The sequence below is a fragment of the Oryctolagus cuniculus genome, chromosome 15, assembly GCF_964237555.1.
Source record: "Oryctolagus cuniculus chromosome 15, mOryCun1.1, whole genome shotgun sequence".
Classification (NCBI taxonomy): Eukaryota; Metazoa; Chordata; class Mammalia; order Lagomorpha; family Leporidae; genus Oryctolagus; species Oryctolagus cuniculus.
Window position 1 is genome coordinate 125,735 of NC_091446.1, and position 64,810 is coordinate 190,544.

At 61.4% G+C, this 64,810-nt stretch overlaps 7 protein-coding genes across 14 annotated transcripts in view; 5 read left to right on the plus strand and 2 right to left on the minus strand.

Annotated features, from left to right (window-relative positions):
• Positions 1-1,666: 1,666 nt before the first annotated feature.
• Positions 1,667-2,637, plus strand: LOC100340271 (olfactory receptor 226-like). Its single transcript, XM_008270654.3, has one exon. The coding sequence runs from the start codon at positions 1,667-1,669 to the stop codon at positions 2,621-2,623; it is 957 nt and encodes a 318-aa protein (XP_008268876.1). The 3' UTR covers positions 2,624-2,637.
• Positions 2,638-20,659: 18,022 nt separating this feature from the next.
• On the plus strand, positions 20,660-21,792 carry LOC138845271 (olfactory receptor 6Z7-like). Its single transcript, XM_070057041.1, has one exon. It carries the CDS (start codon positions 20,728-20,730, stop codon positions 21,655-21,657), a length of 930 nt encoding a protein of 309 aa, XP_069913142.1. The 5' UTR covers positions 20,660-20,727; the 3' UTR covers positions 21,658-21,792.
• Positions 21,793-27,252: 5,460 nt separating this feature from the next.
• On the plus strand, positions 27,253-28,688 carry SPRN (shadow of prion protein). Of its 2 annotated transcripts, none has more exons than XM_051824363.2 (2): positions 27,253-27,510; positions 28,103-28,688. In XM_051824363.2, exons 1-2 carry the CDS (start codon positions 27,368-27,370, stop codon positions 28,551-28,553), a joined length of 594 nt encoding a protein of 197 aa, XP_051680323.1. In that variant the 5' UTR covers positions 27,253-27,367; the 3' UTR covers positions 28,554-28,688. The 2 variants fall into 2 exon arrangements, with proteins under 2 accessions (XP_051680323.1, XP_008268877.2); XM_008270655.4 differs by having other exon boundaries at positions 27,374-27,514.
• Positions 28,689-32,093: 3,405 nt separating this feature from the next.
• Positions 32,094-42,544, minus strand: MTG1 (mitochondrial ribosome associated GTPase 1). Of its 6 annotated transcripts, none has more exons than XM_008270642.4 (11): positions 42,354-42,544; positions 42,111-42,160; positions 40,602-40,673; positions 37,215-37,298; positions 36,617-36,673; positions 36,305-36,395; positions 35,945-36,027; positions 35,746-35,842; positions 35,366-35,447; positions 32,523-32,635; positions 32,094-32,326 (listed from the first exon to the last, which is right to left on the minus strand). In XM_008270642.4, exons 1-11 carry the CDS (start codon positions 42,463-42,465, stop codon positions 32,187-32,189), a joined length of 981 nt encoding a protein of 326 aa, XP_008268864.2. In that variant the 5' UTR covers positions 42,466-42,544; the 3' UTR covers positions 32,094-32,186. The 6 variants fall into 6 exon arrangements, with proteins under 6 accessions (XP_008268864.2, XP_051680318.2, XP_069913139.1 ...); XM_051824358.2 differs by having other exon boundaries at positions 40,602-40,704; positions 42,094-42,160; XM_070057038.1 differs by having other exon boundaries at positions 35,945-36,006; positions 42,354-42,540.
• A 164-nt stretch (positions 42,545-42,708) lies between these two features.
• Positions 42,709-49,631, minus strand: PAOX (polyamine oxidase). Of its 2 annotated transcripts, XM_002718768.5 has the most exons (7): positions 49,294-49,631; positions 48,483-48,969; positions 47,981-48,180; positions 44,971-45,223; positions 43,691-43,803; positions 43,309-43,466; positions 42,891-43,175 (listed from the first exon to the last, which is right to left on the minus strand). In XM_002718768.5, exons 1-7 carry the CDS (start codon positions 49,472-49,474, stop codon positions 43,032-43,034), a joined length of 1,536 nt encoding a protein of 511 aa, XP_002718814.3. In that variant the 5' UTR covers positions 49,475-49,631; the 3' UTR covers positions 42,891-43,031. The 2 variants fall into 2 exon arrangements, with proteins under 2 accessions (XP_017204119.2, XP_002718814.3); XM_017348630.3 differs by lacking the exon at positions 43,309-43,466 and having other exon boundaries at positions 42,709-43,175.
• A 424-nt stretch (positions 49,632-50,055) lies between these two features.
• Positions 50,056-58,868, plus strand: ECHS1 (enoyl-CoA hydratase, short chain 1). The gene is made up of 8 exons (XM_008270644.4): positions 50,056-50,186; positions 51,542-51,739; positions 52,058-52,185; positions 52,465-52,564; positions 53,172-53,276; positions 53,551-53,670; positions 54,408-54,475; positions 58,572-58,868. Exons 1-8 carry the CDS (start codon positions 50,099-50,101, stop codon positions 58,635-58,637), a joined length of 873 nt encoding a protein of 290 aa, XP_008268866.2. The 5' UTR covers positions 50,056-50,098; the 3' UTR covers positions 58,638-58,868.
• Positions 58,869-64,162: 5,294 nt separating this feature from the next.
• The window catches only part of FUOM (fucose mutarotase), a 2,553-nt gene continuing 1,905 nt past the window's right edge, over positions 64,163-64,810 (plus strand). Inside the window, exons 1-2 of the mRNA XM_008270645.4 lie at positions 64,163-64,320; positions 64,663-64,731. Coding sequence (XP_008268867.3) covers positions 64,236-64,320; positions 64,663-64,731 — 154 coding nt within the window. The 5' untranslated portion in view covers positions 64,163-64,235. The remainder of the gene's footprint in view (positions 64,321-64,662; positions 64,732-64,810) is intronic.

The following is a 64,810-nucleotide window of genomic DNA, read 5'->3' on the forward strand; positions in this document are numbered from 1 at the left end:
GGCCAGCCGCCACCTCCGTTGAGAACCTACTGGAGGCAGGAGGGAGGGTACTCTGGAGACTTCCACCTGGCCACACCACCCAACAGTGTCCCCCAGACTCAGCCCTCCCAGCAGTGTCCCCCAGACTCAGCCCCACCCAGCAGTGTCCCCCAGACTCAGCCCTCCCAGCAGTGTCCCCCAGACTCAGCCCTCCCAGCAGTATCTCCCAGACTCAGCCCTCCCAGCAGTGTCCCCCAGACTCAGCCCTCCCAGCAGTGTCCCCCAGACTCAGCCCTCCCAGCAGTGTCCCCCAGACTCAGCCCTCCCAGCAGTGTCCCCCATGCTCAGCCCTCCCAGCAGTGTCCCCCATGCTCAGCCCTCCCAGCAGTGTCCCCCAGACTCAGCCCCACCCAGCAGTGTCCCCCAGACTCAGCCCCGCCCAGCAGTGTCCCCCAGACTCAGCCCTCCCAGCAGTGTCCCCCAGACTCAGCCCCACCCAGCAGTGTCCCCCAGACTCAGCCCTCCCAGCAGTGTCCCCCAGACTCAGCCCCACCCAGCATTGTCCCCCAGACTCAGCCCTCCCAGCAGTGTCCCCCAGACTCAGCCCTCCCAGCAGTGTCCCCCAGACTCAGCCCCACCCAGCAGTGTCCCCCAGACTCAGCCCTCCCAGCAGTGTCCCCCAGGCTGAGCCCTCCCAGCAGTGTCCCCCAGACAGCCCCACCCAGCAGTGTCCCCCAGACTCAGCCCTCCCAGCAGTGTCCCCCAGACTCAGCCCCACCCAGCAGTGTCCCCCAGACTCAGCCCTCCCAGCAGTGTCCCCCAGGCTGAGCCCTCCCAGCAGTGTCCCCCAGACTCAGCCCCGCCCAGCAGTGTCCCCCAGACTCAGCCCTCCCAGCAGTGTCCCCCAGGCTGAGCCCTCCCAGCAGTGTCCCCCAGACTCAGCCCCACCCAGCAGTGTCCCCCAGACTCAGCCCTCCCAGCAGTGTCCCCCAGGCTGAGCCCCACTTTGAAGGTCAGTGTAGGATATCGAGGGCTGTGTTTGAAGCTTGTGGGTGCAGGGAAGCAGGCAGAGCCTCAGCCACATTCCAAATTCCTGAGTTTATTTTAAAGCGAGTACAAGGCCAGGCTCAGCCTCAGAAGCGCCTGAGTAACAAAGCCGCAGCCGCAGGAGAGAGGAGCCCCAGGCTGCTGCAGCCAGGCCCAGGATGAAGCCACTCACTGCCCACTCAGCTGTATTTAAGGCAACTCCACCCTCTGAGACTACAGCCCGGTGCAGAACAGGAACCCGAGGCACATTGCTCGGGGAAAAGGCACCAGCGACAGCCGTCCCTGACACTGAGGTCACTCTCTCGTCCTCTGACCCCAGCACTGCTCCGCTGGCCCAGCTGCCCCTCCTGACCTCCCCGCCTGAGCCTGGCCAGCAAGCACTCCCAGGGCCCTGACCCAATCTCTGATGCCCTGAGGTGACCTCAGCTGTGGCCTCCCCCTGACCCAGACAGGTCAGACTGTGGCTGGGCCCCTGCACCCTCACCCTTATCACTGTTTGCAAGCCCCCAAGGCCTCTGAGATGGGACCCCTGGGCAGAGCCCTTGTCTCCCACCCCTCTCAGGGAGCAGTGTGGAGATGAGGGTAAGACCTGGCCCCCACCCCTGACCTGACCCCCTGCTCCCTCAGGCGTGTGGGGGCCATGTCCCCACGGGGCAACCGCTCAGAGGTGGTCGAGTTCATCCTGGTCGGCTTCCCGGGCTCCCTGGGGCTCCACGCGTGCCTGCTGGTGCTGTTCCTGCTGGCCTACACGCTGACCGTCATGGAGAACCTGGCCATTGTCGTGGTGGTGCGTGCCAGCCCGGCACTGCACAAGCCCATGTACCTCTTCCTCAGCAACCTGTCCTTCCTGGAGGTGTGGTACGTCTCTGTCACCGTGCCCAAGATGCTGCTCAGCCTGGCAGCGCCCCAGTTCCGGCGCATCTCCTTCGCCGGCTGCATGGCACAGCTGTACTTCTTCCTGGCGCTGGCCTGCACCGAGTGCACGCTGCTGGGTGTCATGGCCTATGACCGCTACGTGGCCATCTGCCACCCCCTGCGCTACGCCAGCATCATGAGCCCCGGGCTCTGCAGCCTCCTGGCCGCTGGTTCCTGGCTCTCCGGCTTCACCATCTCCCTGGGGAAGGTGTTCTTCATCGCCCGCCTGGGCTACTGCGGCCCCAATGTCATGAACCACTTCTTCTGCGACGTGTCCCCGCTGCTGAACCTCGCCTGCTCCGACATGTCCGTGGCGGAGCTCATGGACTTCCTCCTGGCGCTGCTCATCCTGCTGGGGCCGCTGCTGCTGACCGTGGCCTCCTACGCGGCCATCCTCAGCGCAGTGCTGCGCATCCCATCCACCGCCGGCCGGCACAAGGCCTTCTCCACCTGTGCCTCGCACCTGGCAGTGGCCGTCATCTTCTACTCGGCCTCCCTCTTCATCTACGCGCGGCCGCGAGCCATCTACTCCTTCGACTGCAACAAATTGGTGTCCGTGGTGTACACAGTGCTCACGCCCCTGCTCAACCCCATCATCTACTGCCTGCGGAACCAGGAGGTGAAGCAGGCACTACGCAAGGTGATGCAGAGGGCGGTCCAGGCCCTGGGTGTCCCTTCCTAGACTCTCGGGCCCCCTCCTCGGCCCCTGCACGTTCCCACCAGCTCCAGTAGGACAGGGCCAAGTCTGAAGGGAGCCAGCAGTCAGCACGGCCTCCTGCTCTGGCCGCTGTACCCCCGTGCCATCCCCTGAGCCCAGCAGGTGCCTCGCCTGGGGACTCTTCCCCACTGACCCCGTGTGGTCTCCCCCATGCTGGCCGGCTGTTCCCACCCAAGGGGTCTGAAGGGGCACTCTGGCCCCACACGGTGGTGCTTACAGAGCCCGGTGGGCCTGCTGGGAGTCTTCCTCTGGCCTGGCCCTCGGGGACCTGGTCGTGGTTTGATTCCAGGCGTGATTCTCAGGCAGGGAAGGGAGGCAAACCACCACTCAGGAGCAGAGGGAGGACAGGGGACAGAGGACTCCAGGGTGGCTGCGAATGTCCCTAAGCGAAACCTCCACCTGGCTGCCTGCTGCTCACCTGCGACATCTCCACAACCAGCGTCCAGCCCGTAAGGAGCCAGTGGTGTGAACAAGGCCAGGGCAACCAGGAGCATCTCAGGCCACGATCACAGCCCTCAGAACACTGACCCCACTGCCAGGGAGTGGATGTCCATCCACGCAGGCAACCCTCTGGATGGCCCACCAGGCTGTGGCCTTGCCCCACTCTTGTGGGTGTGGCCTGAGGAGCCCCTGCAGAACAGGCCCTCTCCCCAGAGCAGTGCCCTGACACAGGCCCCGCCCACCCTCACCTCCAGCCAGAGCTGTGGACGCAGCATGGAGGCCAGAGACCACATCACAACCATGACAGCACTGTCAAGTTACCACTGGCCACTTCACAGAAGTCTGGAATGGCCAATCCGTGGGCTGGATGCTTGGAAGTCCTGAGCTGCACCCTCGGGACCATGACCTAGGCCTCCTGGACACACGTGGATGGGCTCAGGGTGTGGAGCTGGCCCTGCACAGGCCAACAGCCAACCCAAGGCATGGATGCCACAGCCCCCACCCCCGAACAGGGACTCAGAAAGGCACAGCCACCAGGTACACAAAGGACTGGACCAGTCCAGCCCAGGGGGCACAGTCCTGATTGCTCTGGGTCCCCGTGTGACCTGAGGGTCTCTCTGTCCATGGGAGATGTGAGCAGGAGCAGAGAGGGAGAGCCAAACCCTCACTTCGTCCCCAGTCAGTGGTCTCAACTGGAACTGTGGGCAGGACTGAGGGGCTTCCCAGTGGACACAACTCAGCCACCAAGGGACCCACACACATCCAACCACAGGCGACCTCACCGTGCAGCCAAGGGTCCCTGAGAAGTGCCTATAAATCCGAAATGACAACACATCCCCGACACTTCCAAGTCAAACTTCCAAAAACTCATATTTTAAAATGCAGTGAAGGGCCGGCGCCACGGCTCAATAGGCTAATCCTCCACCTGCAGTGCCAGCACACCAGGTTCTAGTCCCAGTCAGGGTGCCAGATTCTGTCCCGGTTGCTCCTCTTCCAGTCCAGCTCTCTGCTGTGGCCCGGAAAGGCAGTGGAGGATGGCCCAAGTCTTTGGGCCCTGCACCCGCATGGGAGACCAGGGGAAGCACCTGGCCCTGGCTTCGGATCAGTGAGGTGTGCCAGCTGCAGTGGCCTTTGGGGGGTGAACCAACGGAAGGAAGACCTTTGTCTCTGTCTCTCTCACTGTCCACTCTGCCTGTCAAAAAAAATGCAGTGAAGGGGCTGGCACTGTGGCGTAGCAGGTAAAGCTGCTATCTGCAGCATTGGCATCCCTTATGGGTGCCAGTTTGAGTCCCGGCTGCTCTGCTTCTGATCCAGCTCTCTGCTACGGCCTGAGAAAGCAGTGGAAGATGGCCCAAATGCTTGGGCCCCTGCACCCACTTGGGAGACCTGGAAGAAACTCCTGGCTCCTGGCTTCAGATCAGCCCAGCTCTGGCCATTGCTGCCATTAGGGGAGTGAACCAGTGGATGGAAGACCCCTCCCCCCATTTCTACCTCTCTCTAACTCCACCTCTCAAAAAAAATGAAAAATAAATCTTTTTTAAAAATGGCAGTGAAAATACTAGCTGGATTATTTTCATTAGCTAAGTGTATGCTGTGGGGCCAGTGCTGTGGCATAGCTGGTAAAGTTGCTACCTGCGTCATAGGCATCCTGCGTGGGTGCCAGTTTGAGTCCCGGCTACTCCACTTCCAAACCAGATCCCTGCTAATGGCTTGGGAAAGCAGTAGAGGATGGCGAAAGTGCTTGGGCCCTGCACCCACATGGGAGACCAGGAAGAAGCTCCTGGCTTAGGATCAGTCCAGCTCTGGCCATTTTGGCCATTTGGGGAAAGAACCAACATAAAGAAAATCTCTCTTTTTCTCTCTCTGCCTCTCTCTCTCTCTCTCTCTCTCACCCTCAGACCTCCTGGGGCTGTGGACACCACCACAAGGCTCTGAGAAAGAGAAATTATAAAACTTGTTTCTGCTCTGAGATTGCTCTATGGGCAGTGCCCTGGTGCAGTGGGGTTAGCTCCACCCAGGACACCTGGGATGGTGTCAGCTACCTGCTTCTCCTCCAGCTCCCTGCTAATGCAAGAATGGCAGGAGCAGGTCACAGCTCAAGTACTTGGGTCTCAGTCATCTACGTGGGAGAGCTGAATGGAGTTCCTAGCTCCTGGTTCCTGGCTTCTGCCTGGTCCAGCCCTGGACATTGTGGGCATTTGTAGAATGAACCAGTAGGTGGAAATATCCCCCCCTTTCTACTGTAAGTAGATGAAAAAAAGTAGATGAAGATAAACACTGAAAAGACTATTTTAGCTTCAGCTCGGACACAGGAGCAGGCGCACCAGCTTTCCCAGTGCCTGGCCTGGCTTTGTGGGTGCAGGTGGGGTGCATCGGGAGCCCTCCAACCAGAAGAGCCAATGGGAGGCAGAGGAGGGAGATGCCCAATTGCTAGAGCTCCAAAGAGGAAACGACCAGGGATAAAAGTTCAAATCCCCAGCACAGAGAGGGCATCAAAGCCGGGAACAGAATCACACAGCCAGAGGGCAGAGGAGGGGCCCCATGCAGCAGGGAGCACCGGGACCCCCAGCCCTGCCTTGCTTCCCAGCTAGCTCCCTGCTAATGCCCCCGACCACCTGCCCGAGCACCCACCACACAAGCAGGAGGTGGCGGCACAGCTCCTGGCTCCTGTTACTCTGCCTCTCAAGTCAATGAAAATAAACAACATAAAAGTAAAAAAAGCAGAGGACATGAGCAGACAAAATGAGACCTTGGTGAGCTGAGGGGATAGGCGGGGAGGCCTGGGACACTGAGCCCTGGCAGGAAGGCCCGGGATGAAGGGCCAGGGGTCAGCACAGACCCTGCGAGATCGCCTCGTCACACCCCCACCCCCCGACCAGGCCTGCAGGTCCCCAACTTAGTCCAGGGCGCATCCGCCCACCCAGGCCTGCTGTTCCCACTGGCTATGTGGGTGTCCTGGTGGAAGGCGCACAGCTGTGGGTAACCAGCCCGGTCCACCCAACACAGCCGGGCCCTGTCCCACCATGGAGCCCAAACCCATCCCCTGCCCACCCCAGGTACTGACTAGGCCACTCCCTGCCCAGCCACAGGGGACAGGACCCCACCCCCCAAGAAGGGGAGGGGCGGGGCTTGAAAGTCGCGATGGCAATGGTGCCCCCTGGCTCTGAGTCTTGTGGCTGCGACCTAGAGGGCAGAGGGCAGAGGGCAGGGAACGGGGTGGCCCAGGGGGTGCTGTGGGCTAGGAGATGGGGTGGGGAGGGCCATGGCTGAGGGGAGGGGTCTTTAGGGACTAGAAGATGAGCTGAAGAAATCAAGCCAGGAAGTGGCCCAGGAAATGCAGGCTGAACATGTTTGCAGTCAGAGGCTGTGCCCAGAAGACCACCATCCCGCCACAAGAGAGTTCCAGAATGTTCCAAGGAGGCAGGAGGGCAGAGAACTGAGAGTGAGCCTTGGTCTCTCCCCCAGTCGCCAGGGAGGAGCTGCCAGCCGCGACCCTGGAAGTTCCCGGGGCAGGCGGGACCCGCAATGCTGAGCTGGGACCTGTACACGGGTCTGGAAGAAGGGCAAGCAAGCGGGAGCTTCCCTGCTGCAGGAAGATGACGTCAGAGAAGGCCCCCCAGCCCGGGGCTCCCCCCACCCCGGGGCTCCCCCCACCCGGCGCAGTCGTGGTGCCGAGAAGAGGAGCCGGTGTCACGCTTACCGGAAACGCCCGAGACCCGCGGACGCGGAACGAGCGCCGTGAGACATCCACGCGAAGCCGTCCACGCGAAGCCGTCCAAGTAAAGGAGATGACAGCGATCAGTGCGGAAGGCGGTGACGCGGACACCCGAGAGGCAGTGAAGTCGGTAAAACCCGAAGCTTGTCCTTGGAGACTGTCGGTGGGGGATCAACTGCTAATCAGTCTGATCAGGAGAAAATGAACGGAAACAAGTTGCTGGTCCCCGGAGCGGGCCTGGCCACACAGCACTGAGTCTGCGGATCTCGAAATACTGTGTCAGCTTCGTGCCGATGCGTCGACAGACTGCTTGAAAGACAAACCTCAGAAACGCAAGAAGTAGCCTAAAAGCCCTGTATCTGTGGAAATCTTATATTACATTCATAAATAAAGGTTTCCCGCAAAAGAGTACTTCAAAAGGAATGGCTTTTCTGGTAAATTATGCAAAAGAAATTAAGAGAAAAATAATCCATACTCTCCAGAAAAGTGAAGGCTGTTCCATGAAGTCAGCATTATCTTGACTCAGACAGAAAAAGGAAAACAAATTTCAAGAACAACTGCAGGTAATATTTCTCTTGAATATGCAAATTTTCTAAAGTTTTAAGCCTGCAGAATGCAATGATTCACACATGACCTATACCAGGGATGTACGACTGGCTTACCATTCCATCTAGGCATTCTAACTTACCCAGTTAGTTCACCCAGGAACAGGTTTAAAGAGACTGACCAGCCGGCACCGCGGCTCACTAGGCTAACTTCCGCCTGTGGCACTGGCACACCGGGTTCTAGTCCCAGTCGGGGTACCGGTTCTGTCCCGGTTGCTCCTCTTCCAGTCCAGCTCTCTGCTGTGGCCCGGAAAGGCAGTGGAGGATGGCCCAGGTGCTTGGGCCCTGCACCCGCATGGGAAATCAGGAGAAGCACCTGGCTCCTGGCTTCGGATTGTCGTAGCGCTCCGGCCATAACAGCCATTTGGGGGCTGAACCAACAGAAGGAAGACCTTTCTCTCTGTCTCTTTCCCACTGTCTAACTCTGCCTGTTGAGAGAGAGAGAGAGAGAGAGAGAGAGAGAGAGAGAGAGAGAGAGAGACCAATAGCAGCAGAAGCATAGACCAGGACCGGAGTTCTCCTGGTTAAGAACACAACCTGCTGCAGCGCCCCTACAGGAAGCCTGGCTGACATCACGTTTGACAGCAGCGTCTCAGTGCCTCCAGCCAAACACCGTGCTTCCTGGGTGGGCTGTGTGACCTCTGTGACCTGTAGACGCCACAAGGTGACAGCGGGTGACTTGGTGGAAGTCGCCACTCCCCAGAGAGCCCTGAGACCATTGCTGGGGTGAAAGATGTGCAAAGAGAGGCCAGCTGCTGGCCCCCTGGCCTTCCCCACAGCAAGGCCATCTGACTGCAAGTGTCCAGCTGGGCACCTACTGATGGCAGCCGCGTGAGTGAGCCATGCCAGAGAACCTGCAGAACCATTGGAAATGTTACATCGCCATCACCTTCAGTCTCTAACCTCGGGAGCTGTTCATCAAGCAGCCCTCAGGAACACAGGTGGGAGCCGCGGGCAGCGCTCACCACCCACGTGGGGGCAGCACTTGCTCCATGGAGGCAGAATTGCCTCTGGGGGCAGTGCTGGGGTCCACAGGGACACCCACAGTGTTCTCTCCAGCTAAGGTGTGGTTTCTGGGGTGTTCCCTTTATAACAGTCTTACATGGCGTGCATTCCAACATGCATATTACAATTTGTTTTAAGTTTGAAAGGAGTGTTGAAATAATCGCCTTTCAAAATAATAAATCTTTTAGCTGGCGCTGCGGCTCACTAGGCTAATCCTCTGCCTTGCAGCACCAGCACCCCGGGTTCTAGTCCCGGTCGGGGCGCCGGATTCTGTCCCGGTTGCCCCTCTTCCAGGCCAGCTCTCTGCTGTGGCCAGGGAGTGCAGTGGAGGATGGCCCAAGTGCTTGGGCCCTGCACCCCATGGGAGACCAGGAGAAGCACCTGGCTCCTGCCATCGGATCAGCATGGTGCGCCGGCCGCAGCGTGCCAGCGGTGGCTGCCATTGGAGGGTGAACCAACGGCAAAGGAAGACCTTTCTCTCTGTCTCTCTCTCTCACTGTCCACTCTGCTTGTCAAAAAAATAAAAAATAAAAAAATAAAAATAAAAAGGGCCTGCGCCGTGGCTCACTTGGTTAATCCAAAATAATAAATCTTTTTAAAAAAGAAAAGAAAGCAATGGGAAAGAAGGTGAAAGCAGTGGAGAGTATGTGAAGTGTGGCAGGCACACACGGAAGTACAGAGGATGAGGACACACGCTTATAGTTACAGAACTACTGGCCTTACAGCCCATGAGTTAGCACAGAATGAAGTGGCCACATAACAGCCATTGAGTTAAGAAACAGAAATGCTGGGGCCAGCACTGTGGTGTAGTGGGTAGGGCTGCCTCCTGAGGTGCCTGCATCCTGTGTGGGTGCCGGTTTGAGTCCAGCTGCTCCACTTCCAATCCAGCTCTCTACTGTGGCCTGGGAAAGCAGTAGGAGATGGCCCAAGTGCTTGGTCCCCTGCACCCACATGGGAGACCCAGAGGAAGCTCCTGGCTCCTGGCTTTGGATCGATTCAGCTCTGGCCATTGCGGATGCTTGGAGAGTGAACCGGCGGATGAAGGACCCCTCTCTCTCTCTCTCTTTCTCCCTCTCCCTCTACCTCTCCTTCTCCCTCTCCCTCCCTGTAACTCTGCCTTTCAAATAAATAAATAAATATTTAAAAAGCCACGGTTCAATAGGCTAATCCTCCACCTGCGGCGCCGGCACCCCGGGTTCTAGTCCCGGTCAGGGCGCCAGATTCTGTCCCGGTTGCTCCTCTTCCAGTCCAGCTCTCTGCTGTGGCCCGGGAAGGCAGTGGAGGATGGCCCAGGTGCTTGGGCCCCTGCACCCACATGGGAGACCAGGAGAAGCACCTAGCTCCTGGCTTCAGATCAGAGCAGTGCGCCAGCCATAGTGGCCATTGCGGGATGAACCAATGGAAAAAAGGAAGACCTTTCTCTCTGTCTCCCTCTCTCACTGTCAAAAAAAAAAAAAAAAAAAGAAAGGAAGGAAGGAAGGAAGGAAGGAAGGAAGGAAGGAAGGAAGGAATAGAAATGCTGAGGCATTGTGACAACACGGGATGCCCACCATTGCTGGTTTCTGCAAAGCGGGAATTTCACTCTGTGCTGCTAAGAAGACACGACGTGGCAGTGTGATGGCCAGGCCGCTGTGCAGGTGAGGAAGCCATGTGGCTCAGAGTCTCAGAGCTGCTGGGAGCTCAGAGCTGCTTCCCCCAGCCACAGAGGCCTGCAGCACCCTGGAAAGCAGCCCTGGGTGTCAGAGGAGCTATGGGCCAAGCACATCCATTTCACGTGGAGAGCTCTCGCAGGCACGGCCGAGCCAGAGATGACAGCGTCCGCGAGGCCCGTGCCATCCTGGGCACCATTGCAGGGTGGAGCACCGGCCTCTCAGCTTCCCCTGAAGCTCTGCTCTGTTCCTGAGACCACGATCAGGGAGACTGACCCACAGCCCAGAGGCAAAGAAGCCGAGAAGTGCTCAGCACACTTGCCATGGAGAAAGCCCAAACCCAGACCACGGTGTGGGGCCTGGGCTGGGCAGCGCGGTGTGGGCTGGCAAGGTGCGGGCAATGCCACACTCCTCGAGGCCCCAGGAGACCCTCTCCTGGATCGACTGTGCTGTCTCTGAAAGCCGAGCACGTGCACACCATGGCCCAGGAATTCCATCCTTGGGTGTGCAGGGGGCATTCAGAAAGCTCTGGGAAGTTGTGCATTATGAAAAAATTATGCTTGAATTTAAAAAAATTTGCACCAAAATAAGGTTACCCTTTAATTTCATTCCCCATGAACCCTCTGAAGAACCTCACGTACCCCAAATGCAAGCACATTTTCCCCAAAGATGCATCTGAGGGCACTTCAGACACCCGAGGGAAACAGTCAAAAGGCTTCACTGTGTCGCCGAGAAGCTGGGCTCTGGCGTGCTCCTCAGTCGACATTGCCATGAGCTTTCGGAGCACTGCTTGTATATACGGATTCAAGAATCTGCACCAGACACAGCGTTGCACACGAATGACTGGAAAGTGTTATTTGTAATAACTGGGAATGGAAGCAGCACAGACACCCACCACAGCAGCGCGGGGACACCCGGGTCGGAACACAACACCAGCAGAGGACGAGAGAGCTCTGTGTGGCGCCCCAGTAGGCCCCACAGAGAGTGGCTGGCAAGGAGCCTCCTGGGTGTGTCGGGTTTAGGAAAACACCAAAGCACATGCTTATGACTTGGGCACCTCGATATGTGGGTGTTGCACGCCAGTGAAAAGTGTACACACCAAATGGGCACACAGCCCCTTTACGGCAGACTGTGGAGCGCAGAGCAGCTGAGCACAACCCCTCCGCACGGCGGGAAACTGTGCGCTCACAGGTACAGGAGGGGCCGCGGGGCTGGGATCTTGGTTCCGGGACACACAGGGTGAGCTCACAGCTGATTTTCAGGAAAAATCCCACAAGAGCAGGGGATGAGGAGGTCACCGAGTGGAGCCTCCTCCCCACAGCCTCCCCCAGAATCTGGAAGGAGGAGCCCTGTCCAGGGTGCTGGAGCTCGCCTCTCTCCTCACCTGTCTCTGCTGTCAACACCTGTCCCCTGGGAGGGCAGACTCTTCTGTGCCTGATGGCTTCTCTGAAATTAATGGACTCCTCCGAGCTGAACTCCGTGGGGAATTTGAAGTCACCGTTAATTGGGACCAACTTCTCATCCATGTTGACGCCTGCCCCAGTGGCTGCCTAACGAACTTGCTAACAGATCCCAGCCAAGCGAGGCCCCCACAGGCCTCCTGCCTTCTTGTTAGCCGCGCCCCGGGGGAAGCAAGCACTGGTCTCCTGGCTCCCCAGACTTCCCCAGCCAAGTTGGCTGGGATCCTAATTAACAGTCAATGTGATTGGGCACCAGGAGGTTTGGGCACTCTCTCCCAATGCCCCGGAGAGCACAGAGTTTCTCTCAGAAACCGGAAGCATTCCTCCCTTATGCAGCGCTGGGTCCCTGGGGTGCAGCAGCTCAAGAGAGCCAAGGGGGTGCCTGGGGCCAAGGTTGCTGTACCAGCAGAGGCCCAGAAACAGGCCCGGAAGGACAAGAGGCCTGTGATGTAGCCCCTCGCAGGGCAAGCCCAGCCGCTGCGCCCCAGAGGCCTGCAGGACAAGACAGCAGGGAGGCAGGGGTTCCACGGCATGAGAAGGGGTCCTGGGTCATGAAGACATGACAGGACCTGGCTGCCATCAAAGAGCAGGTGCCCCTCAGCCGGTGTCACCTCAGCACCTGTGCCCTGATATGGGCAATGAGTGTGCTCAAGATGAGAAAGCTCGGAGACAGCCGGCATCAGAATGTGTCAACAGCGCGAGAATAAACACTCGTTCACGCACGCGTGTGGCCATCCCTGCCCCAGGTGGGAGTGCGAGGCAGGTCAGAGGGGACAGGAGGACAGCGCCTCCAAGGTGGCCTGCAGTGGGAACAGATCTCCAGTCGGATGTGACAGGTGCACCCTGGGGAGCTGGGCCACAGAGCCAACAGAGTCAAGCGTTACTGGAAACCATTTTCCACAGAAACCGAGCGCATGGGGCCGATGGAACCGCGGCCGCCACTCAGGAAGGACCCTGGGCATCCCAGATTCCAGCATTGGGCTCTACCCTGTGAAGATCCCAGAATCGGCAAATCCGCAGGGACGGCGCTCACTGCGGGGAGTGGGGAGGTGGGCATGCGTGGGCGGGTGGAGGCGTTGCGGTGGTGAACATGAGCAGCAACAAGACAGAGATGGGGCTGCGCTTCGCAGGTTCCCCACGCACCTCTGAGCCGCGCTCTTGGAATCGCCGATTTAACGCGATGTGCATTTCACCACAAGCAAAGAAAACCAGGAAGCAAACCGCGCAGCGTTCCCATGAACACGCGGTTGAGTGTCACTGACTCCAGAGCAGCCAGGAGTGCGGGTGCCCAGCAAGAAGGCAGGAAAGCCCAGTGGTCAGTGAAGAGCCGCCAGGGACGCGCCCAGCACGTGGTGCCTGGCAGTTCACACGCACTCAAGGTGGCCTGGGGTCCAGCCCTGCTTGGACTGCGTCAGCCTTGGCCCCAGGAGATGCTTCCTCACTGGGAATGCTTGTCCACCGTCACCACATGCCCAGGCTCACCTGTGTGTCTCCTGCCCCGGGCTCAGCCATTTCTCAGGAAATGAAATGTGTCTTCTTTCAGACAGTGATGCTGGAAGCCAAGATCTGGGCACCAGGAGGGCCCCGGACCTGGGCAGGGCTGCTGCTTCCAGGCCAGCTGAGGGCCCGGCGGTGCAGGGGGCGGGGAAGGTCGCCAGACCTGAGGGACTGTGCGGGGTGCCATCACGCCTGCAAGGCAATCTCTCTGTGCGTGCTGCCCGATTCTTCCCCTCACTGCCTTGGGGCCCCCCAGTCCCCAGGTGAAAAGCCTAGCTCCCAATGTCTGCCCTGAGTTTCTTTAATTGTCCAATTCCAGGACACATGCAGGACAGTATCAGAATTGCTAAGATTGACTCTATTAGGAATGTTCCAGAAAGCTCTGCAAAGCTGCCATTTCCAAAGCCTGCTCAACCCTGCACTGTAAGCACAGGGGGTGAGACTTCCCAAGACAGGCAGGAGACGATGCTCACAGAGTGCACGCCAGGCAGAGCCCGGGAGAGCTGGGATTCCCTGGGCCTGCAGGGCTGGGAGGGCTCCCTCTCGCATCCACAGTGGACAGACACCGCTGAGAACCTTGAGCCCTCGGGTGGAGGGGGCACTTGGCTCAGAGCAGCCAGGGATGGAAGCTGCCCTCCAGGAGGAGCCTTTAAAGAGCTGGGTGAGAAGCAAGCGTGTGGCCTGGGGCCTGCAGGCGGCACAGTGGGTTCAGCACCAGCCCACAGCACCAGCGACCAGCGTCCATATTGAGATCCGGTTCTCTGTGGTTCTCAGCCCATCCCTTCAACTTAGGGGTTCCCCTCCACACAGAGGGCAGGCACAGTGCCTGTCACCAGCAGCCAGCGAGGAGACATTCCTGATTCTCCAGGCTTTGAGTAGAGAGAGTCGTGCCCCAGGCAGGAGGTAACTGGGCCCTGGTGAGCACCTCAGGATGTGCCTGAAATCCCTGAAGGAGAATCTGAGGGCTGATTTGCCTCCCAACAACCAAGACCAAGAGTGTTTGCCGGCTCAGAAAGACACCCAGCACCCAACCCGGTAAAACGTGAGTATCCAGCCATCCTGCAAAAGGAGAGTGAGCACCCTGTCCATGCCAGCCGGGAGCCAACGAGGGCATCAGAAATCAGACCACTCGACTTGCTGTGCTCAGGAAGTTAAAAGACCTGAGTCAAACTATGTACCTGAGTCACAAATAACGACCTTTCCACGCATACAGAATCCGAAAGCTAGGGAGCAGCACCTCACAAAGAGCGAAAGGCAGGAAGGACCCTCAGGGAGACAAAGTGATGCCAGGTCTCACACAGGACAGCGCGGTGGATTCGTGGGTAAATGTGCTGCCTCCTCCCTGGTACTGAAAGACAGCTGTCAGGCTGGGTATCTGACTCTGGTCAAGATGCCCCAGTCCTACATCAGAGGGCCAGGGTCAACGCCCAGCTCAGCTCCCAGCTCCACCTTCCTGCTAATGTGCAGCTCCAGGCGATGGCCGTGGCTCAGGTGGTCACATCCCGACCACCCACGTGGGAGCTGTGCTCAGCTCCCAGCTTCAGCACCCCAGCCGTGGTGGGAAGGAACAGAGGACGAGAGCATACTCGCTCTCTTTCTCTCTCCCTCCCTCTCCCCCTCACTCTCTCTCTCTGCCCCTGTCTCTTAAATAAATTTTAAATTTTTGAAAGTGTGAACAAAAAGAACAGCACTGTATTCTGAGATTTTAGATCACGTGAATGTAAAATGCACAGCCCAGGAGGGAGAGGCTCACTGTGGGATGTTTTCATGATACATACAGAAAATTAAATATCACTCAAAATTAAACTGTGATGAGTTAAAGGTGTGTACTAACCCTAAAAAACCACTAAAGTAATGAAACAAAGTTAAAGATAATGGTCAGTCAAGGCAGGCACTGTGGTGTTGCCGGTTAAGCCACCACCTGCAGTGCCGGCATCCCATATGGGCGCTGGTTCGAGTCCTGGCTGCTCCACTTCTGATCCAGCTCTCTGCAGTGGCCTGGGAAAGCAGTAGAAGATGGCCCAAGTCCTTGGATCCCTGCACCTGCATGGGAGACCTGGAAGAAGCTCCTGGCTCCTGGCTTTGCATCGGCACAGCTCTGGCCATTACGGCCAATTGGAGAGTGAACCATCAGATAGAAGACCTCTCTCTCTCTCTCTGTGTGTGTGTGCCTCTCCTCTCTCTCTCTCTCTCTCTCTGTAACTCTGACTTTCAAATAAATAAATAAATCTTTTTAAAAAGTAATGTTTAGTAAATGAGGCAAATGTAATCATAAAAAGAGTATAAAAAGAAAACAGGGGACCGCTGCTGTGGCATAGCAGGTAAAGCCACCACCTGCAGTGCTGACATCTACTATGGATTGCCCCACTTCCGATTCAGCTCCCTGCTAATGCACCTGGGAAAGCAGTGGAGGATGATCCAAGTCTGTGGGTCCCTGCACCTACGTGGGAGACCCAGAAGAAGCTCCTGGCTCCTGGCTCCTGGTTCCTGGCTCCTGGCTTTGGATTGGCTCAGCTCTGGCAGTTTCAGCCATTTGGGGAGTGAACCAGTGGATGGAAGACCTCTCTCTCTCACTGCCTCTGCCTCTCTGCACCTCTGCCTTTCAAATAAATAAATAAATCTTGAGAGAAAGAGAGAAGGGAGAAGGGAGAAGGGAGAAGGAAGGAAGGAAGGAAGGATGGAAGGAAGGAAGGAAGGAAGGAAGGGAAGGAAGGAAACAGAGCAAAATCAGAACATGGTAATCTAAGCTTAACCATATTGATAATCACATTAAACATGAATGATTAAATACCGCAAAAAAGGCAGATTGTCAGAGTGGACTAAAAAGGGAAGACATGATACGTGCTGCCTACAAGAAACACAATTTAGGGGCTGGCCTGTGGCACAGAGGTTACACTGCTGCCTTTGATGCTAGCAGCCTATACCAGAACACAGGTTCAAGTCCCAGCTGCTCTGCTACCAACCCAGCTCCTTGCTAATGTGCCTGGGAGGGCACAGAAAATGGTCGGAGTATTTGGGCTCCTGTGTGGGAGACGCAGATGGAATTCCTGGCTCCTGGCTTCAGCCCCGCCCAGCCCCAGCCATTGTGACCATTTGGGGAGTGAACCAGAGGGGGAAGATTATTCTGTCTCTCTGCCTTTCAAATAAATAGATACATCTTTTTTTTTTCTTTTTTTTTGACAGGAAGAGTGGACAGTGAGAGAGAGAGAGAGAAAGGTCTTCCTTTTGCCGTTGGTTCACCCTCCAATGGCCGCCACGGCTGGCGCGCTGTGGCCGGCGCACTGCGCTGATCCGATGGCAGGAGCCAGGTGCTTCTTCTGGTCTCCCATGGGGTGCAGGGCCCAAGCACTTGGGCCATCCTCCACTGCACTCCCTGGCCACAGCAGAGAGCTGGCCTGGAAGAGGGGCAACCGGGACAGAATCCGGTGCCCCGACCGGGACTAGAACCCGGTGTAAGTTTACTTTTTATTTATTTGAAACAGAGAGTTACAGAGAGAGAAAGAGAGCCTGCACGCGGGAAGGGACGTACGTGCAGGATGTGAGGGGAGGGTCCCTACCATGGACGGGTCGGGGGAGGGTCTGTGCAGTGGCCACGGGCTTTGTATCCCTGTGCGGATCATGGATAAATAAGCTGGGAAATGCGCATGAGCACCATAGGTCAGCTTTTCAGGGCAAGGGCAAAGGTCAGAGACGCGTGGTGCGCTCAGAGGCCGCAACACAGGAGACGCGGGGTGCAGCGCAGCGCTCCGGGCTGTGTGTGCCATCGCGTGGCCACAGGGAAAAGGCGCTGGAATCCGCCGGCAGAGCCCACCTCCTACGGGAGCCCTGAGGACCCGGGACCCGGCCGGGGAGACTCAGACCTTCCTCCCCGAGGTGCTGTGTGTCACTGCCATCCCTGAATCAAAAGGAGTAGGGAGAAGGAATTCTGAGAGCTAGGACACTATTAGGTCAGAGTTTTCGCTTATTTAAGAGGCAGAGAGAGAACTTCCACCTGCTGGTTCAGTCCCCAGAGGCCCCAGCAGTTGGGCCTGAACCAAGGCCAAAGCCAGGAGCCAGGAACTGAGTCCAAGTCTCCCAGGGGAGCAGCAGGGTCCCTGCCTCCCAGGGTTGCTAAGAAGCTGGAGTCAGCGGCAGGGGCTGGACTGGACAAGGGCAAAGGTCAGAGACCTTTGGGCTGGGGCCCTGCTGTGGACGTAGGCATCTGAACTGGTGCCTTCGTCACTGGGCCGAACACCTGCCCCATCTCAGAATGCAAGTGTGCAACGCGGCCAGCTCTGCTTCTCAGGCTCCTAGGTAACCCCTCAAACTCTGTCAAGGACATGGACCTGCTGGCCCGGGGTTCCTCCCCTCCTTGGCAGCAGCAGGGCCAGAATCCAGGCATCACGGAGGCCACCCCCATCCGCGGGGTCAGCTCTCTGACCTCTCCGCCTGTCCCCTTCCCAGCGACATCAGCCAAGAAAGGGCTGCTCTGAGGGAGACAGCCCCTTACAACACGGCAATACCCAGAACTCCCTCAGAGGGTGAGTGGCCAGGGGCTGGAGGGCTGCCTCCCCGGAACCCCCGGCTCCCTCGGCTGGGTCAGGCTCAGAGCAGAGTCCAGGCCCCAGCGGGTAGAAGCACCTTGCCTTGGGAAGGAGGTGTCACTGTCTTGGACACAGCCGCTGCTGCCTGGGATGCTTCCACCAGGAAGTCCCCCAGGACAGTGTCCTGCAAATCCTAGCCCAGGCTCCGAGCAGCAGGCCGTGGAGGGGGCGGCAGTGTACAGGACCTCAGCAGGAAGAAATGTCCCTTTCCAGTCTGTCTCCTAACTCCATCTCCAAGGAGTTACGGATGAGGGGCCTTCCAAAAGTTCGTGGGGAAATGTATATTATGAAAAAAATTGTGCATGGTTTTAAAAAATCGCATCGAAATAAATCTTTTATTTTTTAAATTTATTTGACAGAATGAACTTGCATCTTCTGGTTCACTCCCCAAATGCCCATGAGCCAGGACTTGGCTGGGCCGTCAGCTGGGAACTCAATCCAGGAACCCAGCGGCTTTGGCCTGGCCCGGCCCGGCCCTGGATGAACCGCCATGGCCACCCCTGCCGCCTTCTAGATGAGGCCGAAGCGAGAGTGCGGCTCACTGAACAAAGGGGCATAAAACCGGCGCCGGCGTCCTCGCTCCAGGGGAGGACCCAGGAGAGAACAGCGTCGGCCGCGGGCACCCTGCAGGGGGCACAGCGCCGTGCGGCGACTTCCGGAGTCCTGGGCTCTGCCGGCCCGCGCCCAGCCGGACTTCAAGGAGCAACGAGGAGCTGACGTGGCGCGCGGGAAGCAAGTCCAGCAGCCGCTCCGCACCGCCTCGCGCCTGGCGTTTCCAGAGGGAAAGAAGGCGGCGGGGACTTGGGCCTCCCGGGAGACGGCGCAGGGGCCGCGCGTCCCCACAGCCGCCCTGAGATGGGAGCGCAGGGCCTCGGGGGTCCCACGGTTGGAGCGGGCTGGGACCGAAGCCGCAGCGCTCAGCCCCACGATGCCAGCACGCCCGGGGCCTCGGCTCACCGCCGCGGGAGGGGCTGCGGCTGGCGCGGAGAGCCCAGAAGGGACCTGGGGAGGCGGAGGCGGGTCCGCGGGGACGCTGCCCGCCCGCGGGACGGAGCCAGGGAGGAGAGGCGGGAGACGCACCTTGGCTGAGGCCGGCGCCAGAACTGCCCGGTGCAGGCGGACTGAGCGCAGAACCAGCGGCTTCCCCGGCCACTTAGAAACCGCAGAAGACCCTCAGAGGTGGGGCCTCCTCCCTTCTCCCTGCAGCCCCTCCTGAGCTGTGCTCACCCTGCATAGCGGCCTGGCATCCCTCCCTCTCCCCCCTCCCTGTCTCCCTCTCTCTCCCTCTCCCTGTCTCCCTCTCCCCCTCTCCCTGTCTCCCTCTCCCCCCTCCCTGTCTCCCTCTCTTTGCCCCCTCCCTCTCTCCCTCTCTTTGCCCCCTCCCTCTCTCCCCCTCTCCCTGCCTCTCTCTCTCGCTCGCTCGCTCTCTCCCCCCCTCCCCCCTCCCTGTCTCCCTCTCTCTCCCTGTCTCCCTCTCTCTTTCTCTCCTTCCTAAGGGCTGAGGGGGCCTCTAGACACAAAGATTCCTTTCTGTCAACACAGATGAGGTCAGGGGCTGCCCCAGGCGACAGCCCTGAGAAGGCACAGCAAGCAAACCGGGTCTTCCAGGTGCTGTGTGTGTGGGTGTGTGCCCTGCGGTCAGGGTGCACCTGGGATGTGCATGTGTGCCCTGTGGTGAGTGTGCACCTGGGGTGTGTGTGTGCCCTGTGGTGAGTGTGCATCTGGGGTGTGCGTGTGCCCTGCAATGAGTGTGCGCCTGGGGTGTGTGTGCCCTGCGGTGAGTGTGTGCCTGGGGTGTGTGTGTGCCCTGCGGTGAGTGTGCGCCTGGGGTGTGTGTGCCCTGCGGTGAGTGTGCGCCTGGGGTGTGCGTGTGCCCTGCGGTGAGTGTGCACCTGGGGTGTGTGTGCCCTGCGGTGAGTGTGCACCTGGGGTGTGTGTGTGCCCTGCAGTGAGTGTGCGCCTGGGGTGTGCGTGTGCCCTGCAATGAGTGTGCACCTGGGGTGTGTGTGCCCTGCGGTGAGTGTGCGCCTGGGGTGTGTGTGCCCTGCAGTGAGTGTGCGCCTGGGGTGTGTGTGCCCTGCAGTGAGTGTGCGCCTGGGGTGTGTGTGCCCTGCGGTGAGTGTGCGCCTGGGGTGTGTGTGCCCTGCGGTGAGTGTGCACCTGGGGTGTGTGTGCCCTGCGGTGAGTGTGCGCCTGGGGTGTGTGTGCCCTGCGGTGAGTGTGCGCCTGGGGTGTGTGTGCCCTGCGGTGAGTGTGCGCCTGGGGTGTGTGTGCCCTGCGGTGAGTGTGCGCCTGGGGTGTGTGTGCCCTGCGGTGAGTGTGCGCCTGGGGTGTGTGTGCCCTGCAGTGAGTGTGCGCCTGGGGTGTGTGTGCCCTGCAGTGAGTGTGCGCCTGGGGTGTGTGTGCCCTGCGGTGAGTGTGCGCCTGGGGTGTGTGTGCCCTGCGGTGAGTGTGCGCCTGGGGTGTGTGTGCCCTGCGGTGAGTGTGCGCCTGGGGTGTGTGTGCCCTGCAGTGAGTGTGTGCCTGGGGTGTGTGTGCCCTGCAGTGAGTGTGCGCCTGGGGTGTGTGTGCCCTGTGGTGAGTGTGTGCCTGGGGTGTGCATGAGCCCTGTGGTGATTGTGAGCCTGGAGTGTGCATGTGCCCTGCAGTGAGTGTGCACCTGGGGTGTGCGTGTGCCCTGTGGTGAGTGTGTGCCTGGAGTGTGCATGTGCCCTGTGGTGAGTGTGCATGTCTGTGTGCACCTGGACGTTGGGAACCTGGGGTGTGCATGAGCCCTGCGGTGATTGTGAGCCTGGAGTGTGCATGAGCCTGTGGTGAGTGTGCATGTCTGTGGGCACCTGGACGTTGGGCACCTGGGATATGTGTGCGTGCCTGGGTATAGGGCTGTGCCAGGGGTCTGTGTGTGCACCTGGGATGAGTGTGTGTGGCTGGGGTGTGCACCTGTTTGGCACCTGCGGTGTCTGGGTGATTGTGTGTGCCCAGGGTGTGTGAGAGTGCTTCTGGGACGTGCACCTGCAGCTCTCACCAGTGGAGCAGAAGGCCTGGCCTGCCAGGTCACATGGCTGTCTGCCATTCCAGGTGCTCAGAGGTGACTCTGCCCACCCAGGAGGGCCATGAGCAACTCCAGCAGTGCCTTGGTGACTGAGTTTGTCCTGCTGGGCTTCCCAGAGCTGTGCCACCTGCAAGGGCTGCTGCTTGGGTCATTCTTCACCATCTATCTGGTGACTGTCCTGGAGAACCTGGTCGTCGTGGGAACCATCTGTGCCAGCCGGCAACTGCACACACCCATGTATTTCTTCCTGGGCAACCTGTCAGTGCTGGAGACCCTCTACACCTCAGTCACCGTCCCCAAGCTGCTGGCCATCCTGGCCGGGGCCAGAGCCATCTCCTTCTCCAGCTGCCTCACGCAGCTGTTCCTCTTCCTCTCTCTGGGCTCCTCAGAGTGCTTCCTCCTGGCCACCATGGCCTGTGACCGCTACCTGGCCATCTGTCGCCCACTACATTACCCGGCCATCATGGACTCCCGGCTCTGCCTGTGCCTGGCCCTCAGTGCCTGGCTTGGTGGCTTCCTTGCCTCCTGTGTGTCTACAGCACTCATCGCTCACCTCAGGTTCTGTGGCTCCAACATCCTCAACCACTTCTTCTGTGACATCTCGCCCCTGCTACAGCTCTCCTGCTCTGACACCACTGCCATTGAAATGCTGGACTTCGTGGCGGCCCTGGCAGTGCTCGCAAGCTCCCTGCTGGTGACCGCCTTCTCCTACGCCCACATCCTGGCCACAGTGGTGAGGGTTCCCAGAGGCACCGGCCGCCAGAAGGCCTTCTCTACCTGTGCCTCCCACCTGGTGGTGGTGGCAATCTTCTACACCACCACCATCTTCATGTATGCCCGACCTCATGCCATCAGCTCCTTTGCCCTCAACAAGCTGGTGTCCGTGGTCTATTCGATCGTGACGCCTCTGCTCAACCCCCTCATCTACTGCCTACGAAACCACGACATCAGGGAGGCCCTGGCCAAACTTATCCGGGCCCCCAGCTCCTGAGCACAACTGTAAGAGGGATATGGCTGACCCCTCACCTGCTCTCCTCCCCACGCTGTCATCCACAAGTGCAGACAGCAAGGGCTTCTCTCGCTCAATCCACTCTGAGTCAGAGCTGCCAAGAGTACAGTGGCCATGAGCAAGCATGTGAAGGAACAAGAGTCAGAGGCCTGGAGACAGACCTGGCTTCCAGAAGCTCTCCCAGCCAGTGTCAGCACCGACCAGGGGACAGCTCCTCACCCCAGAGCCTGTCCAGCCAGCGTCAGCACCGACCAGGGGACAGCTCCTCACCCCAGAGCCTTCCCAGTCAGCGTCAGCACCGACCAGGGGACAGCTTCTCACCCCAGAGCCTTCCCAGTCAGCGTCAGCCCTGACCAGGGGACAGTTCCTCACCCCAGAGCCTGTCCAGCCAGCGTCAGCACTGACCAGGGGACAGCTCCTCACCCCAGAGCCTGTCCAGCCAGCGTCAGCACCGACCAGGGGACAGCTCCTCACCCCAGAGCCTTCCCAGTCAGCGTCAGCACCAACCAGGGGACAGTTCCTCACCCCAGAGCCTGTCCAGCCAGCGTCAGCACTGACCAGGGGACAGCTCCTCACCTGGGCAGCCAGACTTCAGCTTTGCAGAGTCCAACCAGGGGGTCAGAGGAAGGCTGCTGTCCAGAGTCACTCCCCTGACACCTGGGGTTAGGTTCTGGGACAGGGTGAAGGCCCCACAGGCCCAGGCAGCACCACCTAACATGGGGCCACCCTCCCCAGAGAGAACAGTGTCCCCTGACTTGGAACTGGAGAGGAGATGATACCACAGTGCCTCATTTTCTGCCTTTCCTTTCTGGTGCTGAGGGCAGAAATTCAAACACTTCCTGTCGTTGGTCAGGACGAGGTCAGCTCTCACTTGATTTCTGAGTTTTTCTTCACTCCAATTCCATTCACTACCTCAGAGCCCCTGGGGGACAGGTTCCACGTGTCCCCGGGATGCGTGGTGAGGCAGGTGCAGCTCCACGCAGCACGAATGCGTGCTCTCATGACTTTGAGGCTGTGCTATCAGGCACATCCAGATTTAGAATAACTACCATCTTGGTAGATTTACCCTCTTACCAGTAAAATGTGTTTTCTTTATCCAAGTAAATTTCTTCTGCCTTAACAGCGAAGGTTTTTTATTATTATTTTTGACAAGCAGAGTTAGTGAGAGAGAGACAGAGAGAAAGGTCTTCCTTCCATTGGTTCACCCCCCAAATGGCTGCTACAGCCAGCACGCTGTGCCAATCCGAAGCCAGGAGCCAGGTGCTTCCTCCTGGTCTCCCATGCAGGTGCAGGGCCCAAGCACTTGGGCCATCCTCCATTGCACTCCCAGGCCACAGCAGAGAGCTGGACTGGAAGAGGGGCAACCAAGACAGAATCCGGTGCCCCAACCGGGACTAGAACCCGGGGTGCCGGTGCCACAGGCAGAGGATTAGCCTATTGAGCGGCAGCACTGGCCATACAGCGAAGGTTTAAAGTCTCCTTTGATGTATGTGGCTGCAGCTGCTTCCCACAAGCCAGTGTGTGTAGGACCTGCTTGTTCATCCGAGCCAAACGCCGGATGCCCCGCTCGGCTTCTGGCACCCTCTGCTGACAGCTCTGCGGTGCTGGCGCAGGGACCCGGGACACTGTGTTTCTGAGTTGCCAGCTGTGCTCTCCCTGGGAAGGGGCCTCTCGGCTTCATTTTGCATCTTTTGGAAGCCACTCAGGCTCCTGAACTTCTGGAAGCATCAGGGTGCGCTTGTGTTTGGTTTCCACAGTCGTGCTTGTGAACTGTTCACTGCACTTGGTGTTCGACACACTCCTCAGATTCACTGCTGCTTCCCTCATCGGCTCCCTGGGCAGTCAGCACCCCTCAAACGTGCCCCTGCCACCCCCTCCCTCCCCTCTTCCTTTGACTCCAACATTGCACCTGCCACACCTTCCCTTGGGGTCCCCACTGCTTCAGCACCCTCTCCGCCTCTTTTTCCTTCTAATCTTCTGGTTGCTAATTCTCCCTCTAGCTGTGTCTAATCTATTTTAAACATTTGTTGTTGTCATTGTTCTAGAATTTCCATTTCATTCTTCTCCATGCTCAGTTTCTCCTGCACCTTGGGGGCTTCCTCCCCTGACCCCAGCAGGCAGTGTATGCTGTGCTGATGCCATGGGGGGTGCTCTATCCAGCATCACCACCTGAGACAGCACGGCAGCCACGGTGCCTACACAGCCCCAGATGCTTTCCTTGTGCTGTGGGTGGGGTCCCCACAGCCCCTCCTGGCAGCAGCTGGCAGCACTTGGGGAACCTGGTTTGCTGGTTTCTGGCAAGGGGTGCCGGTGCAGAAGTAGGTTGAGAAGTGGGAGCGTGGACCTCTGTGCCCCTCGGGGGTCCCCCCCCCACAGGAAGCCAGTGGTCCTTGCTCTCCTGGGTTCTGCAGAAGCTTCATCACACAGGAGTGAATGGTGACACCGCTGGCCTCTGTCCCCTCCACAGAGGTGGGAGTGGACCAGAAGTCCCTACCCTGCAGTCCTGCCTCCGTCCTTCCTGGGACCCGCCCACCATGAGGCTGGCCGCCGACTCATTAAAACAAGCCAGGAGGCAGGAGGGCACCAAATACCTGTCTCACAGGACCACAGCGCCCCCTTGTGCACCCAGAACTCGAGACCAAGGGCTCACTGGAATACAAGGTTACCGACCCAGTCCAGATGGGCCCTGAGACGCTTGACCAGCATCACGGCGAAGCAGGCGGTGCTACAGTCTGCAATGCCTGCAGGTTCGAGTCGCAGCTCCGCTCCTGATCCAGCTCCCCTAACGCACTTGGGAAGGCAGCAAAGCATGGCCCAGGTGCTTGTTCCCTGAACCCATGTGCAAGACCCACGTGGAATTCTGGGCTCCTGACTTCAACCCGGCGCAGCCCTGGCTGTTGCAGCCATTTGGGGAGTGAACCTGTGCATAGAATCTCTCTCCCTCTCTTTCTCTCTCCCTCTCTCTTTCATTCTCTTTCTGCCACTCTGCCTTTCAAATAAATAAATGGAGAGAGAGAAAGGAAAAAAAGAAAGATGTCCACAGACCTGGAGCATCCTTGAAGGGAAGCTGGGGAGGGGTCCATGGTTTGCACGGACCCCAAGCTGGCCGCAGGGCAGAGGGGCAGGGGCGTGAGCGGAGCACACTTGCAGCACAGGAGGCCTGGAGGGAGGGGCTTGCTCTGCACCAGGTGCATCGGGAGCTGGTGTGGTGGCACCTGGGGGTTGTCCACTGGGGTTTGAGTCCACGTTTTAACATAAATTCAGGAACAAGGAATGGGATTTTTGTTGGTTTGGTCCACGGCTATTAACTGAGCAACTCCCTCATGTGTGCCCCTATCCTGCAGCCCTTGGGGTACACTTGGGGCATCTTGGAATTCCGCTCCCTGTTGACTCAGCCAGGACCCCTCTTGGGCATGGACGGCCTTTATAGGGTCTCAGGTGCACCTGTACACCCACTTGCCTGCCATCACCTCTGCCACTTTTCCAAAATTATTTTAGGCCCTTATTTTCCATACAGACTTGAGAATCCCTTGGTTCTATGTTAGTTTGCTACTACCATAAACAGCATAAACAGCTAAAGCTGGGGCTGGCACTGTGGTGTAGCAGGTAAAGTCCTGGCCTGCAGTGCCAGCATCCCATATGGATGCCAGGTCAAGCCCTGGCTGCTGCACTTCTGATCCAGCTCCCTGCTGATGGCCTGAGAAAGCAGCGGAAGATGGCCCAGGTGCTTGGGCCCCTGCACCTGCATGGGAGACTTGGAAGAAGCTCCTGACTCCTGGCTTCGGATCAGCTCAGTTCCGGCCATTGCAGCCATCTGGGGAGTGAACCAGCAAGAAAATGGAAGACTGACTCTCTCTCTCTCTCTCTCTCTCTCTCTCTACCTCTCTCTCTGTAATTCTCTCAGATAAATGAAGTGAATCTTAAAAAAAAAAAAAAAAAAACTTATGTTCTCACTGTGGGGCCTCCTTCCATGGTGTCCCATCCTCACATGCTACCCCTGTGTGTCCCTGTCCTCACCCCAAGGCCCCTAGTCAGGGGGCTCAGGCCCAGCCTAGTGAGCTCATACCCCCCAGTCACACTCCGAGGCCCTGGGGTTAAGACACCAACACAGAGGCTGGCGCTGTGCTGTGATGGGCTAAGCTTCCATTGGCAACACCAGTACCCTAGGTTCCAGCCCTGGCTGCTCCACTTCTGATCCAGCTCCTTGCTAATGGCCTGGGAAAGCAGCAGAAGATGGCCCAGGCCCTTGGGCCCCTGCACCCATGTGAGAGACCCAGATGAAGCTCCTGGCTCCTGGCTCCTGGCTCCTGGCTCCTGGCTCCCAGCTTAGGGGGATGAGTGCTGAGTGGCTCAACCACGGCGGGGCCCCCAGCAGCCTCCTTGTCTCCTGGGAGTCAGCTGAGCCAGGCCACCTGCAGTGACCATCTCTCAGTGTCACCATCACAGCTGTGCCGGGTCCTTCGCTACAGCCCCTCAGCACCCGATGGGCCAACACCTCCTCCTTCAGCCCAGAAAGGAGAGGATTTACTCTCCTGTCTCCCCAGGACGCCTCCTTCTGCCTGTGGTCAGCGCCCTGCCTGGAATTCTCATCAGGTCCGAAGGTGGGGGGGACACTGAACCACCTGCTAGGCCAGCCCCCCAGAGCAGGGAGCCCTGCCACTCCCAGCACTGCCTCGCCCAGCTCTGCCGACAGGGGTTCAAAGCTCCCTGCTGTCCACACCCACCCAGGAAGAGCTTTCTCCCCAAGCCTCCGCCACCACTAATCAGAAGTTTGTTTTTTATTCCCAGAATGTTTTTGTTTGACTCATCCAGGAAGTCAGACAGAAACTCACTCGTCATTCATCAGATGTTCTGGACACTTCCATGTGGGAGAGCAGAGGTCAGCAGCAGCACCCACACACACAGACAAGGACCTCAGGCCCTGAAGGGCTGGGGCAGCGTGGCCCATGTGGGACCCAGCAGAGGGGCTGCCCGGAGGCCAGGTGGAGTCAGCTGGGGGACAGGGAGCAGAGGCGCCCAGAGCACATTCACCCCATAGCCACCTGTGTCACCTGAGCGCTGATCAACAAGTCAGGAAGCCAGAGCCCAGCTGGGCAGGAACCGGTGATCACTCAGCTTGCTAACCCCTGAGGGCCCTCGGGTCTGAGCAGTGGATATGGCAGGGAATGGCCTCACCGAGGGTCCCCGTGGGGGCACAGCAGGGCTGCAGAAGGCATCTGTAGCGCCAGGCCGAGGAGCTGCCCACGGGTCTGCCCTGAAAACGGGACCAGAGCTGGCGCCAGGGCAATGCTGGCCGCTCAGGCGCGCGGCAAGGCCCCTGCGGAAAGCCTCTGCACCACCCGGCCCCGCTCTGCTACCAGAACTGAGAATCCGCGCCCCTGGAAGATGGCCGGCTGGCGGAAAACACGCCTAAACGCCCCAACAGCAGGCCTAGGGACGACAGGGGTGCAGGGCACGGGGCGGACACCGCGAGCCCCAGCCTCAGTCCCCGGACCCAGCCACCGGCTCCCTGCGGTAGGGGCAAGGGTGTGGGAAAGTGGGGAGGGGTCGCCGGGAGCGGTGAGGGCACCTGCGTGAGGCTGACGCGCGCGGGAGCGCGCGGGCTAGCAGCGAGGGCGAGGAAGGGGCGGGCGGCGCGAGGGGCTGCGCCTCCCCCGAACCTGCCTATCTCTCCTCCCTCCTGTCTCCGGGGATGCGCCTCCGTTCTGCCCGCCCCATCCTAGGGCGGAGGCCTCGCGCAGACCCCAGGCACCCGGCTCCGTGCTCCGGAGAGGGGCTCGCCACCGCCCGCCCCTTGCCGCCGGGCCGCGGCCCCTGGAGCTACCGAGGCCCGCGGTGGGTAAGGCCCAGTGGTGGGATCCGGGCGGGCCGGGAGGCTGGGAGAGGGCGGGCGCCTGGCGCGGAGAAGCAGCAGCGGCCGCGCGGATCGCCGCGACCCGAGCCCGCTCAGCCCCGCCCGCGTCCCCGCTCCCGGCGCCAAGGGAGGCTGGAGAGCCGGGCAGGGGTGGGAAGGGACCATCTCCAGGTCCGGCCTGCGCGGTGGGTGAACGGTGTCCCCAGCCGGGTCCTCTGCGCCCCGGCGAGGCCCGAACCCAGCTCTGGCCCCGCGCCCGGCGCGCGCCACCAGGGCCTCTTCCCGCAGGCTCCGAGCCAGAGAGTCGGGCGCATGACCCCTTCCAGGGACACCCGCGCCAAGTATGACCGCCGCCTCCTGAGCACTCGCGCGCAGGCTGTGGGGCTCCTTTCCCGGCTGGAGCGCCCCAGCAGCAGGCGCCCAACACCACCATCCCAGGCACTCCCCGCACCCCTGCTCAGTAATGGACCCCCCCAACCCCAAGTGAAAGCCCCCCCATACACCCTGCCCTGCGGCTCCCTGCCCCGCCTCCACCCCGCGCGGAAGCTAAGCCCCTCCCCGCTCTGCCCGCAGGCTTCGTCGCCAAAACATGAACTGGACTGCCGCGACGTGCTGGGCCCTGCTGCTGGCCGCTGCGTTCCTCTGCGACGGCGGCGCGGCCAAGGGAGGCCGAGGCGGGGCGCGGGGCAGCGCCCGGGGCGGGATCCGCGGGGGCGCTCGCGGGACCTCGAGGGTGCGCGTGCGGCCGGCGCCCCGCTACGGCTCCTCCCCGCGCGTGGCGGCGGCGGGGGCAGCAGCCGGGGCGGCAGCGGGAGCAGCCGCGGGCTTGGCCGCGGGCCCCGGCTGGAGGCGCGCGGCGGGGCCGGGGGAGCGCGGCCCGGACGAGGAGGACTTGGCGTCCGGAGGTAACGGGACGGGCGTTTACAGCTACTGGACCTGGACTTCAGGCGCGGGATGCTCGCGGGGCCCGCGCCTCTACCTGCTGCTGGGTGGCGCCCTCGCCCTGCGGTTGCCGCGGCCCTAGGACAAGCTGACTCCGGGCCCAGCTCCAACCTGGCCCACGCAACCCGTATCCCGGTAGTCCCACCCCAGAGGCCCCCGGCGCTGAGCGTCCCTCCCCTCCACTGCCCACCCTCTTGCCCAGGCCCGTCACGAACCTCCACCAGGAGCCAAGATGTTAGGGTGCTCCCAGCCAGGAAGGCAGGTGGCCCTGGGAAGAGCAGGCACCAACCCGATACCCAGACCCCTGCTGCCCTGGGGCACCCTGAACACAGGAGGTGCGGACTGCACTGACCTCCAGGCAGAGACGACCTCCAGTAGGGCTGGCGGTGCCCCCAGGGGCTCCCGGGCATCCCTCTGGCAGACCTCAGCATGTGGGCAGGACAGGGGAGAGGCTCAGCCAGGCTGTAGTGGAAGGCTCAGGGGCCTCTGCCCTCCCAGAGCAGGTGACCAGGAGGGTCTCAAGGCAGGCTCGTCTGAAACGTGGACTGCCAGGGCCCCCGGCACACACCGTGCCCACCTACAGAGGCTGCTGTGCCAGCGACTCCCTGCCCCCAAGCACTCAGCTCTAATGTTCATTTCACTTCCCTGGAACTGCTGGCCTGTGCTTGGACCACAGCGGCCCACGAGACGTCTCCCTGAGCATAGCCCAAGAGGCTCCCACATCACCAGGAGCAGCCCCTTTCCTAAAAGCAGGACCAGCCTGTGCCAATGGGCCTGAGGCCAAGTGCGAGGTCCAGCTGAAAGCCTAAGGCCAGGCGCTCATGCCCTCCAGCAGGCTCTGGGAGGCGGCCGCAGTGGGGCCCAGGCCACAGCAGGTGCAGGGTGATGTGGGAACCAGCCTTGGCCCAGCACCACAACCACGACCATCACCACGGTGCCTGACCATTCAGGGACATGACAAGGCCAGGGCTGATGCCCCAAGTGGCCTCCCAGAGGCACAAGTACGAGGCTCCCCAGCTCCTGTCCCCCGGCCACTCTGAGGCAGGATGGGCAGCCCACGGCCCTGACCTCACCTCTGGTGCTGCAGGGAGCGCCTGCCCTCACTTGGCTCCTGGGACCCAGCCCCTCACCCCCACCCCCGGAACCACGGGGCCTGGAGTCAGCTGGTAGACACAGCCTCTCCCCAGCTGGCTGTGGCTCTGGACAGGAGGGGCTCTGAAGCTGCCAGCTGGACCCTGGGCCACTTCCTCCTCCAGGTGCCAGGACCCTGAGCTGCAGGCCAGTGCCCTGCCCTGTCCCCCTTGTGGCCAGCGCCTGGTGCCATGGCTGCAGCTTCTCCAGCCCTCCCAGACAAGCCGGATGCTACCCACAGCCAGCACCCAGGGACTTACACAGGGAGACCCCGCCCAACAACTGCACAGCACAACTGCAAGCCGTCAGTGTTCCAGACCGGTGGAAACACCACTCTCCGGTGACAGTTTTGCACAGCAGCCCGACATCAGCATCTGGCACAGTCGCGAATCTGAGCACCTCCCTCTCCCCTTGCTGGCCAGGGCAGGAGGACCAGCCAAGATGCTGGCAAACCACCAGGTGGCCAGGCCACCTACTGGGCCGATGAGGCCGAAGGAACTGGCGAGGTCCAGGCCCCAACACCACCCCACCTCCTTGCTCTTCTGCCGGAGTGCAGGCTGCTACGAAACCAGGGTCCCACTGTCTGGGGCTACAAGGTGCTCGCAGGCCTGCGGACTCTGCTGTCCGTGCTGACCCTCCCACCTGCAGGCAGCAGGGAGGCTGAGGCCCCAGGGCACCCAAGGGTCCCCATGTTCAGAGGCTCTGTCTGCTCCTGTGCACACTTCATAGTAACCTTGATCGTGAAATAAACTTGTGCTGGCGACTGGAGGACTGCTGGCCACAGGTCACAGCCGAGCCCCCACCCTGCTCCCTCCTGGCTACCACTGCTGGGTGACGTGCACAGTGACAGGGCCCACTCCTGGGTGACACGCACAGTGACAAGGCCATCACTGCTGGGTGATGCACACAGTGACAGGGCCCACTACTGGGTGATGAGTGCAATGACAGGGCCCACACTGCTGGGTGACGAGTGCAGAGACAGGCCCACACTGCTGGGTGACACGCACAGTGACAGGGCCTACTGCTGGGTGACACACACAGTGACAGGGCCCACTGCTGGGTGACGAGTGCAGAGACAGGCCCACACTGCTGGGTGACGAGTGCAGAGACAGGCCCACACTGCTGGGTGACACGCACAGTGACAGGGCCCACTGCTGGGTGACACACACAGTGACAGGGCCCACTGCTGGGTGACAAGTGCAATGACAGGGCCCACTGCTGGGTGACACACACAGTGACAGGCCCACTGCTGAGTGACGAGTACAGTGACAGGGCCCACTGCTGGGTGACACGCACAGTGACAGGGCCCCCTGCTGGGTGACGCGCACAGTGACAGGGCCGACACTGCTGGGTGACAAGTGCAGTGACAGGGCCCACTGCTGGGTGACGCGTACAGTGACAGGGCCATCACTGCTGGGTGACACGCACAGTGACAGGGCCATCACTGCTGGGTGATGCACACAGTGACAGGGCCCACTGCTGGGTGATGCGCAGTGACAGGGCCATCACTGCTGGGTGACAAGTGCAGTGACAGGGCCCACTCCTGGGTGACACGCACAGTGACAAGGCCATCACTGCTGGGTGATGCACACAGTGACAGGGCCCACTACTGGGTGATGAGTGCAATGACAGGGCCCACACTGCTGGGTGACGAGTGCAGAGACAGGCCCACACTGCTGGGTGACACGCACAGTGACAGGGCCTACTGCTGGGTGACACACACAGTGACAGGGCCCACTGCTGGGTGACGAGTGCAGAGACAGGCCCACACTGCTGGGTGACGAGTGCAGAGACAGGCCCACACTGCTGGGTGACACGCACAGTGACAGGGCCCACTGCTGGGTGACACACACAGTGACAGGGCCCACTGCTGGGTGACAAGTGCAATGACAGGGCCCACTGCTGGGTGACACACACAGTGACAGGCCCACTGCTGAGTGACGAGTACAGTGACAGGGCCCCCTGCTGGGTGACACGCACAGTGACAGGGCCGACACTGCTGGGTGACAAGTGCAGTTACAGGGCCCACTGCTGGGTGACGCGCACAGTGACAGGGCCATCACTGCTGGGTGACACGCACAGTGACAGGGCCATCACTGCTGGGTGATGCACACAGTGACAGGGCCCACTGCTGGGTGATGCGCAGTGACAGGGCCATCACTGCTGGGTGACAAGTGCAGTGACAGGGCCCACTGCTGGGTGACGAATGCAGTGACAGAGCCCACTGCTGGGTGACGAGTGCGTGACAGAGCCCACTGCTGGGTGATGAGTGCAGTGACAGGGCCCACTGCTGGGTGACAAGTGCAGTGACAGGGCCCACTGCTGGGTGACACGCACAGTGACAGGGCCCACTGCTGGGTGACAAGTGCAATGACAGGGCCCACTGCTGGGTGACGCATGCAGTGACAGGGCCCCCTGCTGGGTGACGTGTGCAGTGACAGGGCCCACTGCTGGGTGACGCGCACAGTGACAGGGCCGACAGGAGGCGGCGCTCAGTTCAAAACTTTATGCAGCACAGGTGTCCCCCTGGCTGGCGAGCAGGACCGCTCAGAGCTCATGGCTCATGGGCCAGCAGGAGCTCCAGTCAGGCCTCTGTCTCGGCCGGGGGATGGCCACGCAGGAGGTCCCGGTCCAGCATCACAGGACCCAGCTGCCCGCTGCGGAAGGCCTGGAGGAAGTCGCGGGCTGCAGCGGCATAGTTGGGCTGCACGACATTCACGTCACCTGGGGACAGGGAAGGGGGTGAGGGAGGACACCCCAGAGGGTGGGCTCAGCCCCTACCCACTGAGCCTGGGGAGGCCCACGGGCAGGGCCAGTCCCACCCTCTGAGGCTCACAGCACAACCCCTCTCTCAAGAGCCACTCGCCACTCAGCCCCCACAGCAGCCAGGGTCCCGCTGGGTGACGGGGGCCCCACTCACCTGTGCCTGTGAGCGCCTTCACCTTCCGCGTCTTCCCCAGCCTCACGGCCACGCTCTTCAGCAGGTGCCCTGTGTCCTGGCAGGTGCCGCCCAGCCCGTAGTGCTGCACGTACCTGCATGGACACGGCCCAGTCAGCTGGCCCAGCCCCTGTCGCCCACACGCAGGAGGTGCTGGCCTGAGGCTAACCACTCCCCAGACTTGGCAGCAGCCGGGTCTGCCACGAGGACCAGACTGCTTCCCAATACTCAGCTGTCCCGCTCCGGAACACTACAGGTCAGGGATACCCAGCACCTAACGAGTGCCTGGCATCCCATCAAGAATACCAGACCCGGGGCCAGCACAAGGCACAAGCTAAGCTGCGCCTGTGAAGCCCCCACCCCCAGCAGAGTGCTGCTCCACTTCCGATCCAGCTCCCTAATGGCCTGGGAAGGCAGTGGAGGACAGGGCAAGGGCTCGGGCCCCTGCACCCACGTGGGAGGCCAGAAAGAAGCTCCAGGCTCCTGGCTTCACCCTGGACCAACCCTGGCTGCTGTGGCCACGTGGGGGGTGAATCATCAGACAAAGACCCGCCCCCGCCTCCCTCCCTCCCTCTCTGCCCTCCAGATAAATCAATCAATCTTAGGAAAAATATTTCCAGGCCACAAAGCAAGAAATCAGAAGCATAACGAGGAACAGCTCAGCCACTGACGTCCAGCCAGAAGTGGCCCAGGCATCGACAGACACCCGCCTGTCGCTGCATGCGCCCCACACGATGATGCCATGCACTAAAGGCGCTGTGGAAGACAACTGGGGGGGGGGGGGGGGGGACTCAGACGTTCCAGGAGAGAACGAGCAGACTGAGGACAGTCCCAAAGGCAGGACGGGGAGAAGCTGTGGGGCAGAAATGTGGTCAGAGTTCTCTAATCCGAGGAAGCCATGAGGCCACAGACCCCAGAAGCCCGGGAAACACAGAAGAAACCGCACCCAGGCCAGGGTCCTCGAGCTGCTCACACCGGATGAAGAGAACGAAAATGAAGAGAACATCTCAGAGGGGCCAGGCTTCCCACCAGAAACAAACCAGTGAGGGGCGAGAAACCCGTCAATCTAGAATGTTCCAAGAGAGGAAAAGCAGGGGAGCAGCAGAGGCGCCAGTGGGCGGGCTCTCCCCAGGCAGCAGGGGCCCCGCGGGTGACACCAGGGCAGCTGGCATCTTCCTGGGGCCTGGAGCTCTCTGACAGACCGCGTGGGGACCCCAGCACCCACAGCAGGGGCCTGGGCTGACTCCCGGATCCTCTTCTCACCCGTTTTCGGCTAACGAGTGTTCTGGGCGGCAGCAGGTGATGGCGGCCCCAGTACTGGGTCTCCGCCACCCTTCCTGCCTTCCAGCTCTGGCCTGGCCCAGCTCTGGCTGTGGTGTGAAGTGGGGGAGGGAACCAGCGGACAGGGATCTCTCCCATCTGTCTCTGCCTCTCTGCCTTTCAAGCCAAATGAAAACCAATGAAGGAAAAGGAAGATAATTGTATCAACAAAGAAAAGTAACAAGATATCCGGGACTTAGAAACTATTACAGACAGCTGACCGCAACCCACCAGCCACACAACTGTTCTCAAACTGTTTACACACAACTGTTCTCACACTATTCTCACACACAACTGTTCACACACACACAACTGTTCACACACACACACAACTGTTCTCACACTATTCACACACACACAACTGACCTATTTCTGGTTCTCAAAAGCAGCTCCAGATATGGAGGGGCAGGTGCACAGCCTAGCAATGATGCTGGCGTCCCCATCAGGTGCCTGGGGCAGTGCCCAGCTCAGCTCCTGCCGGTCCCCTCTAACGCAGACCCTGAGGCCTGCACTGCCTTAACTCCGTCCACGTCTCCCCTGTGGGAGGCAGGGACCCAGCCCCTGAGCCATCACTGCTGCCCCCAGAGTCTGCACTGAGTCAGGAGCCAGACGGGACTCGGCTATGGGCAGTGGCGCCGTGGCCGCTGGACCCAGCCAGCTCCCTAAGTGGGCGTTGAGTGCCCTGTGTGCCTGCTTCTCCCTGTCTCTCAGTCTCTCAAATAAATTACATGTTAAAAATAAATAAATAAATAAGAGCTATTGACCCAGAGAAAATATTTACAAGTCACCCCTCTGATTAAGGACTTAAATCCAGACTGTACCCAGAACTACTACGACAATCTAACGAGAAACAAAAACTTAGTTTTAAAGGCAGGAAAAGACCGAGCACGTCCCCAGAGGGGACGTGGATGCTCTCAATGGACAGACGCTGCCCCTCCTCTGGGGTCAGGGGCCGCAGAAGCACAGGCCACACCGGTGCTGGGGGTGGGAGGAGTGTGGGGAACCCACGTCCCAGTTCCCTTCTGCTCGGCAAACAACTCGGCAGCTTTCCCCATGATGCAGACGCCCAGGGAGCAGGCTCCGGCACCCCACAGCCTGGCGCTTACCCAGAGAGAGCCCCACCTGCACACGAACGGGCTGCGCTTGACTTGCGAGGTGGGTGGGCCGCAAGACCCTGAGAGCAGCGCCAAGGACAGATGCCCGGGGACAGAGCACACCCTGCGTGCTCAGATCAAGTTCTAGAAAATGCAAATGACCCTGCAGCGACAGAAACGGAGCGAGGGCAGGCAGGAGCCAGCCCACAGCAGCACAGACCAGGGTCGGGGGCTGTTTTCCGCATCATGTGACGGTTTCATAGCCGTGACCCCTGGTGAAAAACCTCTCAGGTCACAGGTGTTAGGGTGCAGGTTACCGTATCAACGCAATGACCCAGAACGCTGTCTTAGTGAAAGTGTGTTTGTCCAGGACGCGAGAGGAGGGGCTGCCTGCCCCACACGGCAACTCACCCTAGGAGCCGGTGTTCGTTGAGGGTGTGAAGGAGGTAGTCGGCCAGGGTCTCCTCCCCGACCAGGTGATCCAGCAAGGCTCCTGGGAGCAGAGGTGAGTGTGTGAGACGGCCTGGCCAGCGACACCCATGCTCCAGAGGAGAGGCTATGCAGGGCAGGAGGTGCTGTCTTCTGGAACCTTCTCCCTGGTGCCTGCCGTGGCCTCGTGGCCTGACCCCTCTGCCCTGTGCTCTCTTGCCAGTGAGGCCACAGCTGTGAGCACTTGGGGCAGCCCAGGCCACTCAAGCTCTAAGAAGCATTCCCAGCGAGCAGGGCGGTTGGCGGGCAGAGCCCTGAGGCGGAGGGGGACCCACCCTGGCCCTACCCTGGTCCTGGCTCACCACACAGGGCCAGCTTCAAGCCCGTCTCCACACTCTCGATCCGAGGAGCCAGCACTCCAGGGGTGTCCAACAGGAACACCAGCGGCCGCTCAGACACCTGGGGGGGAGGGGTTGCTCAGTAGCAGGTGGCAGCTATGAGCAGTCGGCAGTGGTGCCTGCACAGCTCCAGGCACACCCCAAGCCTAGCCAAGGGACCCACCTGAATTCTGGAGGTCACAGCTCTGGTGATTCCAGGCTCACCGCCCACCCGCGTGGCTTTTCCTGCAGGACAGAGGGCTGTGGCTGGGATCAAACCCACACGGCAGAACCTGAGCACCTGCAGGCCAAAGCGCAAACTCCCAAAGCCCAGGGAGCTCCCAGGCTGTGGTCACTGCACACTCAGCCGCACACTCACTCACAGGGGGCAGCTGCTCAAGCCAGGCACAGTGGCTTGGGGACTCAGCACACGCACCACTCTCTCTGGTGGGCAGTGATGGCCGGCCAGGGCCACTCCTCCCCCAGCACTGCACAGAGCAGGACCCAGCTGGGCATGTCCCCGAGGACGCCACTGCCCCACTACCTTTCCTGAGGTGCTGCCTCCGCAGGGAGTTGATGAGGGAGGACTTGCCCACGTTGGGGATCCCGGCCACCATGACGCAGTAGTCCACATTCTGCAGAGCGGAGACCAAGCTGCCCCAGCCTCGCCCCGACAGGCCATGGAGCTCGGCCCCGGGACAGCAGCGGTCAAGGCAGGGTTACCCAGCAGCAAGACAGGGCCTGGCCCTTTCCACGGAAGGAAGACAAGAGGGCAGGCAGGCTCCTGGCTGCTGCAGCGCGTGCAAGGGGAGGGGGACCCCTCGCACACCGGCCCCCACCTCCCAGCCCCACCAACCTCTCCTCGGTGGTAGCGGTGGCTGCTCCCAATCAACTGCGAGACAGCTGGGATGACCTGCAGCAGAACAGACGCGCCTGGGGCCCCGAGCGAGGTCCCCGACTATGTCCCCCTTGTCACTCAGCACACAGGGGACACAGACCCCACTTCTGGGCTTCACCCTGCGCCTCCTATGGAACACAGCTTCTTCCTCGAGTCCTGCCGACCTTGTGCTCAGGTCACAGATGCCGGCCGGAGCCACGGGTGCTGGGCCTGCGTGTGCCGTCCCTGGCTGCCCACCAAGGATCAACGAGGCAGCTCCCGGGGGCTACAGCTTGACCCTGTCTTCTGACAGACACACGTCACCCTGCGAAACTCCCTGAGAAAAAACCAGCTACCAAACTACAGAAGGCGCTGTCATGGCTGGACTCGGGCTGGTGTCTCACGTCCACCCCGCCCTCAGCACAGGGGACCCCTGCACCCCCGTGGTCACTGGAGACTGTCCCTGGTGGGGCCCTGAGCAGCCCACCTGCCTCGTCCACCCCGCCCTCAGCACAGGGGACCCCTGCACCCCCATGGTCACTGGAGACTGTCCCTGGTGTGGCCCTGAGCAGCCCACCTGCCTCACGTTCTCATCCGTCATGCAGTTGGTGAAGATGACGTTTCTCAGGCCTTCTCCTTCTTCTAATTGTTGCACAATTTTCTGAAAGAAACAAGACATTCCCAGGGCCAGCGCAGTGACGTAGTGGGTAAAGCTGCCACCTGCAGTGTCAGCATCCCACATGGGTGCTGGTTCAAGTTCTAGCTGCTCCACTTCCGATCCAGCTCTGCTATGGCCTGGGAGAGCAGAAGGTGGCCCACGTCCTTGGGCCCCTGCACCTGCATGGGAGACCCCAAGGAAGCTCCTGGCTTCAGATCAGCGCAGCTCCAGCTGTTGCAGCCATTTAGGGAACGAACCAGCAGATCGAAGACCTCTCTCTCTCTCTGTCTCTCTCTCTGCCTCTCTGTAACTCTTTCAAATCAATAAATCTTTTTTTTTTTTTTGGACAGAGTGGACAGTGAGAGAGAGAGACAGAGAGAAAAGTCTTCCTTTGCCATTGGTTCACCCTCCAATGGCCGGCGCAGCCGGCGCGCTGCGGCCGGCGTACCACGCTGATCCGATGGCAGGAGCCAGGTACTTCTCCTGGTCTCCCATGGGGTGCAGGGCCCAAGGACTTGGGCCATCCTCCACTGTACTCCCGGGCCACAGCAGAGAGCTGGACTGGAAGAGGGGCAACCAGGACAGAATCCGGCGCCCCAACCGGGACTAGAACCCGGTGTGCCAGCACCGCAAGGTGGAGGATTAGCCTAGTGAGCCGCAGCACCGGCCCAAATCAATAAATCTTAAAAAAAGAAAAGAAAAAGAAAGAAACAAGGTGTTCCCATTTTAAACACTGAACGAAACGTGTGTGGGCGACACACCACACCCAAGGGTCTGAGCTGGCAGACTCTGCGGCGACCTCATTGCTGTCCTGCAGGCTGACCATGACTTGGAAAGCCCACACGTGAGGGAAGGCGCCCAGGAACCTGATGGCCGGACACTCGGGCTGTGTGTCCATCACTGTGCACCTGTCGGCATTTGCTGGATCCTGCACTGCTCCGGTCAATCACAGGACAAAGGCTTTGTTGTGTAGCTGCTTCTTTCCTAGGAGGGTTAGCCACACCCCAGCTCCGGCAGGTGCTGCTGCTCCCTCTTCCCAGCCTCAAAAGCCTCAGCCATAGGCGCCCTCCGCCCAGCTACAAAACTCTGTATTTTGAGAAGTCTTCATTTTTACTTTTTTAAAGATCTATTTACTTATTTGAAAGGCAAAGTTACAGTAAGAGGGAAAGACAAAGGCCTTCCATCCACTCGTTTACTCCCAAATGGCAGCAACAACTGGAGCTGGGCCAGTCCAAAGCCAGGAGCCAGGATCCAGGAGCTTCTTCAGGGTCTCCCAGGTGGGTGCAGGGGCCCAGGCACTTGGGCCATCTTCTACTGCTTTCCCAGGTGCATCGGCAGGGAGCTAGGTCGGAAGCACACAGCCAGGACTCGAACCCATGTCCCTGAGATGCTGGCCCCGCAGGTGGCGACTTTACAGCACTGTTAAGACAACTACACAGCAGCAGCTTTGAGTGGTGGGCCAGCAGCAGGGGGCGTGGGCCTCCCCCTGGGATTCTCCCAGAGGCTTCAGGATGCACCCTGTGGCAGTCTGTGGATGGGACTCAGAAGTCACCTGACGGCCAAAAGGCACCAGTGCACACGTCCACACAGCAGCAACTTGTCAGAAACACGGCTTCAGCTCTAAAGATCCCGACACCTGTTCTTTGCCAAGGACTTCGTTAAAACAGAGCAAAAGCAAACTAACCCTTCAAAAACAACAGTCCCAGGGCTGGGTGTCTGGCTCAGTGGTGAGAAGCCCCTTGGGAGGCCCAGCCCCCTTCACACGAGGGCCTGGCTTGAGTCCCATCCTCTGACCCAGATTCCTGCCAATGCACCCACAGGCGGCAGGTGACACTCAAGTGCTCGGGGCCCGGCCACCCACGTGGGAGACCCAGATGGAGTTCGGGGCTTTTGGCTTCAGCCTAGCATTTGAGGAGTAAAACTGCAGATGGAAGACTTTTCTAAGTCTGTATCTCTCTGCCTTTCAGATAAAACTTACTGTTTTCAAGATTTATTTATCCAAAAGTCAGATAATTAGAGAGGATGAGACAGAGATAGAGATCTTCCATCCACTGGTTCACTTCCCAGGTGGCTGCAATGGCCAGGCAGGGCTGAGCCAGGAAAGCCAGGAGCTTCTTCTGGGTCTCCCATGTGGGTGCAGGGCCCAAACACTTGGGCCATCCTCTGCTGCTTTTCCCAGGCCATTAGCATGGACCTGGGACATAAACCAGCACCCATATGGGATGTTGGCATTGAAGTGTGCAGCTCTACCAACTACGCCACAATGCCAGGCCCTAAATAAAACTTTTTTTAATTAAATAAGTAAAATAATAATAAAAACAAAAAAGTCTAAAAAGTAAAAATAAGGGCCAACAATGTGGTTCAGCGGGTTAAACTGCCACCTGCAGTGCCAGCATACAAAATGGGCAAGGGGTCAGTCCCGGCTGCTCCACTTCCAGTGCAGCTCCCTGTAACAGCCTGGGAAACAGTGTCAGATGGCCCAAGTCCTTAGGCCCCTGCACTGCACCCACATGGGAGACTCAGTAGCTCCAGTCTCCTGGCTTTGGATCGGTCCAGCTCTGGCTGCTGCAGCCATCTGGGGAGTGAACCAGCAGATGGAAGACCTCTCTCTCTCTCTGCCTTTCAAATAAGTAAATAAATCTTAAAAAAAAAAAAGGCCGGCGCCGCAGCTCACTAGGCTAATCCTCCGCCTAGCGGCGCCGGCACACCAGGTTCTAGTCCCGGTCGGGGCACCGGATTCTGTCCCGGTTGCCCCCCTTCCAGGCCAGCCCTCTGCTGTGGCCAGGGAGTGCAGTGGAGGATGGCCCAGGTGCTTGGGCCCTGCACCCCATGGGAGACCAGGAAAAGCACCTGGCTCCTGGCTCCTGCCACCGGATCGGCGCGGTGCGCCGGCCGCAGCGCGCCGGCCGCGGCGGCCATTGGAGGGTGAACCAACGGCAAAAGGAAGACCTTTCTCTCTGTCTCTCTCTCTCACTGTCCACTCTGCCTGTAAAAAAAAAAAAAAAAAAAGGAATTCACTCCCCCTCCCCCTCTTCCATATGGTAGGCAGAAGGCAGGCAGCAGCAGAGCCTGGGCCACACTGGTGAGCGTGGACACTGGACATCAGCCTCACGCAGCTACTGGAATTCATCACGTAAAATCTGAAAGTCAGCTCCTCCGCAGAGTGGCCACACCAGGTGCTCACAGCCGCAGTGGACAGAGGCTACCACGCGGGGGACAGCAGACAAAGGTCCACTGGACTGGGCACTGCGACAGGTCTGCGAGCCCGGGTGGACACCCCTGCCTCGCGCTGAGGGAGGACTTTACCTGCCGCTCGGTCAGATCGGCCAAGTCCATCTTGTTGAGGACGAGCAGGTGGGGCTTCAGCCCCAGGGCCTCCTGGAACACAGGGTTGCGCCCTGAGAGCGGGATGTGACCAAGTCAAGGCAAAAACTTCAAAGCCCGAGCTCCTCTCGTCCTCGCCTCCCAGGCGGCACAGGAAGCCCGGTCTTGGGGCGAGTGCCCACCCTGGCGGCCCTCGGCTGGGGACAGGGCAGCAAAGGCCACAAGAGGTGAGCAGGCGGTGGCTCTCGCGAAGTGATGACAACAACGAAAGCCCAGTCTTGGGAGCCGGCGGCTGCTGAATCGCCGAGCCGCTGCCGTTCCCGCACCTGGAGAGCTCTGCCCAGACCCAGCACACGCAAACCGCGCCCTCCCGCCACTGTCAGACAGGAGGACCCCGAACCTGCCAAGAGGGAGACCCAGCACGGGCAGGCACTGCTTCCTGTCTCACTCCTGGGCTCTGGCTGCAACTTCCCTGCCCACCCCCCAGCCCTGTAAGCAGCTGCACCCCAGAGGGACCTGATGAAAAGCACCCCTGTGCCCATTCAGGGGACCACGGCCCCAGACCCCTGCCCCAAGGCCAGGATTCAGTGATGGGGCTTCTTGTGCATCCCAGATAAGCCAGAATGTGCAGACGAAAGCGAGGGCTGTTTTCTGATCAGTCACATGACAACTGCATGCCTCATGACTGCTTAAGACGGGCAGCTGTCAGTCAACGCCCCTGCCCAGCACAGAAGCCCAGCGCTGCACCCTTGGAGCTGCAAACGTGCCCCGCGCTGCACAGCGGCTTCCCTCCAGGCAGTGGAAGAAACAGCCACACAGGCGGACCTGCCCAGGGTAGGGACCGGCCCGCAGGTGCGGGGAGGGGGATCCCACGGCTCTCCAGCAATGCCCGCGCCCCCGCCCCCGGAAGAATCTGGCAGTAACCAACGGGGTCTGAGAAGTGCCCTCAGCTGCCAGCAAGGTGCTGCCATCTGCAGGAGGAACGCCCGGGGACGAGGACTTGGAGAAGGGGAGAGCCAGCCAGCCTGCTCCGGGAGCTTCCTCTGAGACTCCCACGTGGGTGCGGGCCCCAAGCACGTGTGCGGTCGCCTGCCGCTTTCCCGGGCCCATTAGCAGGGAGCTGGGTCAGGAGTCGAGCAGCCGGGTCTGCAGGCCGGCGTCGGAGGCGGTGCTACCACGCTGCTGGCGCCCGGCAAGGGCTTCTAACCTAAGGTGTCAGGTCCAGCGGAGCGCAGGGGAGCGCAGGGGAGCTGCCGGAGGCCAGGAGCAGCAGCGACACGGCCGCACTCCAGTCCGCATCCCACTCGCGACCCAGCTTCCTGCTGCTGCAGCGGGGGCCCCGCACCGGCGGTGGGGGGCGTCTGGGGAGCGAACCAGCGGCTGGGAATCTGTCTCCCTGCAGCACACACACGCATCTTAAAAAGAAACACGAAAAACCCGGACCCCGCCTAACGGGTCCGGCCCCCGAGAGGATATCCGGGCGTCGCGCACCTCGATGACGCAGTCCACGCGCGTCAGGCTGCTCTGCATCTTCTTCAGCCCTGCGAGACGGAGCCCGTGAGCCGCGCGTCCACGCCCGCCCCGAGCGGCCGGCCAAGGAGCTCCTGGCGCCCTCAGGACGCGCCCCTGGCGCTGACGTCTAGGCTCCGGGAGGCGGGAGCCGGCTCAGTCCTGCCGGGTACCCCGGCGTGAGGTTCAAGGGGGCGCCGGGCCGGGGAACCCCCGGGACCTCACCCTTGGCCATGTGGCCCGGAAACCAGCGCGCCACATCCTGGCCGCGCAGAGCGACGCCCGCCCGCCAGGCTGCCCCGGTGACGCCGCTCAGTGCGCGCGCGGACAGCCGCATAGCTCCTCGCCGGCCAACTCCGCAGCCCGGCCGGCCGACCGCGCCGACCCGGAAACACTCCACGCTGACTTCCTCCGCGGCCGGAGCCCGCCCCTGGGACTCCGGCGCGCCCCGCGCCTGCGCAGGACGCTCCCACGGCCGCGGACGGGGCGGGGCCGGTCAAGGGGCGGGGCCACTGCGCAGGCCCAAGCTCCGCATCGCGCCCTGCGGGTGCGGGAATTCATCGCTATTAACAGGAGGGGGCGTTAGGCACTCGGGTTAAGACGTATCCACGGGCTTCCGCATCCCAAAGCCGCGTGTCCCCGCGGATGCGCACCTGGAGGGCACCTGCCACCCCCGTGGGAGACCCAGGTGGCGCCCCACACCCCCCTCCCCGCGCCAGGGCAGCGTGGGAGCCTGGGAGCAAAGACCACACCGGACACACGGACATTTCAGGAGCTTTATGCGCGCGGTGGCACCGCCAGGCCTGGCTTCTGGGCCAGGGCCGCGCGGCTCAGGCCAGCCCCGGTAGGCTCCAGTGAGGACGGAGGGGGCGGCGGCCGTAACTCCCCGGACCGGGAAGCCGCCTAAAGCCTGGGCCATGGCCGCGGCGCCTGTGGCTCCCACAGCCCAGCGAGGCGGTCGGCCTCCCGCCAGCCGGAGAGCAGGGCTCCGTGCGTGGTGGAGTAGAACGTGCGGTGCGTGGCCTCCCCCGCAAACAGGACCTGCAGCTGTGGAGGAAGGTGGTGTCAGAACAGGGGTGGGGGGCCCCACGCGTGCACACACACACAGGGGAGCGCAGTGTGGACCCCACGGGCAGCAGCATCCCGACATCAGCCGCGGCTCCACACTGTCACTGCCCACCTGGGCGCCGGCGCTGTCCGCAGGGAGGGGCTGGGCCAGCAGATCGATATCGTCGCCAGTGCTGCCCACGGCCACGTAGCTGTAGGAGCCGCGGGTGTAGGGGGCACTGTGCCACCGCGACCGCAGCACGCTCTTGGGCGCCGGGAGCTCCGGGTTCCCTGGGCAGCAGAGAGGCAGGCGTCCGCCCAGGGTTCCACTACGCACCACCAGCCTCCCCGTGTGCACGGAGGTCTCTGGGCGGGGTGGGGGACGGCCGAGCGGCTCCTCAGGGGCATTACGACCCCACCGCCAGCCTCCCAGGGTGACCAAGCGCCCTTCCTGGCTGCCACTGTGACTGACAGCTGCAGCCCCTAACCCTGGCTGACACCGCCTTGGGCTGCACCTGTGGCTTTCCGGAGCACGTGGGTTAGAGATGTGAGCACCTCTTCATCCGACAGCGTCTCCATGAATTCGGACTCCAGCCCAGCGATGAAGCCGCACAGCACATGGACAGACCTGCAGTGGACAGGACGGTCAGCCCAGCTCTGCCCGCGGCTGCGCCAAGAGCCCGGTCCCGGGGCCGGAGTCCGCAGTGCCTCAGAGCCACCCGCTCCCCGGGTGAGGTCTGCACAGCATTTGGGCAGAAAACCCCGCTTCCAGTAAGCAGTAACGTCATGAATTTCCCTCCATCCCGGCTGCGTGTAGCCCGGGGCACAGGCGTGAGCCGGGCGTGGTGGTCACCGCGGCCTGGGCAGCCAGCAGGCGCCTGTCCCGTCCCTGACAGAGGCCCGTCGCGTGGGGTTAGAAACCCTGCGTCTGCCGGCAGCTTGGCAGTGACGGGGACGCCATTCGCGGAGACGGCACCAGCGCTGTCTTCTGAGCGACCAGAACCACAGATGAGAGGTCTGCGTGGGAAATGAGCAGACCCGGGCCGGCCGCGGGGCACCGCTTCCTGGCGAGGAGTGGGGTCAGGAGCGGCTCCTGCACCTCCCCCGCCCCCTCCCCCTGCTGCCCTCTGTCAGCGGAAGCCAGGACCAGTGCAGAGCGACCCGGGAGACTCTGCCCTGAGATCTGAGAGGGTCAGGACCATCCTCCCAATAGTAACTGCTTCTAAAGGCCTCACTGTGAGCAGACACACGGGGACCCTGAGGGCCACCGCCCCGAGCCACGGGCAGTGTCCCATGAGAGCACCCAGGGTCCCCATGCCCTGACACAGCACAGCCTGCAGGTCCCGCCCTGGGGCAGCTGGCCCACCCCACTGCCCTTCCCCCACCTCAGGCGGCTGAGGCCACAGCCCCTGCTCCCACGGCACCGCCACCTGACCCGCATCTCAGAGGCTAACAGCAGTCGTCTGCTGTCATTTCTCAGTGTGACTTCCCAAGCCCACAGGTGCTGCTTTATGGGGGCGTGGCCCTGCAGGACTTCCCAAGCCCACTGGTGCTGCTTTATGGGGGCGTGGCCCTGCAGCTCCACCACCCAGGGCTCTGCTCTCAGCACCTTTCAAACTTCCCAGGGACCCCTGAGCTCTGGCTTCCCAAGAATCCAAATGCACCTGCTCCCTGACCGAACACCCCTCAAGTGCACAGCACCCCTGGGCCCTTGGTGTTGGGGGCGTCCGTGTGGGACCCCCACCCAGGCCGCCCCAGAAACACGGCGCAGGAGGGGCGGGGCCCTCAGACGCACCCGCAGGGTGGCAGCACGAGAAAGCCGATGAGCTTCCGGTACCAGGTGTCGGGCAGCACGGGGGCGGCGTCCTGCAGGGGTGAGCTGTCCTCCCACACCAGCTGGATGTGCTGGCAGGCCGGCTCCCAGAAGGGCTCCTCGAACTCCAGGAAGATTTTATTGTTGGTCCCAAAGCCCATCTTCTTGACGGCTTCTGCCTTGTCGGGAGGCAGCGGAGGCACAAAGAAGGTGTCCAGACGCTCCTTAAGGAAGCCTGGAATTCACAAGGCGCTCGGCTCCCACCACAGACCCCCACAGCCGGAACCCCGCAGGACGGCCCGGGCCCCTGCTGCCCACTCCTGGCTGTAGCCTGGCCCAGCCCTGGCTGTGGAGTAAACCAGCAGACAGAAAAATCTCTCTCTGCTTCTCAATGGAAATAAATTTTAAACATTCTTTAAGGAAAGCACAGTCAACCAGCAGAAGGGCCAGGATCTGTGGCCCCCTACGGCAGCTGTCCGTCCACACCTCCGGCCAGCGGCTCCCGATGCCCATAGCTGGAAGTGGCCCTGCAGGTGCACCCACACATGCGACACCGTGTGGAACAGACAGTAATAAGCACCTCAATTACCAACAGATATATTAAAAAATGACCTTTTCACACAGAAAACACTATGCCACTTAACCAACCCTCAGCTTCTGCTGAGCCACAAGGACACAGCTGTAACCTCGTCACCAATGCCCTGACCCAGGAACATGGACAAGCAGGCCCCGTGGGAGCCACTGCAAATAAACCAACAGAGCCAGTGGCATTTATTTAAAAAAAAAAAAAAAATGACCGGCGCTGTGGCATGGTGAGCTGGGCCCCTGCCTGCAGTGCTGGCTTTCCATATGGGTGCCGCTTCTAGTCCCGGCCACTCTTCTGACCCAGCTCTCTGCTGTCACCTGGACAAGCAGCGGAAGATGGCCCAAGTGCTTGGGCCCCGGCACTCCCATGGGAGACCTGAAGGAGGCTCCCAGCTCCTGGCTTTAGATCAGCCCAGCTCCGGCTGTTGCAGCCATTTGGAGAGTGAACCAGCGGATGGAAGATCTCTCTGTCTCTCCCTCTCTCTGTCTGTAACTCTACTTGCAAAAAAATAAATAATGAAAAAAAAAAAAAAGACAAATCTCTATGGGCTGACTTGGAGAAAGAAAACAGCCACAGAGGTGAGGGGTGTGGTGTGAACACACCGTGGGAACGGCACAGAGGTTAGGGGTGTGGTGTGAGCACACCGTGGGAACGGCACAGAGGTTGGGGTGTGGTGTGAGCACACCGTGGGAACGGCAGAGGTTAGGGGTGAGGTGTGAGCACACCCTGGGAACGGCACAGAGGTGAGGGGTGTGGTGTGAGCACACCCTGGGAACGGCACAGAGGTGAGGGGTGTGGTGGGAGCACACCGTGGGAACGGCACAGAGGTGAGGGGTGTGGTGTGAGCACACCGTGGGAACAGCAGAGGTTAGGGGTGAGGTGTGAGCACACCCTGGGAACGGCACAGAGGTGAGGGGTGTGATGTGAACACACCTTGGGAACGGCACAGATGTGAGGGGTGTGGTGTGAACACACAGTGGGAACGGCACAGAGGCGAGGAGTGTGGTGTGAGCACACCGTGGGAACAGCACAGAGGTGAGGGGTGTGGTGTGAGCACACCGTGGGAACGGCACAGAGGTGAGGGGTGTGATGTGAACACACCTTGGGAACGGCACAGATGTGAGGGGTGTGGTGTGAACACACAGTGGGAACGGCACAGAGGCGAGGAGTGTGGTGTGAGCACACCGTGGGAACAGCACAGAGGTGAGGGGTGTGGTGTGAGCACACCGTGGGAACGGCACAGAGGTGAGGGGTGTGATGTGAACACACCTTGGGAACGGCACAGATGTGAGGGGTGTGGTGTGAGCACACAGTGGGAACGGCACAGAGGTGAGGGGTGTGGTGTGAGCACACCGTGGGAACGGCACAGAGGTGAGGGGTGTGGTGTGAGCACACCGTGGGAACGGCAGAGGTTAGGGGTGAGGTGTGAGCACACCTTGGGAACAGCACAGATGTGAGGGGTGTGGTATGAGCACGCCGTGGGAACGGCACAGAGGTGAGGGGTGTGGTGGGAGCACACCCTGGGAACGGCACAGAGGTGAGGGGTGTGGTGTGAGCACACCGTGGGAACGGCACAGAGATGAGGGGTGTGGTGTGAGCACACCGTGGGAACGGCAGAGGTTAGGGGTGTGGTGTGAGCACACCCTGGGAACGGCACAGAGGTGAGGGGTGTGGTGTGAACACACCTTGGGAACAGCACAGATGTGAGGGGTGTGGTGTGAACACACAGTGGGAACGGCACAGAGGTGAGGGGTGTGGTGTGAGCACACCGTGGGAACGGCACAGAGGTGAGGGGTGTGGTGTGAGCACACCGTGGGAACGGCACACAGATGTGAGAGGTGTGGTGTGAGCACACCCTGGGAACAGGATGGGTGCTGTGATCCTGGCCCTCTCAGCTCCTCCAGGAAGGGCAGAGGACACAGCCACCCTAGGCAGACTCCCAGCCCAGCCACACCTGGACGCCCACGTCAGCTCAGTGCTGCACCAGCTGCGTGAACTGAGGGAGTTTTCTCTGCTGTCTCACCAGGGCAGAGGGACGGTCACCACCTCAGGCCCTGGGAGCAGTCGCTGTGAGAAGCCAGCAGCCAGCACCCCAGCTACGTTGTTCCCAGCCTCATCTCGCCAAAGCTCAGACGGCTGCCACCCCGACAGCTCCCTCCGAGGCCCCTGGCTGCTCCCTCAGGCCACTGACGAGCCTGTCCAGCCCCAGGCCCACCTGCAGAGGCCGCCCCAGTCGCCTCCAGGTAAGCACAACAGGCGCTGAGTGGCGCATTCTCTTACTGCCAAGCCCGGCACTCCCAGACAGGCAGATGCTACAAAACCTGAACACTGACGTGAGCTCAGCGGCCGAGCAAAGGGCTGGGGGCCATGGAACCGGGGTGGGGGCCTGGCCGGAGTGGGGGCTACCTAGGGGCACGGTGATGATGACATGATGGGCAGGCAAGCGGTCTCCATCCTCACATTCCACCAACACCGGGAAGGTCTCGCCGGGAGATGCCGCCTCCTGGAAGGCTCCAGCCCAGTGCACCGTCTTCACGGGCTTGTTAAAGACCATCACGTCCTTCGGCAAGGAGGCCACTAAGTGGTCTGTGAGTCCCTGGTAGCCCCTGGGAGACACAGGTGCAAGGTGCACAGCAGGTAAGCCCTGCCCCCACCCCAGGAGGGACCCCTGGGGCTGCTGGGGAGCAAGCTGAGGCCTCCGGGAGACCCCTGGGCCACTGCAGGACAGGGCTGGCCCTGACCACACCCAAGCGCCAGCTCTGTGCATTTGACTTCACAGGGCTAACACCAAGGACCCTGGGGGGAGAGGGGTCAGCACCTGGCCTGCAGGTTACAAGGGCCCCCGGACCCCACACCTCCTGTGCCCCCAGCCGGGCCTGGGGTGTGGGTGGGGGAGGGGCCCACATACCCAGCAAAGGTGCAGTCCAGCCCCGGCAGCACCGTGTACTCCCCGAAGGGCGCGAGGGCCACCAGGTCCATGCTGTGGGTGCCACTCACGCAGCACTCCACGTTCAGGAAGGTGTTCAGGATGGCCAGCTTCAGCTTCCTGGTGTCCTCGTCCTCCGTCCAGCCGGCTGCCAGCTGGCCGATCTCCCGCTTGAGGAAGTCCCCAACGCTGGGCACCGGGGTCTTGGTGGAATGCAAGAACTCTCGCGTCTGGTCTATGAGGCCGTAGAACAGACTGGCCATCTCGGCCACCAGCTGCAGGCTCACGCAGGCCCCGGAGCTACTGTAGCACACGGAGGGCAGGCCCACGTGGCCGCCCGTCTCCAGCAGCTGGTTCTCCTCGGACAGCTCCCTCTCCCCCAGGAGCCCGTACCTGGCCGCCAGCTGGAACACAGGGTTGCCCTGGGAGGGGCCATGGATCCAGTGCGCGCCCACCTCCACCACGCCACCTGGGAGGGGACAGGAGACGCCACCTGGAGGTGCCCTCCCAGAAAGGCCAGCTTCTCCGAGGAACACCCCAAGAGCAGACTGCGGCCGGGCGGTCCCCGACCGGGGAAGGACCCCAGGGCTGACAGAGGGGCAGGCTACCTCCCTGGGAAGGTGGAGCCCACGCCCTGTGGGCCCCGGGAACTCTGCTTAGGAGGCCAAGGCGGGGAGCCGGGGAAGGCCTTGGGCCAGTAACCGAGGGCACAGGCCGCGAGCTCGGACAGGGCCGGTTAGTTCGGGCGGAGCGTTCGGAATGGGTCAGAGGGAGGCCCCGGAGGGGCGGTTACCGAAGCTGCGCTCGGAGCGGATGCGGCCGCCGGCACGGGCCGTGGCCTCCAGGACCCGCAGGTGCGGAGAGGCGGGGTGGCGGCAGAGCCGCTGCGCCGCGCCCAGTCCCGCGATGCCGCCGCCCACCACCAGCACCCGCGGGCCGCCCGAGGCCTCCGCGCCGCCGCCCCTCGACTCCATCGCGTAGCCCCGGCAGCACCCGCGGGTCCGCCGCGCCGAGGCCCGCAGTTCGCCTAGGAGGCCGGAGGCGGAGCGAGAGGCGGCGCCGGCGCGGGGCGGGGCGGGCGAGAGGCTTGGCGTAGAGCGCCGGCGCGGGGCGGCCGCGGCCGGCGGGGACCGGCAGGTGCAGGCGTCCGGCCTCGGGCGGTCTGAACGACGGTGCCGCGGCCGCCGCCGGAGCCCCACCTGCGGGACTGCGCCCGCCGCGCGGGGACAGGAACGGCCCGCATTCGAAGCCGCCCTGAGCGCCGGGACGGGGCTCTGTATGCTAGCGGGACCCCGCACTGGGCACCGTGCGCCGGCGCGTCCCCTCCCAGCGACTGCGGTCCAGCACCCGCACCGGCGGGCAGAGGGAGGACCCGGGCGTCCGGGCGCTCGGCCACGCACCCTCCGACTAACACCAGGGCAGCCGGCCCCGCACCTGCGGGTACCGCCCTCCCCGCACGCCCGCCAGTCCCGCCCACTGCGCGTGCGCGCGGCTCTCGCGATGGCTGCGGCTCTCGCGGCGCCCGCCTGTGGGCGGGGAGAACCCTGAGTGGCGCGCTCGGGGGCGGGGCGGGGCGGGGCCAGTCGTCCGAAAGTGCCATGGCTGCCCTGCGCGCACTGCTGCATGCTGTCCGTCGCCCGCTGCGCGTCCCGGCCCGCAGCCCCGCGCTGCGCGCCTTCGCCTCGGGTGAGTGCGGGACCGCGGCGCACGGGATCCCGCCGTCACTCTGACCTGAACCGGTCCGCCCCGCACCTGACCCCGGCCCACACCCCCACCTGATCCCTGACCCCGCCATTCGCACACCCTCAGCTGATCGCGGAACCTAGCCTGACCCTGCATGCCCACCCCACCCCCCCACGTTGATTCTAGACCCCCAGCCTGGCTCTGCCTGCACCTCCTCATCTGCCACAGGTGTCTACCCCTTCGCCCGGTTCGCCGAGCTGGCTGGGGGCTGGGTGGAGGGAGTCGCTGGCTAATTTTCAGCTCAGTACCTGGATAGAGCGCCAACGCCTCGAGCCAGATGGGTGCTGGGTGGTTGTTTGTGCAACTCTGGGGCAGCGGGGGCCCAGGCACTGGGGATGCAGGCACCGCCCACACTGTCCACTGCCTCTGCCCGCCTCTGAGACCCCCTCCAGGCCACCCTGCCCCTCCCCGCCAGCCCCCATGGCAAGGGTTCTTGCTGGGGCAGGAAGATCCCTCACCCCATCCTCGCCCCGTGTTTCTGGTGGTGTTGGTGTCGCCCCCACCGCCGTCTACACTCACCTGGGAGCAGCTGTTTCCCGGCCTTGTGCAGGCGGCGCTCACGGGAGGCCCAGTGACTCCCGCACAGGTCACTGAGGCCCCTGCCTTACTGCTGAAGCCGCTGGCTGCTCACTTTGCCTGTTGGCTCCACTGTCTCAATCCGGCTGAGCCAGCTCCCGAGGCCCGGGGACAGCTGGCTCTGTCTCCGGCTCCGTCCTGTTTGCACCTTCACCTTACCTTGGCAACTCCCGTAGCCCTGGCTGTCAGAACACCGGGCCATCTCTGCTGTGTCCTGGGGCCCTGGGGGAGCCGACCTGGCACGCAGGAGGAGGAAGGCGCTCTGGGCGCTGTGCGGGACATCAGGAAGTGTTCATTTAGCCAAGGCCAGCCATGTGCCAAAGCCATCTCCAGGCCGAGGGCCTCTCAGAGCCACCTGTGTCTACCCCCCACCCCCGGTCGATGCCCCCTTTTTAGTTATTTTCTAAAGATTTATTTCCTGATTTGAGACGCACCATTACAGAGAGGTCTTCTGTCCACTGGTTCTCTTCCCCAGATGGCTACAATAGCCTGAGCTGGGCCAATCAGGAACCAGGAGCTTCCTCTGGGTCTCACACATGGGTGCAGGGGGCAAACACTTGGGCCATTTTCTACTGCTTTCCCAGGCCATAGCAGGGAGCTGGATCGGAAGAGGAATAGCCAGGACACAGGACATGTGTACAAGTTGGGTGCTAGCACCACAGGCCTTGGCTCATCCCACTGCGCCACAGCACTGGCCCTCTGACCCCTCTGCCTCCCCCCAGGTGCCAAGTTTGAGTACATCATCACCGACAAGAGGGGCCGGGGTGGCAGCGTGGGGCTGATCCAACTGAACCGCCCCAAGGCACTGAACGCCCTGTGCAATGGCCTCATTGAGGAGCTGAACCAGGCGCTAGGGGCCTTTGAAGAGGACCCTGCCGTGGGGGCCATCGTGCTGACGGGCGGGGACAAGGCGTTTGCAGGCAAGTGGGCAGCGGTGGCACCAGATGGGGGGTGCACACCTCAGGGACCCCCTTAAACATGGAGCGGAGACACTGGGGGGCCGCCTGGGGAAGAGGTTTTGTGTACCATGGGGGCCCGGGTTCTGGTAGACACAGCCACCTTGAGTGTGTCCTGTCCTCAGCCTGTCGTGAGGCGTGGTAGCGCGCTGCCGTGGTATGCCTGCCTACCCACACGCCACCCCAGCACCCGCCCAGGGCCCCGCGAGCTGCGGCTGGTAGGGAGGTGTGAAGCTGTGGGGTCTGTGCTCCTGGTGGCTGAAGCCTCGGTTCCACCCCCAGCCGGAGCCGACATCAAGGAGATGCAGAACCACACCTTCCAGGACTGCTACTCCAGTGGGTTCCTGAGCCACTGGGACCAGCTCACCAGGGTCAAGAAGCCAGTCATCGCTGCTGTCAACGGCTACGCCGTGAGTATCAGACGGGAGCCGCCTCAGCCAGGAGCACAGCTGGGGCGGGGGGAGTCCACGAGGCCAAGGCCCCTGCTCCGCCCGCCCTGGATTCCAGCCCCACCTGCCCCAGCCCACAGCATCAGCCGCTCGGGGATAACCCATCCAGACACTCACCTCACCTGGTGCCACAGTCTGGATTCTGTTTTCTTTTGGTGGAAAACTTGGGGAGCAGATGGAGTACTTTTTATGGCGGGTTCTTTGCCGAAACTGGTGCTGAAGCCAAATGTTGGTTTGCAGCTCGGTGGGGGCTGTGAGCTCGCCATGATGTGCGACGTCATCTATGCCGGCGAGAAGGCCCAGTTTGGACAGCCGGAGATTCTGCTGGGCACCATCCCAGGTGAGCCTCCAGGCTGGGCCCGTCAGTGTTATCTGGGGTCCCCGGCTGCCTGTCTCGGCCCATACCAACAGCGCCGTGGAGCACCTGTGCTGGTCTGTACCACAGAGGTTCTAGCATTCACGCCATGGAGCCTTGTGGGTCCGGAGCCTGAAAGAGCTCGGTGACCCTGGCTGGTTCTGTGCCGGCCCCACCCACTCCCACTTCTCTGGCCCTGGGGCCACACAGCCTTGATGAGCTCAGCCCAGCGAGGAGTCCGGCCGCCTGGAGGAGTGGGCCGAGACTGAGGCGCTGGACCACGCAGGTTCTCGGTGCATCCTTGCAGGGTCTGAGCCCACGCGAGAGTTGCCGACATGAGGGACCCCAGCTCGCAGAGCAGGGAGATCTGGAAACTTCTAGAATGTTGGAAGAGCCCATGGAGGGGCTGGCAGACACCATGTGACTCAGTCCTGGGAAGAGAGTTTTGGGGGCGCTGAGGCGCCAGGCCCTTCTGTTGCCCCCCCCCCCCGCGCCTGCTGGCCAGCTGCCCCCCATGCCCCTGAGGACTGGCCGGCAGCGTGCCCCAGGCTTTCCGTGGAGCCAGCGTAACCAGCAGCCCCTCTCCCTGCAGGTGCAGGGGGCACCCAGAGACTCACCCGCGCCGTGGGGAAGTCGCTAGCAATGGAAATGGTGCTCACAGGCGACCGGATCTCAGCCCAGGAAGCCAAGCAGGCAGGTATGGCAGGGCAGAGACAGGCTACGTCCAGAGGCCCCTGAGCCTGTGTGTCCCGGGAAGCTGGGAATGACAGCCTTGGAATCCCCGTGTGTGGGTGCAGAGCTGAGCTCCGGTGTGGGTTAGAGGACAGCGCCCCTACCCCATCAGCACCCCATCCCAGGAGCAGCCGCCCCCTGCCCTGTGTGGGTACCTCGGAGGCCTGGCCGTGGGCTTCCCAGCGTGGCTCTCCAGGCAGTCGGGGGCGGGGCCGGTGCTGTTGCACCTTGTGTTCCAGGTCTCGTGAGCAAGGTTTTCCCTGTCGAGACGCTGGTGGAAGAAGCTATCCGGTGTGCTGAGAAAATTGCCAGCAATTCTAAGATTATAACAGCCATAGCCAAAGAGTCGGTGAACGCGGGTGAGCATTCTGCCAGGAACGGGATGGGGAGGCTCTCTGCTCTGAGGCTTCTGCTGGGAACAGGGGTGGGGGTCTCCGCTCTGAGGCTTCAGATGTCGGGGCTGCGAGTGACCCTCAGAGATGCTGGGGTTCTCAGAGTTCTGCTTTCTGGCAACTCCCAGATTCTGTTGCTGTCCCAAGCTCCCCTGCGGCCTGGTGGGGTTGGGGGGTGGGGAGTCCCTGTCCCGGGCACACTTGGTGTTGGGGTGGCCGCCTGGGGCTGAGCTGGGCCTGGTTCCTGTGTTATGTGCCAGTGAAGTGGACCTGACCTGCCCCCTCAGAACTGCCTGGCGTTTGGAATTCGGCTGTGGTTTGCTGGCTGCTGCCTGGGAAGCCACAGCCCCGGGGGTGGCCTCAGCAGGTCACTCAGCCCTCAGCCTAGGTCAGCGCAGAAGGAGCTGCGGTCCCCCGGGCTGTTGCTTGGTCATCGCCCAGCCCACCCGTCTGGGGGTGCCAGCGACGGTGGCGCCCACCCTTCAACCTTGAACGTGGGGTTTCCTGGTGCCCCTGGAAGGATCAGGACCAGGCCCGGAGCAGACGGCAGCCCCCTTCTCTGGGTGCTGTCCGTGCTCCCCAGATGTTCTCCTCACTGGGCAGGGTGCTGCGTGCCTCTGTCCAGTCCCCTGCCCCTCCCTCTGGCCGGTGCTGCAGCTGGGGAGGGCTGGGCTGAGGTCGTAACCCCAGGGTTTCTTTTTCAGCGTTTGAGATGACGCTGACAGAAGGGAATAAGCTGGAGAAGAAGCTCTTTTACTCCACTTTTGCCACTGTGAGTACCCGGCCGGGCCCCAGGAGCACGCGGGCCCCCTCTGGGGGCTGCCGCCTTTTCTGGTTCTGGCTTGGGCTCCCGTTGCTCTGTGGTCAGCCCTTAGCTTTCCCACAGCCAGATCAGGTTTGTTCTATCAGGGAGTCTTTTTTTTTTTTGACAGGCAGAGTGGACAGTGAGAGAGAGAGACAGAGAGAAAGGTCTTCCTTTGCCGTTGGTTCACCCCTCAGTGGCCACTGCAGCCAGCCCGCTGCGGCCAGCGCACTGCGGCCGGTGTACCGCACTGATTCGAAGCCAGGATCCTGATGCTTCCTCCTGTGTCGCTCCCCCTCTTCGTGGAGGAGCAACACAGGACCCTGCGCTGTTCTTTCGTCTACTCGGCCCTCCCCGGGTTTGCTGCTGGTTCTTCCCGGGTTGGCTACTATCCCTTCCACCTCCGTGGAAGGGCAGTTCCCCCTGGCCACATTCCCCACTTCCGCAGGGGAGCGGCACACCGCCGGCCGGTTCTCTCGGGGGCTGCACGGGTTCCCTTAGATGTTCCCCATAGATGTTCCCCATAGATGTTCCCGGTACATGCCGTTTCTCTCCTCCTTTATAGTCCTCCTCCGCCAATCCCAACTCGGCTGCCCACACGCCGAGTACGCTGCTCTCCTCCAATCAGGAGCAAGTCCTACAGTTAATTGGTTGAACTGGAGGCAGCTGTGCGAAAGCTGTTTACTTCTCTCCCAGCGCCATATTGTGGGAGAGCAGATGCATAGAATAAGTCCTAATTCGAGTAACTTAGTCTAGTCCGGATTGCTCCCCACAGATCCCCCTTTCTTTTTATTTTTTAGCGTTGATACGCGCCTGTCTTCGGTGTCCCGCGGCACACACTCTGCTCTACTTGCTAGAGTCCTATCAGGCAAACCGAATCCGGGTCCTCTCTTCGCCATGTTGTGAGGAGGTTTCTAGGCGCTGATGCATGCCTGTGTTCGGTGCCCTGCAGCGCATGCTCTGCTCGAGCCTGCAGGGGCTTACAAGACCTATCAGGCAAACCGAATCCAAGCCTTCTCATTGCCTTATTGTGGGGGAGACTTATTAGTGTTGGTTCGTGCCTATCTTCGGTGACCTGCGGCTAGCCGCCCAGGTGCTCATCGCCTCACTAATCGGGCAGACCGAATCCAAGCCTTCTAATTGGCATGTTGAGGGGAGGCCTTATTTTTCTCTATTTCTCTATCTCCGGGCATTCCTACCTCTCCCATTTCACTTCTATCTTCCAGCATTCCCATTTCTCTTTTACTTCACTTCCAAACTTCTGTTTCTCTTATCCCCGCAGCTTTCCGGCACCTCGCCCCGCCGGCGGGTTCCCGGCTCTGCGCCGCTTCAGCCCGCGCGCCTCTCTCATCTGCGCAGCTTCCCGGCTTTGCGCGGCTCGGCTTTGCGCGCTCCGCGGTCTCCACGCTTAACCCTTTCGCGTCTGAACCACGGCCTACGCCAGCCCCGTTCCCTATCTACTCACGCCCCGTGCTCTCTCTGCACGCGGCGGCTTCCGCGAGTAACACAGCGTAGCTTGCGTCTCCACCACTGGCATTCAATCCAAGTTCCCCGGGCTAGCCTGGCGAATTCAACCCAGCGTACGTCTCCGCCCCACGATTTGGCTTCCCGTCCTTTGCTCCCCGGGCTAATCAGACGGATCCCAATCTGGCTTGCGTCTCAGCTTCTGGTTTTAACTTTTCGCCCCCTATTCCCGGGCTAACTTGAGAATCCCAAAGTGGCTTTCGTTTCCGCCTTGGCCTGCCCCCCGCGGCTTCAATTTCCCTAACAGTTTTCTCTACCCGGTATATTTCCCCAAGCTTTCCTCCAACGATATTCCTCCCTCATTTCTCCTGGCCTCTCCCCACAGTCCGCGTCCGAATCTGTTTGTTCTAGCTTTCACTTTCGCTTTCGACCTTAGGGATTTCTCCCAGCTTCCCTGCCATAGTCCGTATCTGAGTCTATGCCTAGGCTTTCAATAGCTTCTTCCGGCACCCTTTTCGTCCGGCTTTTCCCTAGGCTGTTTGCTAGTCTCTCTCTCCGGTATTTTCCCAGTTCTTCCCGTTTCTTCCCTCCTAAGTTTGCTATCCGTCCTAGGTTTCCTATCCGAGCTAGGTTTCCTATCCGAGTCACGGCACCATTATGTCGCTCCCCCTCTTCGTGGAGGAACGACACAGGACCCTGCGCTGTTCTTTCGTCTGCTCGGCCCTCCCCGGGTTTGCTGCTGGTTCTTCCCGGGTTGGCTACTATCCCTTCCACCTCCGTGGAAGGGCAGTTCCCCCTGGCCACATTCCCCACTTCCGCAGGGGAGCGGCACACCGCCGGCCGGTTCTCTCGGGGGCTGCACGGGTTCCCTTAGATGTTCCCCATAGATGTTCCCCATAGATGTTCCCGGTACATGCCGTTTCTCTCCTCCTTTATAGTCCTCCTCCGCCAATCCCAACTCGGCTGCCCACACGCCGAGTACGCTGCTCTCCTCCAATCAGGAGCAAGTCCTACAGTTAATTGGTTGAACTGGAGGCAGCTGTGCGAAAGCTGTTTACTTCTCTCCCAGCGCCATATTGTGGGAGAGCAGATGCATAGAATAAGTCCTAATTCGAGTAACTTAGTCTAGTCCGGATTGCTCCCCACACTCCTGGTCTCCCATGCGGGTGCAGGGTCCAAGGACTTGGGCCATCCTCCACTGCCCTCCTGGGCCACAGCAGAGAGCTGGACTGGAAGAGGAGCAACCGGGACCGGGACTAGAACCCGGTGTGCCAGCGCCGCAAGGTGGAAGATTAGCTTAGTGAGCTGTGGCGCCGGCCCTATCAGGGAGTCTTGACTGTGGCCCGGAGTGTACTGGAAGCCGTGGGTGACTTCCCAGGACTGTGAGTTTCCCTGTGGTCCTGACATGTGCCGCATGGCCTGGAGCATCCTCCAGGGTTTCTGCCGTCTACTGAGGTGGAACAGGCTCTTGTCTGTACCCCAGAGAGAGCTCAGGTGTGATATGAGAGGTGTGGAGAGCCTGGCCACAAGGTCCACGTGCAGGGCAGACGGCATCTGCAGACAGAAGCTGAGCGCCCAGCCACCCAGGCCGGGGAGCGAGGCGGCGTCGTAGGGAGAACATGCCAGGAGGGAAAGGCAGCGGCGTGGGGAGAACACACGGGGCAGGGGTCTGGGCAGAGCGAGAGCAGGCGCAGTCTTGTCAGACCTGGGCTCCAGGGGCGGGGTCTTGCTCCACCCACCTTCCTCCTCCCCTCCCCCCTCCTGCTCCGCCCACCTTCCTCCTCCCCTCCCCCCTTCTGCTCCGCCCACCTTCCTCCTCCTCTTCCCCCTCCTGAACCAAGGTTTGCTGAGCCTGAGTCCCCAGGTTACACTGCTCGGCGTGGTCAGGCTGGGAGCCCATCTGGGCTGGGCAGGGGGGTCACTGCATCGGGGAGAGGCTGCCTTGGGGGGATTGCGAGGTCTCCTTGCCCAGCGTTCCCAGGCTGGGTCACCCCGGGCAGCACTCCTGGGAACTGTCACTGGGAGAAGCTGGGACCTCCTGTCACCTCTTGTCACCCCGTCACCTGTCAGGTCTGGGCAGGACTTTGCGGTACAGAATCCTGGGATGCTTCCAAAGCGAGCTCTGAGCTTTCCTTTCCACGGAAGCTTTGTTCTCCCTGGGGCCCTGTCACACGCACACAGACACAGACACACGCGTGCATACGTGCACACACACGCACACGGGCTGATTTCTGACTTCCTACCTGACACAGTCTCTCTTCTGCTTCCCATCGTAATTCCTCTTTCGCTATCAAAGACGTCTGGGTGTTTTATGGAAGAAAAATGATGTGGGCTCTTTAAGAAGAAATGCATGTGTACCTGCACACAAGCAAAATGTTGGACTGGGTGACACCTGGGTCAGGTCACCCAGAGTCCCCGCCTGTGTGCTCTGGGGCTCCCTCTAGCTGCCGCTCCCCAGTGGCTGCCACCTGCAGGGAGAGGGTGTAAAATTCCTCATCCTGGTGGGTCCAGGGTCTGGCCGAGTGGCCCCCGGCTCCTGCATGCATGAAGAGCGGGCTCAGGGAAGGCGTTGGCATCACCTCTGCTCTCCCTTCCCCACCAGGATGACCGGAAGGAAGGGATGACCGCCTTTGTGGAGAAGAGAAAGGCCAACTTCAGAGACCAGTGAGGCCAGGCAGGGCCTGGGAAGGGCAGTGTGGGTGACCCACTGCGTCAGTGATCCCACTGAGCCCTCAGCGCACTCAAGTCCTCGCCTCACGTGGAGACACGTCTGCTTGCCGTGCCGTGGGAGGTGGGCACCCGCCAGGCTGCTGGGCCACTCCTGTCCACTGGCTGCACATGCTCTGCTGATTAAAGTGATGGCTCAGACGGGGTGTCCCTGTCTAGAGGTGGAGTCGTCTGTCGGCTCACGTTTCAGTGTTGTCAGTGCAGGCGTCTGCAGGACCTGTCGCCCACTCATCACACTCCCGGCTGCCGCCAGCAGTTGAGTTCACAGCTCTCTAGAGACTGTACTGTGTCCAGAAGCACGTGTGCATGCACATGTCATATGAACATGACATGCATGCATGAACACACAGGCAACACATACATGCACACATGCATATGAACACGAGAATGCACACATCCACCCACACAGCATATGTATTTGCACACCCATCCCCAGTCACACCCACACATATGAACGCACGTACATGCGCATCTACACAGCACACATGAACACATACATGAAGGCACACACATCCATTCCACACAGTACACACACACCCATCCCCACACAGTCACACATGCATGAACACACATGCACCCATCCACCCTGCACAGTTGGCACATGGGTACACATGCACAAGTCTTGTGTGTGCATGAATGTGGGCAGTCACCATTGTGTACACACATGCACAAATGGACACACTGACCCATAGGTCATGTGTGCACATGTGCACAGCACACTCATGCATGGATGGGAACTTCCGTGCGCGCTCCACAAAAGAACACACCATGGTTTTCTCGCTCCATGGGCTGGTTCACTGCCGGTCTTAGGTTTGGTGAAATCCACGCAAGGTAGGATGTGCTGCCTGCCCCAGGCCGTGGCTGAGCCACCCCCATCTCCTCCAGACGGGAACCCTCCCGTCCCTCCCGCTCTGGACCTGCACCCCTTGGGGTTCACGAGGAGACCCACATCCCAGGGGCACAGCATTGGAGGCAGGGCCTTCAGGAGCTGATAAGGTCATGAGGGTGGGCTTGAGTTCTCCATCCACACGGGGCAGCCTCAGTGGCGAGTCAGGCCCTTCTGTGTCAGGCCCCACGTCTGCCTGGGCCTTGGACCTCCAGCCTCCAGAACCAATGGAGATGTTGAAAGCCACCATCTTGGGCTCAGCTGCCACGGCCACCCAAGCCGGGAGAGGGGTCCTGCTTGTCATTGCGGAGCGGTGCCCAGTCCTGTGCACTATGGACGCATCGTAACTCGCCTATTCCCCTTCTGGTTTCTTGACACCAGAGCAGCCACCGGCGGTGCCGCCGTGGGCTCGGCGGCCTGACCTTCACTCAGTGGGGCACACGGTGTTGGGAGGGGAGTCTGCCTGCAGGGCTGCTCATACTCGTCCATCTGCAGGAGGCCTTGGGAGTCGAGGCTGGTGCTGAGATGCTGACCTCTGACCCCTGGGTCTTCACTGCACCAGCGGCTCCTGGAGCCTGGTGCTAGGAGGTGCCAGGCCACAAACGGCACGGCCATGCTCGGTGCCGCCTGTCCATGAGGTCGGGAGCACAGAAGCAGCAGGACAGCTGCCACATTGCTGCCAAGGGCCTCTGGTGGCCTCAGGGCAGGACCTGGGCTGACCGAGGAGATTCAGGAAGATTGAGGTGGCCTCTGACAGCTGAGGCGCTGTGGGGCCCACTTGCCACGCAGGCATCAGGGCCGTGGTCCCAGGCGCGCCCTGGCCAGCAGCCCACAGAAGGTGGCAGCGTCCTCAGATAAGCCACAGGAACTTGGGCTGTTTTTCGTTGTTTTTGTTTGTTTGTTTGTTTGTTTTTTAAGATTAATTTGTTTGAGAGGTAAAGTTACAGAGAGGGAGAGAGAGAGGTCTTCCATCCACTGGTTCACTCCCCAGATGGCTGCAACATTGGAGCTAGGCCCATCAGAAGCCAAGAACCAGGAGCTTCCTCTGGTTCTCCCACGTGGGTACAGGGGCCCAAGGACTCAGGCCATCTGCGGCTTTCCCAGGCCATAGCAGAGAGCTGGCTCAGAAGTGGGGCAGCTGGGATGCTGGCACTGGCTCCACCCACTAAACCACAACTGCTGGCCCAAAGGCCTCGGGTTTTGAAACGTGCTTATTTACAGCAAGGTGCACAAAGGGAACTTGACTGAGGCCCAGTGGGGTGCAACAGGCCGGCGAGGAGCATGGAGTGCCGGAAGGCAGGCATTCCCCCTGGGAGCAGATGTGGACATGCTCGGGGCTCGTTCACTGACCCTGGGTGCTCATGCAGGTGGCTTGAATAGAACCAACACTGTGAGTATCCCAGGCGAGAAACCTGGAGGCTGAGAAAACCCATTTAAGAGTCCAGATGCTTCTGCGCACTGGGCACCAGCCTCCCCAGTTTAATCGACACATTTTCCATCATTGGTTCATTCTGCAAGCACCACAGCTGGGCTGGGCTGGGCCAGGTCAAAGCCAGGAGCCCAGAACTGAGTCAGGTCTCCCATGTCTCCCATGCCCATAGCAGGGACCCAACTACTGAAGCTGCCACCTGCTCCTCCCAGGGGAGTGTCAGCAGGAAAGGAAAGTGTGGGGAGCAATCCAGACTGGACTAAGTTACTGGAATTAAGACTTATTCTATGCATCTGCTCTCCCACAATATGGCGCTGGGAGAGAAGTAAACAGCTTCCACACAGCTGCCTCCAGTTCAGCTAATAAACTGTAGGACTTGCTCCTGATTGGAGGAGAGCAGCGTACTCGGCGTGTGGGCAGCCGAGTTAGGATTGGCAGAGGAGGACTATAAAGGAGGAGAGCGACGGCATGCACCAGGAACATCTATGAGGAACATCTAGGGGGAACATCTATCTGAAGGAACACCCGTGCAGCCCCCGAGAAAGCCGGCCGGCGGTGTGCCGCTCCCCTGCGGAAGTGGGGAATGTGGCCAGGGGGAACTGCCCTTCCACGGAGGTGGAAGGGATAGTAGCCAACCCGGGAAGAACCAGCAGCAAACCCGCGGAGGGCCGAGCAGACGAAAGAACAGCGCAGGGTCCTGTGTCGTTCCCCCATGAAGACGGGGAGCGACAGAAAGGGACCAGGCCTGGAGGCCGCTGAGCCAAATGCCCACCCCGCTGGTCAAGTTTGAGCAAGAGACCCTCAGGTTGTGTGGGCTGTTTTTAAAGCTTGGGGGAGACTCGCGGTCCTGCTGGGCCAGGAGCAGAGAAGTCTCGGCACGGGGCACCATGGGAGCCCTCCTTGGCCTAGTAAGGCTGGGTCAGCTGCAGGGAGACAGTGTGTGTGACAGTCCCAGGGAGGGGACCCCCCCCCCCCCCCCCGCTGCAGGTGGAATGCTCTGGCTTTGTCTTGCTCTTGTACACTGATTTCCAGACCTTTCTGAGCATTTCTCGTCACCATGGCAACAGCACAGCCCACAGGGCTCAGTACAGAGGAAGACAGACGGTGGGTCCAAGGGGCGGAGGCCCCCGGAAGGCAGGCAGGGCAAGGTGGAGGCAGAGCCGCCTGTGGGCCGGCCAGGAGGCTGGCCACCTTGTGTGCCCCAACCTCAGCTCAAGAGGTGTCATTCCACCATTGCGCCGGTGGGGGCATCACCCGGCCTGCTGGGCTCCCTGGAAGGGAACAGCCCCACTGTGCCCACCTCCCCCAGGGCCACCTGGTGGGGGCTGGCAGTCCTGCGGGTGGACACAGGGTCAGCCTCCCGTGGGAAGTGCCCAGAGCAGTTTCACTTCCTGGGAAGCAGTTTGCAGGGCTGTTAGGGCCAGGGTCAGGGGAGTGTCCCAGGCAGAGCCAGGGAGACAGGGGCCAGCAGTCTGGGGAGAGGTGGACACCTTGGTCTCAGCTCGTGCCCCTCCTGCCTCGCAGGTCACAGGACTTCTCAGTGGTTGTGCTGGGGTTGGGCAATGACCTCTGGGCCCCAAGGCTGGACGGTAACAGCAGCGGCCCCTTCATTGGGGTAGACAACTCCGTCCATCTCCCCGCAGTGAGTCCCTCGAATGCTCTTTGCTTTCAGTTCAAACTCATTCCGGTTTTGTTAAAAGTCCAAGTCACTATCGCCTGGTTTGGTGTTTGATTAAGGAGAACTTGTTCAGTAAGGTGGCCTATGACTAAACCCCGGGGTCACACGTGTGCAGTAAGGTGGCCTGTGACTAAACCCCGGGGTCACGCGTGTGCAGTAAGGTCCCATGTGATGAGCATTTACAACCAGGCACAGCATCGGTAAACCCCAGGCGTCCGCCTGCCAGGTCCTGTGTGCAGGCCCAGCTGCTGGGGGCAGCCCCTCCTGGTCTGAGGTTCGGACCCCGTGGCAGAGGTAGGTTTCCTCAGGGGGCCCCTTTGTCTGGCCTGGAACGTGTGACCTCACAATCACTTCACCGTGTGCAGGTCCACAGGCAGCGCCTGTGTCCATCTGCCCAGTGAGCCCAGGTGAGCGCTCCAGGCCCCTGGAAGTGCCAGGTGGGAATCAGAAATTAGCCTGAGGAGGACAAAGCAGCTAGATTTCACCCCACAAAGTCCCACCTGTGCCTGATAGCAGGGGAGTTCCAGCCTCCCCCAGTGACAGCTCCCAGGGGGATCTTCTGCCCAGCACCGCCCGGGGTGACCCAGCCTGGTGACGCTGGGCAAGGGACCTCGCAATCCCCCCAAGGCAGCCCTCCCAGCCTGCCAGCGCCGCAGTGAAACCTGGGGACTCAGGCTCAGCAAACCTGGGTCCAGAAGTGGGGAGGAGGGAGGAAGGCGGGCGCAACAGGACCCCGCCCCTGGAACCCCAGGGGCGTGAGACCAGACTGCACCGCCTGGGAGCGCCCCTGCTGTCCCTGTCTGAGTAACTGGCAGCTCTCAGGTCCCATCCGTTCTGACGGTCGCCCTGCCCACTACCCCCTTCCTCGCTGACTCCTGCTCTGTCTCGGTCTGAATTCGCCCTTGCGCGAAGACAAGAGCCCACTCCATCATCCCCACTAACGGGCGAGTGCGGCCCGCGGACAAGGAGGCGGCGCTCACCGCCGGGGCGGGGGCGGGGGGTGTCCTGGGAGCAGGGGGCGCTCCCGCACGGTTGTCACCTCCGGTCCTTGATGCCCCGCCCTCCCTTCCCCACAGACCCTGTTCCGACCAAAGGCACAGGGTCTCAGCCCCTGGCTCCGAAGGGGTCAACCCCATCCCGGACCCCGGACCCCGGTGCAGTTTCCGCCCTCCCAATCCCGCTCCCGGGGAGCTCCGGGGGTCAGAGGTCAACATCCGGAGTGGGCTGGAGAGGGGGGGACGCCACAGCAGGCGGACACCGGGAGGGCCCGTGTGCGCTCCGGCGCTGGCGAGGCCTGGGGGCTCAAGGGGTGGGGCACTGAGGCGCCTCCGTCGCCAACACCTGGGGCTGGGGCCTGGCGTGGCCCGCGAGGCCTGGAAGCTCTGGGTGCGCGGCGCGGAGGACCCTGGCCCGGGTCCATCCTGCCCGTCAGGCCCCGCCCCGCGCTCCCGGAGGCCCCGCCTCCCGGAGCCCCCGCCCACTTCCGGCCCCGCCACGCCCGCCACCGCCTCCGGCCCCGCCACGCCCTCCCCGGCTGGCCGCGGCCATGGTGGCGCTCAAGGGCGTCCCCGCGCTGCTGTCCCCCGAGCTGCTGTACGCCCTGGCGCGGATGGGGCACGGGGACGAGATCGGTGAGCGCGCACCGAAGCCACCGGCCCACGGGTCGGGAGAGAGCTGAGGGCCCCGCCAGTGTCCTGGGGAGGGAGAGGCCCGGCCCGGCCCCCAGCCTGGGTGTCTGGCCAAGTCTGACCCTTGAGCCCCAGCAGCCAACGCTGGGGATCATCCCTGGGGGGTGGGGACCACCCTCCCCCTCCCCCACCTCCCAGGACTCTGGGGTGGGGGTGGTGGCAGGTGGCCCAGTAGGGCTGACCACTGACAGCTGGGAGGGCCCAGGGTGTCTGAGGGTGAAGCAGGGTCCCCTTCTGACGGGGTGGGGGCTGGGCTGGGCTGTGCCAACCCCGGCCGCCGTGCAGTACTTGCAGACGTGAACTTCCCCACTTCGTCGGTGTGCAAGAGTGGCCCGGTGGAGATCCGGGCGGATGGTGAGCGCCTCCGGTCCCCACAGCTGGGGTGGGGAGGGCGGGCAGAGTCCGGCTGTGCCCTGGGAGGGGCTGAGGACTG

Bases quoted from the DNA above. Each gene is read 5' to 3' on its own strand.
- LOC100340271 (XM_008270654.3), top strand. From the start codon at position 1,667: ATGTCCCCACGGGGCAACCGCTCAGAGGTGGTCGAGTTCATCCTGGTC.
- LOC138845271 (XM_070057041.1), top strand. From the start codon at position 20,728: ATGAGCAACTCCAGCAGTGCCTTGGTGACTGAGTTTGTCCTGCTGGGC.
- SPRN (XM_051824363.2), top strand. From the start codon at position 27,368: ATGCGCCTCCGTTCTGCCCGCCCCATCCTAGGGCGGAGGCCTCGCGCA. The intron at 27,511-28,102 runs GTGGGTAAGGCC...CTCTGCCCGCAG, and splicing joins TGGAGCTACCGAGGCCCGCG to GCTTCGTCGCCAAAACATGA.
- MTG1 (XM_051824358.2), bottom strand. From the start codon at position 42,465: ATGCGGCTGTCCGCGCGCGCACTGAGCGGCGTCACCGGGGCAGCCTGG. The intron at 42,161-42,353 runs GTGAGGTCCCGG...TCCGTCTCGCAG, and splicing joins TCCGGGCCACATGGCCAAGG to GGCTGAAGAAGATGCAGAGC. The intron at 40,705-42,093 runs ATCCTCTCGGGG...ACTTGGTCACAT, and splicing joins GAGGTGCGCGACGCCCGGAT to CCCGCTCTCAGGGCGCAACC.
- PAOX (XM_017348630.3), bottom strand. From the start codon at position 49,474: ATGGAGTCGAGGGGCGGCGGCGCGGAGGCCTCGGGCGGCCCGCGGGTG. The intron at 48,970-49,293 runs GTAACCGCCCCT...GTCCCCTCCCAG, and splicing joins CCGCTCCGAGCGCAGCTTCG to GTGGCGTGGTGGAGGTGGGC. The intron at 45,224-47,980 runs GTAGCCCCCACT...TGTGAATTCCAG, and splicing joins CATCATCACCGTGCCCCTAG to GCTTCCTTAAGGAGCGTCTG.
- ECHS1 (XM_008270644.4), top strand. From the start codon at position 50,099: ATGGCTGCCCTGCGCGCACTGCTGCATGCTGTCCGTCGCCCGCTGCGC. The intron at 52,565-53,171 runs GTGAGCCTCCAG...CTCTCCCTGCAG, and splicing joins TCTGCTGGGCACCATCCCAG to GTGCAGGGGGCACCCAGAGA. The intron at 53,277-53,550 runs GTATGGCAGGGC...CTTGTGTTCCAG, and splicing joins CCAGGAAGCCAAGCAGGCAG to GTCTCGTGAGCAAGGTTTTC.